The sequence below is a fragment of the Protomyctophum bolini genome (assembly GCF_963924005.1).
Source record: "Protomyctophum bolini genome assembly, chromosome: 23".
Classification (NCBI taxonomy): Eukaryota; Metazoa; Chordata; class Actinopteri; order Myctophiformes; family Myctophidae; genus Protomyctophum; species Protomyctophum bolini.
Window position 1 is genome coordinate 15578680 of NC_137884.1, and position 72089 is coordinate 15650768.

Sequence of the window (72089 nt, forward strand, 5' to 3'; positions counted from 1 at the left end):
CAACGAGGATAGTAATACAAGTGTACACTTACGCTTGCACACACACACACTAGTATGGCAGGCCTTGTATTTATTTATTCTCACACACAATGAACAATGTAATAAATGTGGTTGATTAAGTGAACCTTCAGTCGATGTCGTGTTCTACTGGTTGTGTGTGCGCGCACGTGCCGTGCGTGCGCAGCGTTTGTCTTTTGGGTGATAGATAAACCATTAATCTCTATCTCTGATGGCATTATTTGTTCAACTGGAAATGTATTCATGTGGCAGCTGGTGACAGCTATTTAAGAGCTAGCCAATTATGCGTGTGAGAGTGTGCATATGTTCACATTGTTTGCTGTAGGTTCATAGTAAATTTAAATTGTCACCTGTCACAGGTGAGAGTTGACTGAGATGTGTGTGTGTGTGTGTGTGTGTGTGTGTGTGTGTGTGTGTGTGCCCATGTATTCACCCATGCGGACACACTCACACACACACACCTGGCTATCCATCATTGTCTGCCTGCCTTTCATGCAGCAGATGTTACAACCCTGTCATAACTCTTTGGCAGTTTAAGACGTGAAGGTTGCTCTGCAGGCCTGGGGGCTCCAGCCTTCCTTCCTTCACCCATACGCTCCTCTCCCAGCCTCCCAGGGTCACGTCACCTTCCTGGAACTCACCGGTACACTGCATGGATGGATGGATGGATGGATGTGGTGGGTGGGTATGCCTTGTTCAACCACTCAAACACTACACTACTGTATACGTAGTTGACAGTAGTCCCCCAGGGCTCTATACCACTGACGGACCCCCTCCTGTTTACACTCTACTCTAAATATATTCTACTATGTAGATGATTCTGGCCTTCTTTATACTTCTCCATCAGCTCATATATCAGGTAACTTGTATCAGTGTGTGCTCTTCCTTTGGTATAAACCCATACTTTCACTGCTCTTTCCCATAGCTTAAAAACATGTACTTAAAGTGCAAGACCACGTTGGTAGAGTTTGGGGTTGTGCTTGCATGATGTAAGTACTAACATCACAAAACCCAGTTTTGTGACATGGTGTCGGGAGGTTGGAGTTCCATACACTGGTCATGCCTTCAGGGCCCTCCATCCATGCCTTCCTCACTTTCAGAACAAGTTCTGAAAGTGAGGAAGGCTCTTCTTGCACGGTTGAGTTGACAACATGAGCCCAGGTACTTGAAGTCCTTGACTTCCATCAGTACAGTGCCTCCTGTTGTTGTCCGAGGTGGATGCTCCCGCACCCTCCGGTAAGATGTTATAGGTGATAAACTCAGTTTTCTCTGCATTTAGCCTAAGGCCAACCTTGGCACACTAGAACTCCACTCTGTTCAGGATTCCAGTGCTTGTTCCACGTTGTCGTCAATGAGGAGTATATTTTGAATGATCAATTTCTAATCGATGGAGCAACCGTTTTTGATTAATTGGAGTTACATCATGGCAAAGTTACTATACACAACACAAACCTCTACCAAAATGTTCTTGCACTTTAAGTACGATACTCAGGTAAATGTACTGTCCACCATGGGGCACACATCACCGTTATGAGCTGTCACTTCACTTCAAAGCAACCAGAGCAAAAGGTTTCAATTCTATCTCTTTTTCATTTTTCACAGCGGCAGACATTGTTGGCAGTTTATGGGTCAGTGTCTCCTAATGCGTGTCGTCCATTTAAAATGTCTTGTGAAAAGGTGGAGGAGGCGACGGCCTCGTAAAGGAAGGAGGCGTTGGAGGATGGACTGGAGAACGCAGTCTGTGAAAAGTGAAATGATGTTTTTACCGAGACTGCTGTAAACTGCTGTGAGAACGCACTTACACCTTCCATGCTTGCACGTGAGCACACACACACACACACACACACACACACAGACACACACACACACACACACACACACACACAGACACAAAGAATGTATTTATGTCCACACAAAGGGAAATGCACAAGGACACAAGATCCTTCTTACACAGATTAGAGGACAAATCACATTTGCGAAGGTCTTAAGGGCATACTATACAGACTACACTGTACTATATTAAAGACAACCCTGCAAACATCACATCGGTGAACTCAAAGTTTGACCTTCAGCAGATCTATGAGAAAGATCTGAAAAAGAAAACTGAACCGCTCGGCACACTTGCGTACAGTTTTATAGGTAGGCTCTGTCTTGTTAAACTTTAAAGCCCATTGGAACTCGGAAGACTAATAGGCATTCCAAGCACATGGGTTGCACCTGTTTGACCAATGAAAGTCCAGCACTGATTGGTGGTTAGTTTTGTTTTGTTGAAACGTTAATAATAGAGCAATGATGGGAGTAAAGCTATCGCCTGGTGTATGACTTCTATTCTGTGATTTCATCTGGTACGGAAGCCATGTTCTCTGCAGAGCACAACACTGAATCACTTGTCAGCTTGGCGTACGGGAACAGTGTGATTATATGCATAATGCTGTCAGTGTTTTTATAGTGGTATTTATGCCGTACAGAACCCGGCACTGCATGGGAGCTACGTGTGTCTCTGTACTGGCGAGCTTTTGAAGATCCTGAATTGAAACCTGATGGTCTGCATGTGAGACCTTTGCTCATGAGGTTTGGATTTGTCCTCCTGTACCTGGATAAAAAGCGCTTTGTTAGGTGCATCTCAGTCACTACACAATACCCATAGACCCTTTATGATTATGCATAAGCTAAGCCTTATTTATGTGCTTAATTTATGCATCACTGCATAATGCGTCACAAATGCATTGTGAGCTTGTAGGTCTTGTTTTGTGCTTTTTCTGCTCAATTTAGTCGTTATGCCAATTGATTCCTCCCCACACACATTTCTGTGTTGTCACTGCTTTTGTAACCTACTGACTCACCTGTGATGAGCCCCCATGGGGAGGATGTAGGGCTTTCGTCCTACTCCTCCCGCCCAACACGCAGTGACAAATGCCACCCTACCCGCCCGGCTTCCCCCTCCCAGACACTTTACCACTGTGCCACCCGAGTGCCTTGTAGTGCCTTATTTGTAGGTCTGAGCTTTTCAACGCATTGATACAACAGAGCTTGAATCTGGCTTATCAATCTCTTTGTCCTCTTTTGTCATGCATGTGTTTTTGGCTTCTTAGAAAAGTGCTATACATTTGAGATAGTGTTATTAGTATGTAGTTCATTCCTAAGACCATTGGCTCTTAGCTTGGATGTACAGTAGTACAATTTTGTCACTGTAGGGCAGAAACGTCATATCTCCATATTTTAACTTTTTGTGTCCAATGACAACTTGACTACTTGATCATACTACAGCGTCACACAAATGCATCAGAAGTAGCAGATCCACGTACTGTACAAGCTGGAAACGTGGCGCGAAGTGACACATTTTGAGCTTGAACATCTGCTACTTTTGATGTTTCAAAATTTGAATCATGAAAAGTGACACTTTTCGTCTGTCGGCTTTTCCACCCGACAGACGATTTGCAAATGCTCTGTGTCTAGAGTCTGCTTACAATGTGCAAGGTCTGCTAGTCGCATGTGCTCAATATGTGATGAACTTGCATAACGTTTATTTTTTATTAACTACCACATAGGCAGTTATATATTAATAGACTGAACAGCAGTTAAATATATATATCAACGTGTGTGTGTGTGTGTGTGTGTGTGTGTGTGTGTGTGTGTGTGTACAGTATCGTACTACACACGCACATTTGCACAACCTCTGCATCAACTCTGCTGCATGATGTGGCACCGCCAGTAACCATAGCAACGGCATTCCGCACTGCACCTGTGTGTGTGTGTGTGTGTGTGTGTCCTATGATTCATTACCCATCGGCCATCTAGAAACAAAAACTTTCTCTTTTAATGAATTCATTGCAGTCTCTCCCTCCCTCTCTCTCTCTCTCTCTCTCTAGTGTAATTAAAGACAGTCAGTGTATATAATGGAACAGTAATTGTATGTCATTTGCACTAAACAATGCACAACATATTGAAAACATTTCTCCATAATAATGCATACAGTACATGGTTTATTATTAGCCGTACATAGCCTGTAGCACTTGCCCTAGCCTTGATGACCATGCAAAGGTTAAACTGTCATTTAGATAGCATGTTAGATGCCAGGTTAATTTGTTTACCTGGCATCCATTGTTTCTATCATTTCAATGTACATATTTCTTTCTGATATTATGTTTAGAGACTGATGGTTCTTGGCTTACCTATGATCGTAGTTTACTGATAGGCTACACTGTATCTCTGCGCTTGATGTATGTGTTTACCATGCTTATTGTAAGTCGCTCTGGATAAAGTGTCTGCTAAATGCCTACATTGTAATTGAGGACCCCAGCTAAATAATACAGCACCGCAGTCATTTAAACCACTGTATCCATATTTTATACGTTGGCTATTCAGAAATACTGTATTGTACCTAATATAAGACGACTCTGATTATAAGATGATCCCCATTTTTCAAGACTGATTTATGGAAAAGACATTGAAGATAAAATCTGGTTCTTTATAAAGAAAATGTTTTTTTTATAATGTTTCTATAATCATTTTGTTAATAAAATGATTTTCATATAACTAAATGTCACAATAGGGTACCAAGGTACAGGCAGTGGCGTATCCAGGACTTACGTTTTGGGCAGGCAAGATGTGTTAATTGTCGTCTCCCCTGCGCACAATCGTAGCACTAAAGGTTTTCAAAGAGGTATACCTGCCAGACGAGTAGGATACAAAGGCTGAAAGGCATGAATTTACATTTCAAGGTCGCTCTACCGCAACGGCCAATCAGCTGTCCATTAATAGAGCACCGAAGTCTGACGTCACTTTCAGTAGAGGGCGTCAGTCCCCAGGTTCATGTATTTGTTTAGTTGCATTGAAATCCCCATTGAGGCGATTTTAGATTGCCTCATATAACAACTGTGTTTGAAAAATAAACATGTCACCCCGGCCGCTTCACTCATATGGATATGAAGAATCAACTTACTGAGAGAAAACGCTAATGTTACTGCTGCTGAATTAGTTAGATTTTCGCTAGAAGCAGACTGTATTATATACAGTATGAGTGACTGACTGTTGCAAACGATACAGAGACACCTCCCTAACAATAACGCAGAGACAGCTTGTTTATTTTTGGACCACAACGCTTATACAGTAGTAGACGATATTAAGATCACCCCATGTTATTCTCCATGGAGAAATTACTTCCGCGAACCAGGGGAATCGTCGGGATGAGCGAGTTACGTCAGGACTTCGGTGCTCTATAGTTCTCAGGTCTTGTTTTTGTCCTTTTTTTCTCATTGTATGGATTTTGGCCAGGCCAGAAATGGATTTGGACAGGCGGACGCCTGCCCTCGCCTTATTGTAGATATGCCTCGGAGTACAGGTACAGTAACAAAACGTAAAATAAACTGTAGTCTATTATTGGTATTTATTATAACAATCAGGCTATAGTATATCTCAGGTGCCCTTGCGTGCCGCGCTGCAAACTTGTATATCTGCATTTCTTTGAAACTTGACAAATATCGAATGCTTGGAAAATGTTGAATAATTTGGATAATTGTATTTATTCATTCATAAATTTCTCTTCTGGGGGTCCCTGGCACATAATCTTTTAAGATGGGGTGTCGAGGCCAAATTAATATCAATTTGGGGCTCCTTGGCAGGAAAAGGATGGAGAACCACAGCTCTATAGGGTTTGAGAGCAGAGTTTGCCATCTTGTCGTAACGTTCTGGCACAAGTGCGTTTGTTTCATTAGCGGCCTATATTTAGGTGTCAGAACACTGGGCATCCTGGGTACCCCATGACGGATACCCAATAACTGTTACAGCCTAGGGCCTTTATCACGTTGTCAGAGTTAAATGAGTGCTCCAGGTTTTACTGTGCAGACCATATGCTCACACATGGAGAATGAAGGCACTCGTATAAGTCAGGGTGGGATTTAGCTCTGTGTCCATAAGGACAGTAAACCTTTTACTGTCCTCCTCTTTTCTCCTTTCTCTCCTCTCTTTTCTTCTTTTCTCTTTCCGCTCTCCTTTGATTTGATATATTTTAGCCCACCCCCATCAGCTATTCTTCAAAGAGTTCAGTCCACATAAAAACATAGCATTACAGCATACAAAAGTGCAGCACAGGTCTTCCCCAGGTTATTGTGGCCTCCTGGTGGGGCTATAATAGGCCATTGTTAAACGGGTGCCATTTCTTCTTTTCACATTGGTGAATGCAGGTCAAAGGTTTTTCTTTGGCCTCTAGAGTGTACTGTGCGTGCAAAGTTTCACACATATCTGTGCAGTTATACAGTAGGTGAAAATGCAAATTGGCTGTGTAGTGGGAATATCATTATGTACAGTATGCAAAATTCCATGATTTGAGCCATTGTGACGGTTCTCTGTATATGTGACCCACCTTGACAAACACTAAGACTTAGTACCAGGTCTTATAATAAATAAATATAATACAATAATTTGCCAAAATAATTTGCCAAAATATTTGCCAAAATAATTTGCCAAAATATTTGCCAAAATAATTTGCCAAAATATTTGCCAAAATAATTTGCCAAAATTTTTGCCAAAATAATTTGCCAAAATATTTGCCAAAATAATTTGCGTGGGCAATGCTGTTTGGACACTCACAATGGTGAAATAGCATTGGACACACCTCTAGGTCTTACCTTAAGTCATAAGACCTGGTACTTAATGGACCTTAGTGTCTGGAAACTTTGGGGCAGAGGTTTGGAATTGGTGTGCACAGTTTTGTAGCGACCGGGCCAACGGTGCCTACCGACGGACGGACGGGGGCGAAAACATATTCTCCGACATGCTATCGCCAGCTGGCTGAGACAATAATGATGAAAACATTACAGCATAGACATCAAAACACACACACAAACGCACAGCATGTGCCAGCCTATATGTATACATGTACCAATCTACATGGCTATAGATGAATCCCTGCAGTAGGCCAGGTGTAGCTAATCAGTGCTGTGGTCTAAAGCACCCCTCTGTGGATTTGTCTATAGTACCAGCATCCTCTCCCCTCCTCATCTCCTCTCTTCTCATCTCCTCTCCTCTCCTTTCCTCTCCTCCTGTATCTCCTCTTCTCTGCGTGCGTGCGTGTGTGCGTGTGAGTGGTGTTCTAACTTCTAACTGGCACTCAGCAACAGCTGTCGTTGGGTTTTAAAGACTCCCAAGTTCTTGTCAGTTTACGACACTGTTAACGATGTGACACTGACTCCTCCCCTTCCTGTCACTCTGATCCCCCTGTTCTCTGTGTGTGCGTGCGCGTGTTGTGAGTTCACGTCTCAACAGGCCCCACACTGCCCCCTCTAGGGTGGGCTGACCTCAGCTGGGGAATGATGACCGCCTCAGGAGGCAAGCGGTTATGTGTCGGTGTTCATATGTAACCGCTCCTCTATTTGTAATCTTTTTTTAACCATTTGAACCCTATACTTAACCGGAGTCCCTCAGGGCTCTATACTAACCTCCCCTCCTGTTTTCATTCTGCACCGTCTTTGTCTTTGAACAATAGCAGATCTACAAGCTTATAGATCTACTACTTTTTTCACTGAAACTATTTATGGGGTTCATGTGGTTAAATGTGGTTCCTTTCGCCGTTGACCCTATTTTCACCCTATATATATATACTCATTGACCTTCGACCTCCTGAGTAGCTGACCGCTGGGCGACACCAGGTCATCTCTCGTCCTGGTTTTCTACCTCTCATCATGCGTTCCCCTCTTCTTCTCACATGACTCCTGACACTATATGGCCAACCAAATGATATATGCCAGTGGCAGTGTTGGGGGTAACAACAGCGTTATAAATAACGGCGTTATATAACGGGAATACTTTTTTGGGTAACGTAGTAACCTAATGAGTTCGTTTGCAATTAGAGTAATCCGTTACCTTTTCCCAAAAACAATGGCATTACTAGTTACATTTCAATAAATGAGCTCCCTGTCTACGGAGAAGTGAAAGGCTGCAACCAACACTGTTGTGTCGCAGTGTTACACGAAAGTCAGTGACCCATTATGCTTTACAGTATACTTACACTGTGGTGATTGCGTAATGTAAGGATTCAATAGGTCACCACTTTTGGTGTGATGCACACGTGTGCAAAATGACAGAGATTGAGAGAAGAAGACGGACAGTTTATCCTTTTTATCAGATTGTTTTTTTAAATGATTTGTCTTACTTTGGGGCGGGCCCGTCTAGAGTTTGAATGGACAGGTATCAGTCAAAAGGTAGTCTCGCGTTACCAGACTGTTGCCTCCGCGATTTCCAAACGCTTCATCATACAGTCTGGGCTAACGAAAAAGATACAGCGGAAGTGGAGCCTCCTCACCACTTCGGTTTCGTCTTTACAGTCGCGCATATTTATCCTAATAAATAGAAAACATCTAAGGCTATAGCTTGTTTAGCAGAAAAGGAAATAAAAATATGTATTTTCGTGAACGGAAATGGCAGCTTCCGTTACTCAGCTCAGCAAGACTAGTCAAAAGGGAGACATCGAAGAGAAAGGATGGATGGGTGGGGAAAGATCAACATATGGATTGTCAGAACAGGTCAGAGATCTATGCCAATATTGGTAACATCAGGGATCTCCATACAGTATGGGCATTCCCATATACCGTATGGGCTTATCTCCATCCCTGATGAAAAATACATTCTTTTTCAAAGATGTTCAAAAATAGCAGATGTACAATCTCGCAGCCAGCGCGGCACAAAATGATGCGATGTGAGCTATATAGGCCTGTGCTATCAAAAAGAATAAAAAAAAAAGGTTAGCAGATAACCATTTTTCAATGTATATGTTGGATAATGTGCTAAGATGATTGTGCTATTGATGCTATGTTAACTACTTTAGCTGGGGACCCTCTGGAATAACTATTTATGCTTTTTTTTACACAATCACAACCATATGTTTTGCCATCATATTCATATCCGTAGACAGATACTTGAATATGAATGTGTACATATGCAACACTGAGTTTCGTTCATTCAACTATTTACTGTTGCACTTTAAACATTTTCCATTCCACTGGCTCGTACTGAAGAGGCTTACTGCAGACAGTAGACTTGTCTGTGCTTGTGTGCGTGCGTGCACATGCATAGCCGTTGGCCAGTGTGTGATAATGCATATGCAAGCAGACACACATCTGCTCAGCAGTTTGACTTGGACTCGGGCTGAATGAAGAACAGAAAGAAACCCATAGTAGCCTAAATCCTGTTGCAAATCAATTCAATGTGATAACATTTTATCTTTCAGCCTCTCCCCCTCCCCTCCCCACCCCTCTTCTTTTCGCTGGCAGACACAGTATGAGTCTTTAGTCAGGATAACAATGAATTTCAATGTTAAATATTCATGAAACTTTAAAAAAATAACTCGTGAAGTCTACTCTTCATCTGTACGCTCGCGCACACACACACACACACACACACGCACACACACGCATGCACACCTGTTGGCTGATGTGATATGTTTGCTCAGGGCGTAGTACACACAATGGAGTATAGTTGTCATGTACGCTGTTGTACTTTGAAACGAGGGAAGCTGGATGATGAAGATGGCAGCGGATGCCGTTCTGTGTTTATACCGAGCCTTGCGTTCTGTCTTATTGCTACACCTGGATTTACAAATGAGACGTTTAGCCTCTAAGCTGTTCCTGTCGAACCAGCCAAAATAATGATAGGCTGCCATAATACTGTGGTGTGATCAGCCCTGCTGACAAATAAGCAAAGATTTAGCTATTCATGCATATGTAAACGCACACGCGTGCACTCAGTATGGCTGTAACGATACGTTTCAACAATGATACATGGGCGATATATAATTCATTCAGTTATGGTGATACGATACAATGATTTAAAATCGATACAGGACAGGTGTGTACACGCGCGAGCGTGCTCTCATTTGTGCATCTGTGTGTGTTGTTGGTTGGATAGCATTTCTTCTGGTTAGCAAAAAAGCTGTGGCTGAATATGTGTTTACTTGCATGTTCGCGTGTGAGTGCGTCCGTCCGTCCATGATGTAGTCCAGTAAGACTGATTCATGCTTGTAGATCTGTTATTTCCGGCTAATGTTCCCGACCAGAATAGGGATGCGAGGATTCAAGTGGTTAATATGTTAATAATTATGTTATTTTTTATGTTGTAAAAAAACCAAGTCCCTATAACAGCACATTTGCCTCTCTCTCCCTCGCAGTACAGTATGTCTGAGGATGTGAGCACAGATGAGGTTTCCACCCGACAGCGATGGTATGGTATCATAATTGCATTTTGAATTTTGATTTGCTGTGATCTTGAGGGCTTCATTAAGCTTCATTGAGGGGGGGGTGGAGGGGCTCAATGAAGACCCTCAAGATCACAGCAAATGCATGCAATTATGATACGATATGAGGGTTCAGAGGTCAAGTTGGAGAGTTTCATGCCGACGCACGTTGTCCTCTCATCAACACTAATGATCTGGCTCATCTCGCTGCGGTCATCCACCAGTTAACCCAGCACCAAGCGGCAGGAAATTATGCAGCCCAGAGTTTATTTTTTCTTGAGAAAAAACCCCCCCTATAACTTTACATAATTAAAGTGCTGTTGTGAGGGATCGCACAATTAAGGGAGTGTGCCCTGTAACCGTCAGGCTATAGCAGTAATGTGTGATTCATAACTAATATGTGATAGTAGAGTACAGAATGAAAGGGGGGGGGGGGTGGAATGAAGATTTCACAATTACATTAAAATCTTTATTTCATCAAATTAGAAGTGGTAAGAGTCCTTCAAAAAGGTGCCATTGGCCATGAATGCTGAAGTGTGTGTGTGTGTGTGTGTGTGTGTGTGTGTGTGTGTGTGTGTGTGTGTGTGTGTGTGCGCGCGCGCGCACATCTTGCAACAACATGCTATTGTAGCTGAAGATGTAAGTATTCCCCATCATATCACTGATGTTTTTACTGCACTGTCAGAATGCATTCCTGGTGAATTACACAACCCCCCCCCCCCCCCCACACACACACACACACACACACACACACACACACACTTGAATACCATCGCTGTCAGGCAAAAAGCTCTTATCTCCAAATTATCTCCAAGGTTTTTTCCCCCTATAAATGAACGCCCTACTTGATCATACAGCGTCACACAAAAGCTTCTGTATAGCACATATAAAGTGCTTGTCGATCTGCTATTCTTGCAATGTTTTTTATTTGAATCCTAAAAAGTAACAGTATTGTATGAGGCTTTCGCCTGATGGAGACTATATTCATGGGCAAAAGTATTAAATCACTGTTTTCATTCCAAATATGGCACCTGTGTGATTTATGCAAATCCGTTAAAAATGTCGATGTCTGGGGGTGGAGCCCGCTGCCCGGAGCATTTTCTTTGATGGACTCACGGACAGTCATGGACCGTACATTCCGTAATGATATTATATTAGAACTTGGCCTAAGAAACATTTTTCGGTCGTGAGATTTAATTTTCGTTGTGTGCTCCAGAGGAATCTTAGCCCATCCCTATCAGGTGCAATGGCCTCCGCTTCACTCGATATTCCTGGGTTTGCTTTTCGTAACCTGCCATCTTCAGTCAAGGAAGATTAGAGAAGGAAAGGTCATGGTCACGTTACTGTGCTGCGCCATGACACTTTCATGGGAGCCAAATCTCGCACCGGAAGTTACATGAATACAAAGCAGTGAATGGAGCCAGCTTCACCAGCTCATAAACATATGAAACATTGAGACCGGTCATATAAACGGTTCAGGAATATAAAATAAAACATATCAAAGTTTGTTTTCTAATCACTTGCATGCTTTTGATGTGCACAGAGTGCACAGTACAGTACATCATTTTATTTGAGGATCTAACCAGCAGCAGGTATCGTTTCTGTTTCGGAGGTTGGATTTGGCTGCCAGACAGTTCAGAAACGTACTTTTTGCTCTTTACATACCTCTATAAAATTGTGTACACATCGAAAAGCAACACAGCAGACAATGTATTACATGTTATTTTCCAGAATTGGACGATTAATTAATTGGCGATTACTTTACAAAAGATCTCAGTCATGCAGAAATAGCGTTTGTTCATGAGCTGGTCACTGGGCTCTCACTGACTCCAGTGCATTCCACTGAACTTCCGGGTGTAGTTTGGCTTATGGTGCGACGAATCTGCCGCCTGGAATTGCATGTTAGTGAAAATGACGTTGGTGACCTTACCTCCAATCCATCTACAGTACCTTGGTTCAAGTCAGGAAACTGTGACAGCCAATCCAGAATGATTCCTGGAAGTCCTAAGTACTAAAGATGTGTCAGAGCCAGGGGTAAACCGCATGCGCGAGCGCACGCACACTCACGCAGACCCACACACCCCTGCGGCTTGCTGACTAAAGGGAGACTGGGCCAGATTTATGACCCCTAATGTTCCTTGGTAACTCTTGACCTTTCTTCCTCGTTAATGTCTAGAGGTCAGGAGGTCAGCGGCAGGTCAAGGGTCATTGGCAGGGTGCTACTTTGTCCATCTGTATGGCTGCCAAAACGGTTACATATTAGTACCACATTAGACCAGTGGTTCTCAAAGTTATTTTTTGAGGACCTCCGGAAATGCTTTGGCCATGTCTCGCGAACCCCGCCCCACCCCACCACCAATACAAACTACAGCTACAATAACCTTAATAATAGAGAAAATGTATCATAAATAAATACTGAAACCAGTTATAATCATTAAGGAAAGTTTATGCATGCACCACATACTATGTAAACTCTTAATTTCCATTTTCCAGCCATTCAGTTGCAAAAACCCTGAGGGGTCACGACCCACTGGTCTAATGATTAGACCAGTGGTCTTCAGTGTTCTTCAGTCCAAGGACTCCTTAGCTGCAGAGAGATCTGAAGCAGGGACCCCCACTACATATTGTATATTTGTATAACATTGTGCTGCATTTTAAACTTTTTCTTAGATTTCCAGTGCATGTTGCATTCATGTTCATGTGTGAAATGAACTGGAAGTGAAAACTCCGCCTCCATCCGCCTCCATGTTAATCCCATTTGGGGAAATACATTTATCTCTGATTCTTTTCTCAGATTGCGTTTTCGGCCAAAACAAGCTACCGGTATATTATTTTATATAAGTGTATACAGTACGTCTCTAAATGTTCTGATGAATTGAAAATTGTGGACCCCGTTGAAAATAAGTGTAATGCTTCATCATGGATCATGCACAAAGTAACAGTTTTTGTATTGACTTGTGCTTTCGTTTGAAATGTAGATACTGTGAAATAAAAACTTCAATCAAACAATCAATTAAATGGCCCATAATAACTAGTAACCGATTATCACGTTTACAAAATGTATAACACTGGCAGTTTTGGAAGAATTAATTAATACTTGGCAATCAATGTGTTTTTAAAATGATCCTACTACACCTCTCAAGAATGTTTCTGAAAACATTTGAAGCAAGAAATGGACAATGCAGTAACCGGGAATTGACTCTATTTGATCAACACTTTCTTTTTTCCGAGGCTACCAATGTTGCGCTGGGCGGACGCCGGACGGCCAGGGCAACGCTCATGGAATACTTTAATTATGGTAAGCAAGGAAATGCAAAATAAGCAGGATAATTGACGAGTTGGCAATATCAAGAAAATATATCCCTTCAGGATGATTAAGCACCTCCGCCCTGCGTCAGTGCCTCATCATCCTGTCGGGATTTATCTCAATTATTTCTCAATAATGAACACCGACCCGTCAATTATTCCTTCCCGAATGTGTGCGTGTGTGTGTGTGTGTGCGTGCTTGCCTGCGCGTCAGACATGCAACAGGTGTCAGTATGTATTGCTTATAAGGGTCATTTAAGGCCTTCCGATTCAGGAATAATAGATGGCATGTTTTTGTGCAATTACTGCTTCCTGGTTTGGCAGAGGTCCAGCTTGCTGCGTGTGTGCGCTTGTTTTGCACACTCATGCACGCACACACCACACAGTACAGTACAGTACAGTAGTCATGCATTCCTGTCGGGGTCAAACCCATACATCATAACCCCACCTCTCTCTCTCTCACTCACTCTTACTGTGTCTGTCTATCTGTTTGACTCTCCCCAATTTTCATGTCATTGGCAAAAGCAAGAGTATGGATGTATTACAGATTCTTTAAGGCAGTATCCTATTGATGAATTCATAATAAAATGATGTTATTATAACAATGCAATTTGTTCTGTTAGGTAGGTGGATACATTTTCAACAACATTTTAAATAATCTATTGGGTTCATTGTAAACAATGTATGATTGTTTAATAGTTTAAAAAATAAAGATTAAATCTCTCTATCTCTCTCTCTGTCAGCAGATAGCATCAGGTTCATGCACCCCTTGAATTCCTTCGTCTAACTTTCTTGTTTCCAGTGTTACAACACAGCCCATTCTGCTTGTCATTCACCTTTTCTCAATCCCATCTGCACACATCTCCTGTCTCTTCCTCACTCTCACTCTCTCTCTGTCTGTCTGTCTGTGTCTCTCTCTCTCCTCCATATGCTTGCACACACACATGCGCTCACAGTCCGCAAATGCACTGAATATATTCACTTTAACCACCTCTGGAGGAATACAACATACATTTTGGACTATTACAGTTTCTTCTTTTTTTTCTCTCTCTCTTTTTTTTTCTTGGCAAACTTAGATTGGAACTTTCTTTTTGCTTTTGTGGTGGACACTACCTGGCTGGATCTCAACTTGGCAATCGTGACAACCATCTGACTCACTGGGAAGATATAACGGTGTTTGAGTTCATCAGAGAGAGGTAAGAGAGAAAGTTATCATTCCATTACATTTGACCTAATTCATTCATTCATTCATTACGTCCCACGTGTGTAATACGCACTGGTTGTTGAACTTGTTCAGTTCAGTTTATTTCTTTCCAGCTGTTTTGCATGTATACAATGTGCATTATTAATGCAGTTTGAAGTCCATGGCACAAGTTGTCAAGTCCATTTATATAGTAAAGTCCAAGATGCTGGAAAAGGGGCCATGGAGAAGCATGCTTATGCGAGACCTACAGTGAGTGGACCCACCATTGAACAATGTTAAGACTTTGTGTGATCCATAGACTTTTAACCACCACATATTGGGGGGAATACATTAGCCAAAAAATGGCAGAATAGCAGATTATTTATCTATAGATCTGCTATTTTTGCCAAATATATCTAGATTTGGTGTAGACAGAAACAAAATCCAGATCCAAGTATATATTAACCAACTTGGATCTCGAGGTTTATGTGGTTAGCCCTTAGAGTATATATTAATAGAAAAAAAGATATATATAGAGACGGCACCCGATATCTCCTCCCATCCACTTCAAAATCAACTTAATGAGGCGATTTCAGTCCTCCTTCCGGGTAGGAACAGAGTGCATTCTGGGATTGATTGGGCCAAGCGCTGCAATACCAAATTCGACCACTATGTCCATTTCGCCTCAGTGTTTCCTCCGGGTGCCGTCTCTATTAATATATACTCTAAGCTGGGTTAGCCACGTGTGCGACAATTTAGTAGGGGTAAATATTTTAAGGAAGCCGTCAGTCTGTGGTTTGGCCATCTTTCGCAGTTTGTAGAGTCACTTTGTATTTGTTTTATTTATAAGGCCTTGTGTGGTAAGCTTCCTTAGTATCTATGTCCTCGCTTTTAGAACCAACAGTCGACACATTAGCTACATCATTCCAGGTATGAACAAGGAAAGGCTGCTTTCATTGTGCTCCAAACGAATGGAACAAACTTCAGGACTCTCTGAAGCTGGTTTGAATGGTCTCCATAGAGACATTTAGGGTGCTTCTTAGTGACTGCACCTGTTTCATGTAACCCTATATTTATTTGGAGCAGACTGTGATTTGTTTTTATGTGGTTCAACTGTGTGTTACTGATTCCCATTGAAGAGGAGCGCTTGGGACTTTGCGCCACATGGCGCATGCCGCATGGTCTTAACTCTTAACTTACGTCTTGGGGGAGGTATCTCCACACCAGCGTTTACTCTATCTGAGGGTTTCTCAAAGTGGGTAGGCTGCTGTGACACAAGTCCAGGAGTGCAGAAGCCATATGACGTCATTATAATCACTTAAACACTACTTGGTAAGACGGTCCAAACCAAACCTCCTTACCAAAAATGCATGATCCAATAGCCGGGATGTTGGTGTTCAAGTTATTTTCAATCTGTCATAATGTAAATTAATATCATTATTTTCAAGTTTTCACAGATTTACTTAGTTACCATATACGACATAAATGTGAGCTGCTATAAAGTAGCAAATTCATTCAGGGCATGACCAAGTTATTTACAGGGGTGACCTGACCTGAGCCAAACATGTCTGAGAACCTCTGATCTACAGGATGGTGCGTTATCTGAAGAGTCTGTGAACATTGAATGAGACCGTTTGTGACCGTTTATGTTTCAAACTCACTTTGGGTGTATGTAATCTGACCTCATGCTTCCTTCTATGCATGAGGAGTCCAAGCTGCGAGTTTCCCCGGCCGGACGTAGCACGTGGAAGGAACACGTTATTCTGACCAGTTCCTTTCCCCTCCATCAGGTGCCCCGGCTGGCCAGGGGGAGATAGTTTAGAGACCAGGATTACTGCATGTGTTTTGTGTGGATACCTCCACGGGGAGAGTGTATGTAAACTCCACACAGAAAGGCCCTTTCTGATGACGCGGAGGAGAGAACACGCCCACAGCGTTCTCAGGGGGAATTGAACCCTGGACCTTCTAGCTGTGGGGCGACAGCACTACCGTCACCGTGCCCCAGGAAAAGAAAATATATATATGTCTCTAATGTATTGGTATGTGGACAGATGCTTACATAGTGTATTCTGTTTAGATTTGGGTCATTCACACGCTCACTGCTCAGGTGTTCTACAATTGGCAGCCTTCATTGTGGTGCATAATGTTATTTTTAAATGATCACTCTTCTGCTGTCCAAAGATGCACCGAACATTAATCCATGGCATTGATCATGTTTTTTACAGAAATCCCATGCCTTTTTATCTGAATGCATGCTTTTCTACAGCTATATGACATTATTATCACTAGGAGACAGTGCCTGTGGGCCCGTGTCGAATGTGGGCCCGTGTCGAATTTATTTTTATGCCCATAAATGGAGTTCTGGACCTTCTAGCTGGAGTGTTGTGAGGTCAGAACAGCCAAGCTCCATATATGGACCATGGGCAGGGGCCCTGTCCAGAGCCCGTTCAGAGGCCTTTTTGAGGCGGTTCTGGACAACCGTGGGTCCGACTGACTCGACACCGGGCACTGCACCTTGGGTGGTGTGGCACACGTGTGTCAAATTTCGATCAGTCGGTGGAGCGAATAGTTCTCGAGTTACATGGATTACACACAGACAGACAGAGACATGGTGCATGTATAGATGGATAGATAGATATGACACATACACTGTATTGATGAATGTTAAGAGTGTTTGGTTAGGAGTTCTGGAGTTATGCACAGTGGATGTTTCTAGCTCCGTGCGTGGACATGTCTTTGCCGCTTGGCTGGGTATCGAGAATTGATACAAAAGACAGCTGTGTGTGTGTGTGTGTGTGTGTGTGTGTGTGTGTGTGTGTGTGTGTGTGTGTGTGTGTGTGTGTGTGTGTGTGTGTGTGTGTGTGTGTGTGTGTGTGTGTGTGTGTGTGTGTGTGTGTGTGTGCGCGTGTGCTCGCTCGCTCGCTCGCTCGCTTGTGTGCACAAACTGTGCATGCATATCAGATATGTATTATACTGGGAGTTACATCTCAACTCTGCATAATCGTCTCTGTCGGGTGGAAATCTCATATGTCCAAAACTGTTAGTCTTTTCAGAATTCAAATTCAAAAAGCTCAAAACACGTCACTTTGTGCCGTGTTTTAAGCTTGCAGATCAGCTATTCTTGATGTAGGGCTTTAATAAAAAATATACAAAAATAACTGTAAAAGTTCGAATATGTAGATAAGAGGTTTCTGCCCGACAACGATGATGAGGTACAGTATGTGAGGTGTCATAGTGCTGTGCCTTTTTCGCTGCTACCAATTTCCCACCTATGGGGATTATCCCCTGATGTGGTGAGGTGGAAAATGCCATTATGCAGAAATAGCTGACATGCAGTTGGACTTGTAGGGCATGAGGTGTGTGTGTGTGTGTGCGTCCGTGCTTGCGTGTGCACGCATGTGCGTGCGTTTGAGGAAGAGAGACGGAGATTATTTGAATTGAAGTAGTTGGGAGAGGATGACTCTTGTGTTTGCGTTCTCTCTGCTTTAATCCTCTCTGAGTCAGGACGGTAATGAACTCATGCAGACCTCCGTCTTCCTCACAGAATGAGGTACACTGAATGTCCTCCTCATCCAGGACTCCACTGTTTTATTTTGTTTCATCATCGATGTGGATATTGACATGACAATGACATTATACTGTTATCTGATGTATCTCGACGACACTGCAAATGAGGGCAACCTCAATGTCTTTTTGAGATGAGATGAGATGAGCGGGTACTCAGTCTGGCCCTATAGATGCTGATGTCTGGAGGGACCCTGAGAGGTGCACTATTGAATAAGGCATTCCTGTTCCTCACAGAGGTGAACATGTACCATAGAGCAGTAGCAGCCTCATGGGTTCCAGCCTGATTCGCAGCGGATCAAGCTGGAACCCAGGCTAATAGAGCAGTGGTTCTCAACCTTTTCAAAACAATCATATTTGAACTGGGTAGTGGGTACCCCCCATCCCTGATAAGCACTTGGAATGGTAGGACATTGTTTTGAACAGGTAGCGCACCTACAGTCAGAGCGCAGTGGTCACATGAAATGGAGTTGAGACATTACATTTAGTTTGACTCGGTTCCACACGTAATTATAGTAGATCTACAGGCTTGTGGAGCGGCTATTTTCACAATTTCTGCCTCCTTTATTTTCATGAATTGACAATTTGGCCATTTCTTTTGATGATGTCTATTTATTTTCTTTTAGGTATTAAAAAGTCCTTAAATTGTCACTTCACTCCCCAAATCATGTGGTTTGGGAACCTCTACGATAGAGAACTATTGACTCCTGGTCAGGACGATAGTACAGGTTGCACCCTTGTAGTCTGACTGAGGGAAATTTGGAATAAAGTTGTCTGCAGATCTGACAGACATGTTTATGTTGTTCAGAATGATGTTGTAGCAGAGAAACCTCCCCTTTCTGTTGGGATGATACTGACTGTGGTCTTGGTCAAAGAGCAGGACTCAGGTGGACACTTACTTGACAATGGATATAGCCTCACCTCATGGCTTATTAAATACCCTTTTCTCGTGGTAAGTTTCCCCTTTACATGAACGCACGCTCACGCCCAAAATTTGACACCTGGGAGCTGCCCAGTGTGGTTACAACGAGACATGTATGTATCCTACAAGCAGAAAAGCCACACATCATGTTATCAGCTTTACTCTACTGACATCACCATGGAGCATCAATCAGCGTGTTCAGCTTTCGGGAAAATTAACTATAGTGCTGGTGTTCTCTTCTGTAACAGAAAATGCTTCACATTTACAGTCAAAAAGAAACTGGTTCTCCAACTTATACTACCCATCATGGACTATGCTGATGTTGTTTTCCAGACTGCACCTAAAAATAACCTTCCACTCCATTCTTCTACAACCGCTTATGCAGATTTATTCTTGGCTGTCCATACATGACTCATCATTGCATCATGTATGAAACCCTTAACTTGCCTTCTCCCTCAGTGAGACGACAGCAGCACTGCGTACAGTTCATTTTAAAATGCATTTACTTTAACTATCCACAATACCTCAAACCATTTATGGAGCCTTACACTTAGCATCAACTTCGACATTGCTCACAGGTTTTACTCTACTGCTCCAACAGTATCTACATCTGTTGCCAGTGGGCCTAATGAGCCTAAGTCCCCATACCTGTGCAATTTCCATCCTCTGCCTCAGCCAATTGATTTCCATGGCAACCTGCAATAAGTGCAATTAGATGTTTTTCTGATTTGTCCTGTTTGTCTATTCTGTGTTCTTGTGTTTTGCTTTGTTTTTTATCTATGCTTTGGTATTGTATCTCTGGATCCCCTTGACATTTCCACAACTTTCTGTCTCTCTCTCTCTCTCTCTCTCTCTCTCTCTCTCTCAGTACACACTGCAGGTAGTCAGGAGTTGAACGCCGGCCAGTGTGTCTAACAGTTGGCTCTCGTTTGAAATGTGTCGTGCCCAGTAACGAGCAGCATGCGCATACTGTGCAGTACAGTGAGCATGCACAGACATATCTCAGGTGCTACTGGTATGTGAATGGGAGAGAGAGAGAGAGAGAGAGAGAGAGTGTGGTTGGGTTTTGGCTGCTCTGTTCTGCATCGTAAAATCCTGGCCAGCGCCCATCACTTCCATGTGCGGGGAGTTACGGGATGGGATGGGGGCCTTAAGCCAGTCCAGTTGAGTGTTGCCATGTCTGCTAATTTTAAGCAACATTGGGCTTGTTTTTCTGTAAAGTCACTTGTAAATATTGGTAGTTTTTTGGGGGCTTGTTTCTAAAGTGTAGTTGCTTATGTGGGCTAGTTTCTGAAGTGTACTGTAGTTGCTTATTTGGGCTTGTTTGCTTATTTGGGCTTGCTGGTGGTTCTCAAACTGTTTCATGTCAAGGACCCCCAAATTGATGTGTGTTTATCTGAAATTATAATTTGTGCCATGGGACCCCCTGTACAGATTTGTGTTGTAAAAATGTTCCAAAAATATCCCACATTTTGCACTACAAGCTGGTCAATCGGCTATTTTCAAATATCCAACGGTATAGGTTCAGTCAACGGCTCAGTCTCTTCTTTTGGGCTTGTTTTCATAGACCTGGTTGCTTTTTTATCTCGTAAAATCTGACAACACTGGTCCAGCCCGGTCCGGTTCCCGTTTCCAAACAACCAGCTGGTGGTGATCAGAACCACCTGCAGACGTTTCTGTTTGATTTGATGCCATTGGGATGTTTTTAATAGCCTATCTACTGTATTGTGGAAATCGTTGCTGTGCAGTGGAATCTACAAGCTCCAAACTCGTCACAATGCGTATAGCGGGTTTCTGCACGACAGCAACAAATGAATAATTGCTATGGGACAATGCTAGAATCATTTTATGGCGACACAAGCAGGCACAGGTAACACACGCATGCGCGCGCGCACACACACACACACTCGCACACACACACACACACACACACACACACACACACACACACACACACACACACACACACACACACACACACACACACACACTGTAAGATGGCCTTCATGCAGGTTGCATCTATACATTACTTACATGTCCTTAGGTATTGTACTCTCACTCCATACAATGAGTACATTACACACAGTCAAAAGACCTGTAGCCTTGAGGCTTATATCTTTGGAATTCTCTCTCTCTCTCTCTCTCTCTCTCTCTCTCTCTCTCTCTCTCTCTCTCTCTCTCTCTCTCTCTCTCGGTTTCGAATGTGGTGAAGGGCTGAACTAGTCTCCCTCTCTTTAACTTATATCTCTCCCCACTCCCTCCTTGAATTGCTAAGGAACCCCAGCCGCCCGGGGGGTACGGTGCAGGAATTTTTATGGGCTTCCATTCCTTACACCTGAACTTTGATAATAATGCTGCCTCTTCCCACGGTCATTTCAAGCATAAAGGATAGAGTCACGGCTTAATCCAAAGCCCTGGGAATTTATGTCACTATGCATCATGAATCAGCACTTGTTGTCCAGGCTTCCGGACAGTTTAACTGGCCGTGCATATTGTTTTTAGACTCGTTCGGCTGTCACGGACGAGGTAGCAAAATGTGGTCCTATACCTTTTACAGAAGCCTCATCATAGCCCGCATTTATTTTGTACACTGCAAGTAGGCCACATATGTTTAAATGGAGGGCAAGTCATATTTTTTGGTTAAAGCTTTTTTTATAATGAATTTAATGTAATTTTGTCTGTATGTAAATACAATGTAACTTATATAATTGGGTTGGTTGTATTGTATTTCCATGCTCTTCTGTTGAGACATTTAGATGGTGTCATGGGCCTTACAATGACTCACCTATAGACACAGGATCTGACTCGCGTTTTGACCTGATTATGATGGTCAAGATTGAAATTATCCCCTAAAGCAAGCAGACATGCCCTATTATAGCTCAATGGTAAAAATGTCAGCACTTACGTGCAACTCATTGACTGTCATTATCGCATGTATTCGTGATTTCAATCCAACAAACAGACAGTGTGTACGTCATCTGGTTTTCAGTGTTTACGATAGAGGGTGCTGTTCTGCAACCTGTGAGTGATCCTAGGCCTTACAAAGAAGAGTAGCCTACCGGAAATAACGTGATTTAAACTAATCTTGGAATCTTGGTGGAAACAAGCTATTATTTAACTGCCAGTAACTAAAGAATGGGACATCAGGGTGACAGTGGATTGTAGATAATATGCTATTTTCATTTTTTTGTACAGTATATATACATGACAAACTCCCGAAATGGGACGTTCTGCATTATTAGTACTTTTGGTACTTTTAAGTGAATTTTGAACACCGAACTTGTACTTGTAACAGAGTATTTATACAATAGAGTATTGGTATTGAAATGTCAGTACTTCATCCGTCACTGTTGCTTTCTGATCGCTGCTTGATATCAGAATGTCTGAGCATCACTGATCTGAGAACTGTCACAATCTCACATCACAACCGTCTGCATATAGACATGCAAGGAACGTAATCCACATAAGGGTTGCCCCTCATAAGCATTATTCAGTATTACCCGTATTGCGGTCCAAGATTGTCAGACTTCCCACACCAACACTCTGATATGAAGCATAAGGCCATCTGGACAAGGATACAGAACCTTGAAGTGGTTCTTGTCCCCTCAGCCATTGTGGCATTAAACACTGATGTATTTTGTGTTGTTGTGTTCTGTTCTCCATGGTTGGGTTATTCTGTTGGAACAAACTGTTCCAACAGAATATTGTGAATATCCCTGTGGGGACAATAAAGACTACTATATTAAAGGTTTCCAACATGAGGAAAAACATTCCGACAAAGAGAAGTAGATCAGTCACCCTTCAGCATCATCACTGATCTAATATCAGTCGCCCTGCTGTGCAATGTTTGCTTTCAGGAAAATTACAAACCGTGTGTGTGTGTGTGTGTGTGTGTGTGTGTGTGTGTGTGTGTGTGTGTGTGTGAGACTACTAGCAGCAGGGGAAGGAGGAACGCACAGACACACACATACATGTATGTGTACCTGAAAAACACTTCCACATAAGAAATGGACACACATGGAATGGACACACTGCCTGCTGCTGGTGATGCAAATTTGCTATGATGCCAAGTGTCTTAGGCACACACGTGTACACACACACACACACACACACACACACACACACACTGGAGCAGGTGGAAGCTAAGCTTGAACACACATGGTGTGTTATTGCAGATTCGACATGGTGCTATGCTTTTTGAATACTTGATCACATGCACACTCACGTGTGTGTGTGTGTGTGTGTGTGTGTGTGTGTGTGTGTGTGTGTGCACACGTGTACATCAGGGACGAGAGAATGTTTGTGGCTGAAATTTCCCAAAATAGCCGACCTACGAGCTCACGACGTGTTGCTCACACAGAGGGCAATTTTAAACATAAAGCGCTGCTTTGAAAGTTCACGAGAGTTTAGAGGAGGCGGTTCTCCTGAATGCTGCCCTCGGGTACGGCATGGAGAGGGGTGCATTTGTGCTTCTTTCTCCATGGTGAATGCTGCATCCATGCGCTCAGGACTGGAGAGAGGACACACAGGCTTGTTGTAAGAGGACGGCCAAATGCAGTACATCAATTCGAGGGTCCTTGACATGATGAAGTTCCATCTACAGCAGAACCACACTAGCCGTAGATACCGGTAATCACCTTCTTCCCCCATGCAGTGGGTGTTCTCAGGCTGTCAGGGGCTCTCCGGGGGGGGGGGGGGGGGGAGCCAGGGAAGCCAGGATGTGCCTCTGAGGATTTAGCCCATATAGCATTCATCCTGATTCCTGGCCCTGCAGGGTACAAGGCTGAATCTGGAGGACAAACTGTCATTGCTTTTGGGGGACATTTGACTGAATGTGTGTGTTTTGGGTTCTTCAGCGTTTCAAGCAGGGAACCCCACCACTATTGAATACATATCATAGATGGCTTCATAGGCTTGTTTGAAAGCACTATCAGTTGTTGTGTAAATTAATGTTGTTTTTTAGGTTTGTTTATACATGACCTTTTTTTTTTACCTGATTTATTCTTGGACTTCTAAGACATACAAGAAGAATGGGCACTACAAGGAAGAGAGGGTCCCTCAAATGTAAAACTGTCTATTTTCTCAAAATGTAAAAAAAAAATCAATGTGACCAAACTTGACACACTAAGTCATTGGATTTTTACATTTTTATGTAAGCACGGAATCATCGCTTCAAATTGACATAATTGGTTGTTCAGGTTGACCCACCAGTTTACAGAAAAGTTGATAAAACAGGCTTGAAATGTTCACTTCTGTGGTCGCTAACATATAAGAGCTTGTGATGCAAGTGGAGTCTGGATCCATTGGGAACACAGGTTGTATTTTTCTCCAACTGACACCGACGGTGGCTTCTCTTGTGCTTTCTTCTAGATACAGAAAATGAAGACTTGGAATTGATGACGGTGAAGTGGAACTAAGGAAGGAGATTGGAGCAGGTTGGAGAGGAGAGGAGAAAAAGGGGATGAGGAGTATGGATCATTCTTGCGTTTGGATTTTTTTGCTTTCCTTTTCTCTCTCCCATGGCAGCGTAACTGCACAGGCTGAAGGTATTGATGACACCAACATGTCACTCACTCACTGGCTCACTTACTCACTGACTGGCTGGCTGGCTGGCTGGCCAGCCGCCCACCCTCTCACCCACTCACTGACTGACCGGCTGGCTGGCTGGCTGGCTCGCCTGCTGCCCACCCACTCACTCACTCACTCACCCACCCACCCACTGATACAGAATTAGCCCTTCCTAAACCCCACCTCAAAAGTGATTGTCCAATGCCCATCCAAATACTGAATGGGCAAGCTTTAGTCACCTCCTAGCTGTCAATGTTATTTTGCATGGCTGTGTTGTTGAACACATACACAGCTTGTCGGGAAAGTTACACGGCTGACCCACAAAGGCAATAATACTAACCACTGCAGTCTTACCGTGCATTGCATGAAAACTCCTGTCAGCCAGCTTGCCACGTCTCCTCTCTTAGAAACCGTTGCTACGCACCTATTGGACAAGAACGGGTTGGGGAGGTACTTAGCGAAGGTCTAATTTTGGATTTCACCAAAGTTCTAGGAAGTCCCACCAATAGACCTGTCCTTCCTGTGTCTGACTAGCTTCCTGGCAGGTCTAATTTGACTAAGGTTAATCTCTCAAGACAGAGTTTGTTGCTTAGGAATGAGAACGATGCACCACCGGAAGAGGTGGGCAGAAGGAGAGTGAACAGGCCGTGGATGCGGGCAGTGCCCCCAGAGGCAAATGCTTTTTTTTTTGCTGATGGGGCCGAGTTCAGGCAGGTAGTTCATGCATAGTTTTACTGACGTTAGTGTTAGGCATAGTTTTACTAAGGTTGAAGTTGGATTAAACTCACCGAATTCGTCTTTTGACGCCTTTTATAATATAACTCTTCTGTACGTGCTCAACACTCCGGTTGCGGTGTGATGGAAAATAAACCAGAAAAAAATATTCAGAAATGAAAATTTAGAATGATAATATAATTGGCTGAAAACAAGCTTGATTTGCACCTCATTTCTCTAATCGATATGATTCCCAGTTACAAAATGTATGTTTTGGGTGAATTAACAATCACAGCACCGTTACATAGCAATTATTCACTTCATGTGTCTCAGTTTCATGGCTTTCAAACCAAGAGTTTTGCCGTATTAAATGGCTGAAGATGTCTGCGGTAATTGAGTTAAGGTTCAGGCATAGTTTTACTATACGGTTAAGGTTAGAATTAAGGTTAGCGTTAGGCATAGTTTTATACTACGGTTAAGGTTAGAATTAAGGTTACGTTAGGCATAGTTGTAAAAACTCTGTCAATCACAGAGCGTCTACCAAGAATTGTGGTGTGATCTATAAGCATGACTGACTTTCTCTGTCTTACAAGTTGTTGCATGGATTGTTTTTGTTTCTCTATCTCAGACATCGATACCATTATTCTGAATTAAACCCACATGTCAAACGGTGTGCTTGTACATCTGCTAAATAGGCCTTCTCAGCAAGGCAGACAGCCTGGGTCTAGGGATTTGAACCATCTGCTGCCCTCTTGTACACTGTCTGTCTGTCTGTCTGTCTGTCTGTCTGCCTGTCTGCCTGCCTGCCTGCCTGCCTGCCTGCCTGCCTGCCTGCCTGCCTGCCTGCCTGTCTGCCTGTCTGCCTGCCTGTCTGTCTTGTCTGCCACAATGTAAAGTTTGGTATTCAAATGCACTTTATTTTACGTTTTTGTGTGTTTATTCTTTAGTAAATTAACGTCCTACTTGATCATAGTACAGCATTAGCACTTAGTTACTTTCCACCACAGTCTGTTTGTCAAACAGACAGACAGACAGACAGACAGACAGACAGACAGACGTGACCTCTAAGGTACTGAGCCTCGGGATGTTGCTGGTTGTTACCAGGAGGCCAATCACACATGAGTTGCGTCGTGATTGGCAGAGAGAGTGTTGGATGAGGTTATCGTTGCAGAGTTATGAAAGGACAGCGGTAGCCGGAGGCATTGTATAGCCGCTCGCCATAGCGGTGGTGGCGAAGATCTTTTTAAAAAACACTGTCGTTGATATTCATATCATATTTCCATGGCTCTCCTGCTCGGGGCCATGATAATTTCAAACTACGGTGTACGTGTGTGAGTTGGCGAAACTTCATTCAGCTTTGTGCTAAATTTGCAAATGCATGCAAAAAAGTTGAGGTCTTCTTTCTGAGCTTTGAAGACTAATCGGGCTTTTATATACAATGTAATTTGTAATGTCCTCTCTCACTGATGTTCATATTTTACTATTTACCAGTAAGACGCCCTGAGTGCGAGAAGCCACCTCGCCCTAAAGGGCGAAGTTGCGCTGAAACAACAGAGCTTCCTAATATGGCACAATTAAGAAGCAGGAGTTAAACTATAAATCCTGAAAAGGTACGCGCCCTGCTGTCCAGTGTCCTCAGATGTGAAGAGTGGAGATCTAAGGGTTTGATGAGGTCAGATCAACATAATGGAATTAATTATGTACTGGCCATATATGGAGCGTGGCCGACGGTCACAAGGTGTGACGTACGCAGGTTTTCATAGTAATTGCTGTCATATAGGCTCTATGTTATCAAAGAGCTGGGAGAACACTCTATTCTATAGCAATGATTAAGGAAATATAGAGCTTTACTGTGTGCGGCAAGACAAGACTGCATGTGGATAACCTTGAAGGAGACCTTCTCTAATCCCCCAGCATGTGTTCTGTCTCCATATCCTCCTCTCCAGCATGGTGCTCACAATCACATACCAGCCTAGATAAACTCTGGACCAACTGATCATATTCTATCTGTCGGGCAGAAACCGTCTCATCTCCATATTTTAACGTTTTTGTAAATTAACGCCTTACTTGATCATACTATACAGCATCACACAAAAAAAGCATCAAAAGTAGATCAGCAAAGTGCCATTTCGAGCTTGCTGATCTGCTACTTTTACTATGTTTGAATTTGAATCATGTATTTTTTTTTCAGTTTCCACCCGACAGAGATGCTATTTTCACTGCTGTCTCTGTGTGTGTCTTCCCTGCTCGTGTCTCTCTTATGCTGCATTCACACTACAGTGACAAAAGCTACCAAAGGACCCAAGCGTGGTCAGCTGTACATTGTCACAGTCACTGTCGTTGACCGAGTTAAGGGCTTAGAGGAACATTTTATATATCTATATATCTTTTATATATATCTTCATATATAATTTGTCCTTGCGTAACAACTAACAGAGGCATCATAATCGGTCATGCTTGATCATTTTCTTTTCACCAATAACATAGACATGGGGCACTACAGCAGTCTTCCTTCATACTCTCACCTATGGTCATGTGGATCATGACCGAAAGAATAAGGTTGCGAAGACAAGCGGCTGAATTAAAAATTATTAAGACAGGTGGCTGGCATGAGTGGCATCTCCCTTAGAGATAGGGTGAGAAGTTCAGGACTTCACACGAGAGAGATTCGGAGTAGAGTCGCTGCTTCTTCGCCTGGAAAGGAGCCAGCTTAGGTGGTTCGGGCATCTGCTTAGAGGTCCTCGATGCACGTCCCACTGGGAAGAGACCCCGGGGCAGATCCCGAGGCCTTGGAACGCCTCGGAATCCCCCAGGAGGCAGTTACTAACGTTGCTCCGGAGAGGTCTAGATCTCTCTGGTGGAGATGTTGCCCCCGCGACCCGACTACGGATAAGTGGTTGAAGATGGATGGATGAATAGATGGACATTGTCATGCCTTCACGTCAGTTGTCATTCATGCTTGTAGATCGGCTTTTTTGGGCGATTTGCTGCAGTGTTGGGTCAGACTTGCTCCTGTTGCGTTCGTTTAGCCTAGTGTCAAACTGTCAATTGGATGTTTTGGTACTCGGGTCAGAGTATCGGGCCCGGTTCCGATACCGAGTAGGAGTTCTTGAGGGTGTTATCGGCCCGGGTGGATCAACTCTATAACACTTCAAATGGCCATAACTCAGTGACCATTGCTCTGACCAGCGCAATATTGGGCTGGATTTGAAGTCATTCTAGTAAAAGTGATCATGTGGCCTGTATAGTCGGCATGGCTTCATTTGGGTCTTGTTTACCTGCCGGTTGTTTATTTCTCTCAAAGACTCAGGCAACACTGGACACAGGACGCCAGGGTCGCTATGACACCATGGGGAACCACGGTGGACATATGTCACCCCCTGCTGCATTCTGGGAACGCGGCCAATAAGGCGAGGAGGGGGGGGGGGGATAATGGAGGAGAGAAAGTATAAAGGAATGCGATAGGAGGAGAGACGGGAGATAGGAGCTGAGTTATCGTCTTAACGGAACAATCAGCGCTGTCTGTCCTATCTTTTATTCACTGATCTAATCAATGGCGACGTCAACGCGGCGAGGTTATTGATTACAGAGAGACACCTCACCTCGGCGCAGGGTGTTGATGATGTGGACGGGTTTGTGCAGACCTTGCAGTTTGTGTGTGTGTGTGTGTGTGTGTGTGTGTGTGCGTGCGCGAGAGAGAGTGCATGTGCGCGTGCATCCACAAGATTGTCTGTAGTATGTGAATTATGAATGAAGGAATGTGTTGGACAGAGAGACAGACACAGACAAACAGAGGGTCTGACATACGCACACACACACACACACACACACACACACACACACACACACACACAGCGAAAGTGTGTTGCTGCTTGCCTGAGCCAGTCTGAGTGCTTATAATTGTGTGCGTGTGCGTGTACGTGCATGTGCGTGTGTGTGTGTGCTTGCGCGCCTGCCAGTGTGTTTCCGACTCCACATTTAATAATATGTAATATTCATGAGCGAGCATCAGATTGCATCCTTCCTGTGGTTTTTGAGAGAGGTGGAGAGAGACACAGAGAGCGAGCAGTGCTTTTGGGTGTGTTTATCTTATTATTCTAAGCATTCCTCATTGCTGTAGTAAAGTTTTATTGCCGGAGTGCCCAGAATGTTGATCTGTCTCCTCGCCTCACTTGTGTCTCATTAAACATTCATAGAAGGGAGCCTGATGCTGCAGTGGAACAATACTGCCATCTCGTGGCCAGTGCAGGAAACAGGTTTCTTTTTCCTCTATAGCTGTGGGTGAGTGAGGCCCCCCCTGCTGGAACCCCCCCCCCCCCTTGCGGTGAGCCAGTGGTCATGGGCTTTAGGCCAAGTAGTCTGTTTGTTTTGGGAGGTCTGAAGCTTAGTTTTTAGAGACATTGAGGTGTTGGAGATCAAAGATAGCATTGAATGAGAACTCCAGCTAGAGTATGTTGTGCACTATATGGACCAAGGGTCCATTTAGTTCCATTTGTACACTCAAAGAACAAGATTTTTAGGCAGGATTTACTCTACTCTTATAGTTACAGACCTGTAAGGTTCCATTTACCCCACCCTGGACACCAGCCCACCACATAAGAAACAATGACTTGGAGTCTAAACAAGTGGTTCCAAACTGTGCGTCCCTTTTTCACACTAGATTAGCCAAATTGTTAAATATCACCGGCACAAGAGGCAAACATTGTGAAATTAGGCGTTGTGAGCTTGTGATTTGGCTATCTGTGGAACCGAGTCAAACTAAATGTATGCCTGCTGTTTGTCAGAGTGGGGGGTCAGAGTGGGGGGTCTCCCAGGTCAAATATGAAGGTGTCTATGTGTGTATCTGTGTATGCTGTGTTTGCAGCATGCAGGACGGTGGTGCAGGCTGACGTGGTGTTCCTGGTGGACGAGTCGTGGAGCGTGGAGCAGAGCGGCTTCTCCAGCGTCAAGGACTTTGTCTCGGCCGTGGTCTCGTCCTTCCGGGACAACGTGGTGGGAGAGCACGGCGTCCGCTTCGGCGTCACCGTCTACGGAGACATCCCCAGGTGAGGTGACCCCCCTTCCCCGATGGTGGCTGCAGGCCGCGTGTCTACTCGTCTGTCACGATCATTACGTAATTGCCTGACCTTTAACCCATTAAAACTGGGAAAGCATGTGTGTGACTTTTTTTATGTTAGCGTTGGCTATTAAAACATTTGCCGATACAAGACATCATTTGTGTTTGAATCTTGAAAGCGTGAGAGCTACTGAACAACTCTTGAACAAAACAATTGCAGATCTACAGTTGGTTAGAAAATGTGACTCGTCCTGACTCGTGACCTTGTACGTCTGCGGACCGTGTTGTGTTTACAGGATGAGGATCGCTCTGACAGACTACAGCTCATTGGACGAGGTGCTCGCCGCCATCAGGGACCTCCCCTATGAGGGCGGAGCCAGCAGGATAGGCGACGCCCTGCAGTTCCTGGTTGATTACGTTTTCAGTCCTGCCATCATCAGAGACCACACACCTAAGGTGCGCACTCACACACGCACACACACATTTAACATCTCAACTCAACGAGTATTTCAGGATACAGGAAGCATACGTCTCCTCCAAATTAGAGCACCAATGATCACAGCCACTGAACAGAATTTAGCCAATGCCTTACCAGCTGTTGGCTTATTGGGCACTCCTGCAATCTGCAGAGCTAATGGACATTCCTGAGGCTTCCAAATATAAACACAAGCTGTTTACATTTGTAACCATGCTGTATAATAGCGTCCTTAAGAAGTTGGCACTTAAGCACCGTGATAAGGAATGCCTCTTCCAGACTGTGGTCAAGTACATGCCACTTTCAAAATGGTCACTTATACTCTATACTGTCTTCATCAACATCATTATTGCTCATGAACATGGCAGTTGAAACAGAAGAGTGCTTATACATTTTGGTAGATGATGAAACATACCAATATATGAACTCATATTTGTGCCTAGCACACACACACACACACACACACACACACACACACACACACAAACTGCAAGGTCTGCACAAACCCGTCCACATCATCAACACCCCGCGCAGAGGTGAGGTGTCTCTCCGTAATCAATAACCTCGCCGCGGTGACGCCGCCATTGATTAGATCGCAGACGTGACGTACGCTTTATAGCTAACCTCTTTTCGGAGAGTGACGCATGCTTCCATAGAAGACATGCTGGCTTCTATGGAATCCAAAGGACTGAAATTGGTGACTGGAAACCTCCATGTCTGCATGACTGGAAACCTCCATGTCTGCATGACAATGGAACCTCCATGTCTGCATGACAATGGAAACCTCCATGTCTGCATGACTGGAAACCTCCATGTCTGCATGACAATGGAACCTCCATGTCTGCATGACAATGGAAACCTCCATGTCTGCATGACAATGGAAACCTCCATGTCTGCATGACAATGGAAACCTCCATGTCTGCATGACAATGAAACCTCCATGTCTGCATGACAATGAAACCTCCATGTCTGCATGACAATGAAACCTCCATGTCTGCATGACAATGGAAACCTCCATGTCTGCATGACAATGGAAACCTCCATGTCTGCATGACAATGAAACCTCCATGTCTGCATGACAATGAAACCTCCATGTCTGCATGACAATGGAAACCTCCATGTCTGCATGACAATGAAACCTCCATGTCTGCATGACAATGAAACCTCCATGTCTGCATGACAATGAAACCTCCATGTCTGCATGACAATGAAACCTCCATGTCTGCATGACAATGAAACCTCCATGTCTGCATGACTGGAAACCTCCATGTCTGCATGACAATGGAAACCTCCATGTCTGCATGACAATGAAACCTCCATGTCTGCATGACAATGGAAACCTCCATGTCTGCATGACAATGAAAACCTCCATGTCTGCATGACAATGAAACCTCCATGTCTGCATGACAATGGAAACCTCCATGTCTGCATGACAATGGAAACCTCCATGTCTGCATGACAATGAAACCTCCATGTCTGCATGACAATGAAAACCTCCATGTCTGCATGACAATGAAACCTCCATGTCTGCATGACAATGAAACCTCCATGTCTGCATGACAATGGAAACCTCCATGTCTGCATGACAATGGAAACCTCCATGTCTGCATGACAATGGAAACCTCCATGTCTGCATGACAATGACTGGAAACCTCCATGTCTGCATGACAATGAAACCTCCATGTCTGCATGACAATGGAAACCTCCATGTCTGCATGACAATGAAACCTCCATGTCTGCATGACAATGGAAACCTCCATGTCTGCATGACAATGGAAACCTCCATGTCTGCATGACAATGGAAACCTCCATGTCTGCATGACAATGGAAACCTCCATGTCTGCATGACAATGACTGGAAACCTCCATGTCTGCATGACAATGAAACCTCCATGTCTGCATGACAATGGAAACCTCCATGTCTGCATGACAATGAAACCTCCATGTCTGCATGACAATGGAAACCTCCATGTCTGCATGACAATGAAACCTCCATGTCTGCATGACAATGGAAACCTCCATGTCTGCATGACAATGAAACCTCCATGTCTGCATGACAATGAAACCTCCATGTCTGCATGACAATGACTGGAAACCTCCATGTCTGCATGACAATGGAAACCTCCATGTCTGCATGACAATGAAACCTCCATGTCTGCATGACAATGGAAACCTCCATGTCTGCATGACAATGGAAACCTCCATGTCTGCATGACAATGGAAACCTCCATGTCTGCATGACAATGAAACCTCCATGTCTGCATGACAATGAAACCTCCATGTCTGCATGACAATGGAAACCTCCATGTCTGCATGACAATGAAACCTCCATGTCTGCATGACAATGAAACCTCCATGTCTGCATGACAATGAAACCTCCATGTCTGCATGACAATGAAACCTCCATGTCTGCATGACAATGAAACCTCCATGTCTGCATGACAATGGAAACCTCCATGTCTGCATGACAATGAAACCTCCATGTCTGCATGACAATGGAAACCTCCATGTCTGCATGACAATGGAAACCTCCATGTCTGCATGACAATGAAACCTCCATGTCTGCATGACAATGAAACCTCCATGTCTGCATGACAATGAAACCTCCATGTCTGCATGACAATGGAAACCTCCATGTCTGCATGACAATGACAAGGTTTCTGCCCCGACAGCGATAATATATTATTTAAGGTTGTATACTCCCAGGTGTGAATGTGTGTGTGTGTGTGTGTGTGTGTGTGTGTGTGTGTGTGTGTGTGTGTGTGTGTGTGTGTGGTGTGTGTGGTGTGTGCGTGCGCGCGAGACCTGTGTAGGCAGTGGAACGAAGATTATCAAGGATACATATTGAATTGCGCATCCATTAAGAGTCCCAGCGACAGCGCTGTGAATGTTGAGTGAATATTGATGCTTCCGCTGCGTCCCACTCCATTGATCGCAGGGTGAACTCCCATCGAACCGGTAACGTCCCATAATGTGCATAATCCCCCGCATTAACTATGTGTGAAACGATCCATGAGACAAAACATGTCAAAAGCCCACTGGGTTGGTTTTTGACGTATTCACGGCAAAATATTTTGAAATCCAAGTGTTAATATTTCTCTGCTCTACAAGAGATAATTATGTATATCGTTGCTTCACATTTTAAGCTTGTAGATCTGCTACTTTTGATGCTTTTGTGTGATGCTGTAGTATTAGCAAGTATAGGGTGTTAATTTACCAAAGAAATACTAAAAGTTAGAATGTTAAGATGTTGCTGGGGCGCCCCACTTTTGAGAAGCACCGATTTGGGGCATTTTCTAAGGCAAAAAGAAGAAGAGAAAGACATGCCATCTCTGGTTTACTTCCCGTATCTGCGAGGACTATAGGCGGACGCCTTTTCAGGAGACCAGAAGCAGGTTGGAGTCTATTCATGCCAATGGAAGAGTGAACGTGAACACAGTTTCTGAATCATTCTTTTACCCCATGGTCACCAAACTAAATATTGGACCCGATCATCACAAGCCACACAATATTCCAATTCATGGAATATAGGACTTTCATCCTACAATGGCTATAAGCCTAAGTGGGCGCCACCCTCTGAAAAGTCCAATGTTTACTGAGGCTAGATCCTGCGAGAATGTGTTGCTTGGACATCGAAAGGTAGCTAATAAAGTCGATTTTATCCTGATTTGTCACTCTTAAAAAAGACCATTTGTATGATTTACCGGGTTTTTTTGCCTCTAGTCAGTGGCTCCATTAGGGATCGTGTATCTTCCAAAACAATGGTTTTCAACCCTTTTCATATCAAGGTCCATTCATTATTCAGCATTTGAGCCACGGACCACCATTTGATGACATTTAGACCAAAACTAAAGAATATTTTGTTGTATAAGATTTTGTCCACAATTCCATGCTGTATTGATGTTGGTACCATTAGGAGACATAACAGACAAACATTGATCAAAATAACAATTCTTCTTCTATATTATCTAATTGTGTAGACATGTGTAACAATAATTTAACTCTTGAGAACGAAAAATGAAACCAAATGGACCCATACCCATTTGGTTTCATTTTACACTCTCAAGAGTTAAAGATTTATAGGCGTCCATTTGGTCACCAACTCTGAAATGATATGATGATATAGTACTTCATTGTCAGTTCACACTGAAATGTGTCTTGCGACCCACCAGCCAAGTATGCAGAACACATATACACACAAAGAACAAGACAATATTACATACATAAAGTCAAGACATGAAGACAAGAGTAATGTCCACCGCCTAGATTATACAACGCCTCAATGTCGAATGGTGGACAAAGGACCTCTTTAGTCTGACCGTATTGTATGCTGGTATACACCATATCTCCTTCCTGAGATATGGTGTACCACCAGCATACACCATATCCATATGTACCAGCAGGACCACCTGGAATCCCTTCAAGGACCACTGATGGTCCTCGGACCACTGGTTGAAAACCCCTGTTCCAAAACGAACCATCTTTAGCGTTATTAACACTCGTCCTTCCCCCCGGCAGATCGCTGTATTGATCACCCCGGGCCGCTCAGACGATCAGGTGGACGCCAGGGCTGTGGCAGACGCCGGTATCACTCTGTTCGCCGTGGGTGAGTCTGAACAAACAGCATCACTCTGTTCGCTGTGGGTGAGTCTGAACAAACAGCATCACTCTGTTCGCTGTGGGTGAGTCTGAACAAACAGCATCACTCTGTTCGCCGTTGGTGAGTCTGAACAAACAGCATCACTCTTTTCACCGTGGGTGAGTCTGAACACACGGCATCACTCTGTTCACCGTGAGTGAGTGAGTGCAGCGTGAGTGCAGCGTTCAGACTATGGGTTTTATCTCCCATTGGCTTAGAGGCGCTAGAGGCAGCCAGTCATGGAAAAGTGTCGACTAGGTCCTCACTAGTCTCAACATCGACAGTACAGCCAGATTGCACCTGGCTAATAAAAATCAGTGTCATACATATTCTGAAGAACACCTGGAGACTTGATATTCAGTAATTGGGTATTATGATAAACATTGTAATTGTGTGTAAAAGTCTAAAAGTCTAAAATTTGCCACGGAGACATTTGTCCGTGTGGAGTACGGACATTGATGACCCTGCCGTCTGAATGAACGGCAGTGTTACTGGAAAAACTTTAGTAACTAAAGCTTTCAAATAAATAATCATATTGGAACAATATATGTCTTTGAGATGTAGTGGAGTAGAAGTAAAAGTACTAGAAATTGGATACACTCCAGTAAAGTAAAGTCCCTCAAAATTATACTTAAGTACAGTATAGCGTAATTGAGTAAATGTACTTTGTTACTTTCCTCCACCGGTCTGAATGGATGGAACTCAACTCATTTACCATTCATTCCAACAAGACTTTTTTTGCTTGCAATTCTTTTTTTATCCAAGCTGCTGAATGTCTTATCTGCAAGTTTTGGCAACGTCTGGAAATTCATGAGATATTCATTGGATTTATGCATATGAGAGAGAGACACTGTGTGTGTGTGTGTGTGTGTGTGTGTGTGTGTGTGTGTGTGTGTGTGTGTGTGTGTGTGTGTGTGTGTGTGTGTGTGTGTGTGTGTGTGTGTGTGTGTGTGTGTGTGTGTGTGTGTGTGTGTGTGTGTGTGTGTGTGTGTGTGTGTGTGTGTGTGTGTGTGTGTGTGTGTGTGTGTGTGTGTGTGTGTGCGTGCGTGCGTGCGTGCGTGCGTGTGTGTGCGCACGCACGCACGCACGCATGCACGTGTGAGGAGAATGAGTGCGTTTGTGTGCTATATATCAACATGAACTTCCAGATTGCGTTCACGTTTTTTGTATATTTCCGTTATAGAGTGTACACTCTGTACTGTATATCTTACTAGCTGCTCAGGAATGTAGCTACAGTATTTAATGAGTTTGCAACTTTGCACGCACGCACACGCACATCAGATGCTCACACAGGGTAGTATGATTTACTATCCGTGTGAGGACATCACCATTTTGGGTGGCAATTTTATGAATGACTTTTGGCATTTTCACCATAAGCTTCAAGCCCAGAAATAGCACACACTGTGAGCTTGTAGATCGGCCTATTTTTCGGTGTGTGACATCGCCACACAACTAAGTATAAATTAGGGAAAGGGCTATAGTCTGACCACTGATGTAAACACTTTAGTATTTTACTCAAGTACATTTTATATCTAGTATATCTACATTGCAGCATTGATACTTTTACTTAACTAAAACATTATTTCTATCAGGGCAACTCATGAATGGATAAAAATATTTTTTTATTGTTTTCACCAGGCCGAAGCGTGCAATTTACATGAAATCTTTCATGCACTTTCCTACTAGGTTGAGGAATATATCCAACCCTTTTCACATTGGCCTGTTATAGCGCCACCAACAGGTGGATTTTTGCAACACATTTTTGGAACAAAATGCCTCACTTCATCCAATTGCCATCAAAGGCATAAGAACACCCTTTTCACATTGGCCTATTATAGCGCCGTGAACCAGGAGGCCACAACCTGACCTGCCCTGGTGGAGACCTGTGCCCTGAGGGGCACTTTTTCTAGTTAAATATAAAATGAACAATATATTTATTATGGTTTGGCGACGAATTGTATCTGCTTTTTATGTACTGTACTCTGATAAAGCTTCCTGACAGAACTTGCTCTGCGCCTCTCTGTCTCATGAGTGCTTTTCCCCCACCACTGCATGCATGTTCCGCTGTGCTCAGGTGTCCGGGGGGCTGATGAATCTGAGCTGAGGACCATGGTGACGGAGCCCTACGAGGAGCACCTGATGCTGGGCGCAGACTTCTCCCTGCTGGGGTCTCTGGTGCCCAAGCTGTCCAGGAGGCTATGTGTGACCGCCTCAGAGCCCCCGCGGCCCGTCAGGACCCAGGAACCAGGTCAGTGTCCATTCTGTCCACTAAGAACGATGGCGGGAAAATGTACGTCGGGTACTTTTTTTCCACTGACGAAAGCTAAATTAAAACTAAAGCTACGATGACTATAAGACTAAAGACTCCAGCATAACACGTTAGAACTAAGAGACAAGTTATTTACGCTCGGGTGTTGCGCTCTGAAAATAGCAGATATACAAGCTTGTGGGCTTGCTGTTACGCGTTGTGGGCTTGTAGATCGGCTATTTTCAGGAACGAACCTAGTCTAGTAAAATCATATATTTAGTCGACTAAAAAATTAACCAAGATTTGCTGTCAAAATCCACCCCCCCCCTCCCAGTAGAGGTGCGTGTGGTAGGACCCAGAGACCTACAGGTCAGTGAGTTGGGACACAGCTCCCTCAGACTGACCTGGAGTCCGGCCACCGGTGACATCACCGGATACCGCCTGCTGGTCACCCCTCTCAGCCCCAAGGGACTGCCGCTGCCCACACAGCAGAGACAGGTGAGGGGCCGTGTGTGTGTGTGTGTGTGTGTGTGTGTGTGTGTGTGTGTGTGTGTGTGTGTGTGTGTGTGTGTGTGTGTGTGTGTGTGTGTGTGTGTGTGTGTGTGTGTGTGTGTGTGTGTGTGTGTGTGCGTGTGCGTGTGCGTGTGCGTGTGCGTGTGCGTGTGCGTGTGTGTGTGTGCGCGTGCGCGTGCGCGTGCGCGTGCGCGCGTGCGCGTGCGCGTGTGCGCGTGCGCGTGTGCGCGTGCGCATGTGCGCGCGCGCGCGTGCGTGTGCGCGTGCGCGTGTGCGCGCGCGTGCGCGTGTGCGCGTGCGTGCGTGCGTGTGAAAAAAACAAAATTACAATATCCATTGCTATAGTGTGTTGAGAGTTTGTTCAGTAACAGGAGTCTGCATGTCTCTGCAGCTTTTTATTAAACAGAATTTTCAGGTCGGGATACCAGTTTTATCCAATCAGGATAGAGAACTCAGTCAGGATATGTTAAATAAGTGGAATTGTAAGTGATGACACAAAGAAAGACAAAATTGAACCTATAACTTTATTTTGTCACCTACCTGAAAAGTGTATTTTCTGTTGATTAAAGAGCTGGATAGAGAGGGAGACCCCTGGTATTGAACAAACTATACCAATGATTATCATCAGAATATAGCGATTTAACCTTTTAACAAAAAACCTTTAGAGTTTTAAGCAACAAATATCACTTACTCTACCTTTAACTTGACATTCGGAACCTGTGTGCACTGTATTAGTCTGTATTGTTCAAACAGATCAATGTAAATTACATTAACTACTCCATAACCGTCCGGCTCCCAAAGTATCAGCATCCAAAGTATGCGCAGAGTTTGGTGTGTGTGGACACGGGCCATAAACAAAATCCTTTATATACAGCATTTGCCGCGTTCTCTCTGTCTAACAATAGCCATGCGCAGTGTATTTGTCTGGCAGTGGCCTAGGCTCCTAGGCTGTGCGCAATTTGATTAATTAATTCCATAGCTTGGGGGGCTGCAACCAAGGCTGTAACCAAGGCTGTAACCATGTCACCGATGGAATCTCCGGTGTTTGCATGAAGACCCTAATAAGCAGCGTGCAATTTGGAAAAGTGAAGAACGGGCTGCAGTTGGGTGCATACGCTAGGCCACTGAGGAGAGGAGACAAGACAGATTTGGTGGTTTGTAGAATTATAGGATTGTGTGTGTGTGTGTGTGTGTGTGTGTGTGTGTGTGTGTGTGTGTGTGTGTGTGTGTGTGTGTGTGTGTGTGTGTGTGTGTGTGTGTGTGTGTGTGTGTGTGTGTGTGTGTGTGTGTGTGTGTGTGTGCGTGTGCGTGTCAGATTGACCTGAAGGGGGACGTCTCCACTAACCTGGTCACAGACCTGGGTCCTAAAACCCACTATACTCTCACGCTCTACGCCATCTACCCTAATCTGGTAGGAGACTCTGCTGCTGTCAACGTCCACACGCGTGAGTCACACACACACACACACACACACACACACACACACACACACACACCTTTGTACTTTTTGCAAACTGTTAATAAACTATTCAATCACATAATTCATTCTATTTATATATCCATTACCAGTCATTTGTGGACCAAATGGACCCGATTTTGGTGACAAAGTATGACTCAGGCTTATTAGAGTCCGCCATTGTGTCGAGCCCGCTGGACATTTCTCCTGGAATTTGTCCTGCAGGAATGTCTCCCGCCACCTCGGGTGTATTTGACATTCCACTGATGTTGAACGTCTCTGCGTCCTTTAGTTCCTGTTCCTGTGGTCTCCAACTTCCGGGTCATTGACGAGGGTCTGTTCTCTCTGCGGATGGCCTGGACCGCTCCTCTGGGGAAGATCAACGCTTTCAAAATCTTCATTCCTAGATGTATGTTTGTACCCCTTTAAACCTAGGGCTCGTTTTTCAGACCAAGGGCTGTGTACCTCTTAGCAGAGAGAGAGAGAGAGCGAGAAAGATGAAGCAGGGACACCCCCCCCCCCCCTGCCCCACTACATACTGCACATACAGTTATGTTGCAGATTAAACTTTTTCATATATTTCATAGCTTCATACGTTTTGTGTAAATTAATGTATTTTTTGTTTTGTTTTGTCGACTTACTGTTGGATTCATGTTATTGTATATTTTCACTTCAGACATACTGTATAACCAACTTAACCCTCAATACTTAAACTTTTCACTCTGTACTTGGGCTGCTCTTTTTCCTCCTCTGCACCATACCCCTTTGCCAGATATAGCTGATCCGGCCTTGTAGATCTGCTATTTTTTGGCTAATGTTCCCCTCAGAATAAGTACATTAGGGTTCAAGTAGTTAATGCAAAAACACAAATAAAAAACAAATAAAAACCAGACGTGATGTGGTCTCTAGAGCGGGCTGTGTCACACACAGTGTGATCCGAATGCCAACCAAAATATAACACACGGTGTGTTGTTGAAATGTCACAGTAGCGTTTACTCATGACTCGTGTCTGCGTGCTTTTCTCAGCCAACAGGCCTGGATTCGCGTACGAACAGCTGCTTCCCGGGGACGTCTCCTCCCACGTGATCGACAGTCTGGAAGAAGACAGAAAATACACGGTCACCATCTACGCCGTCTACCCCCAGGGGCCGAGCGATCCCGTTTCTGTCGTGGGCAAAACATGTGAGTTCTGTTGTCATTGTTCAAGGCAGGGTTCGCAAACCTTTCAGGGCGCGACCCACCCCCCCAAAATATTTCATATTTGAACTGGGGACCCCTCAGCCTGACAAGCACTTGGAATTGTAGCCAGTTAAAGCGCATCAGAGATAAATATTGTGAAAATCGATGGTTTACAAACTCACAACGCCTCGCACGAGGCGTGAGCTTTGTCGGCTATTTTCACAATGTTTTCCTCTCTCTCAGATAATATTTGACAATTTGGTCAATTTGGGATCAAAAAGTAGCCTAATTAAATTGTCACTATACACTTACACTGTATGTTGGTTTGTTTACTGTGAGAAAACAATGTTGCACTTCAAGCTAATCATCTGGGGATCCCTTAAAATAATTTATGGACCCAACCCCCAATTTGAAAAACACTGCATCATGTCTGTCTGCTGAGAGGTCAAATAAAATAAAATTTACGTGGATCAATACAAACGATCAGCTATAGGGTAGTGATCTAGGCATGTGTCCCACGGGTTTGATTAACGGTCCTGGCGACCTTTGCTGCGTGTCACTCCCCATCTCTCTCTTCCCATTTCCTGTCAGACAACTGAATACTATCTAAAAGAATCACACCTGTGTGACATCGTGCATCATCATCATACATCATCTCATTCCGGCAATTTGCGTTTTGCGTCCAAACATTCAAAATTGTCCATGCATTGTCAATGGCATTTAATGTTTGTGTCAGGACAAAGTTTGTGTTTGTACAGTACACACTAAAAGCTGGACATAGGAAGGGCTATCGCTCTCAATAAAAATAAAAGAAAAATCTTTTAAAAAATTAATAAAAAATGGTCTACTACTTAACACTAGCATGTCTGAGAGGTCATTTTGACCGTTTTCTAAAGATTTTGAAGTTTATTATCTTTGCCCATGAAGCTTTCAGAATGTTCTAATGATATATTTTGGTTAAAACAATGATAGAGTGTTTGTTCATTAACAGGGCAGAAAATACATGTTCAGGTAGTCAACATTCATGAGAGAGTACCCATTTATCAACTTCATTGTTCCAGTTCCAATTTTGTCTGCTCATTTCTGATAACTTGCTCTAACATAGCCTACTCAAACATATGAAATGTGTTGGTCATTTATCTAAAACGAAGCCTTGTTAGGATATATTTCTCATTATTTAGCTACCGTATATTTAGATATTGAGGCTGCAGTATTATGCCACACATTGTCCACAAGGTGTCAGTGTAGTCTCTGTAAATGGACTGACTGTGGTGGTACTCTTTCAGAGATGCATCAAGGCCTTCCAAAGCTTGCAGGATTGGTCAGTTTTGAACAAAAATCACGAACACAGCGTGACATTTCCGTGAAATTATGCATGCACAGGCCGAGGACGAAATTCCACTTAATTTTTTTCAAATCAGCCTCATAACAGGCCAATTCCTGTTTTTACCTATAGCTGCACCGATCTGTGTACAACTTTGCATGCGCACTCCCTAGAGGCCAAGGAAAAACCTTTGCCCTGCATTTTTCGCATTTGCCTGAGCCACCATGAGGCCTGAGCCACCATGAGGCCTGAGCCACCATTTTTTGCAAAACACATTTCTTTACATCACTCGTACACGTAGACATTGTATCCATCCATCACACAAATCGATATAGCCTGCCCTACAATATCTATCACAAACACTCCTATCCTTTTGTTTCTCTTTAATATTATCGTAAAGTAATTGATCAGACACGCAGTCAGTGTTACTGTAGCTAACTAAGAGTACATTTACTTGTACTTTTAGTATCTGTGCTTTATTTCTGAGATTTGTTTCAGATCGAGTATCACTCGCGGGATATTTCAAAGACAATTGCTGGCCCACAAAACACCCCAAAGAGCGGAGACCCAAACTTACAGAACTACATTATGAACGACCACTCAACGCTCTACTGCATTTCAACAACGACCACAGCCAGTGTCCTCAAACTGCATCCACAGCCACTGTTCAAAGACCTGATGAATGCTGTGTGTTATGTGTGTGTGTGTGTGTGTGTGTGTGTGTGTGTGTGTGTGTGTGTGTGTGTGTGTGTGTGTGTGTGTGTGTGTGTGTGTGTGTGTGTGTGTGTGTGTGTGTGTGTGTGTGTGTGTGTGTGTGTGTGTGTGTGTGTGTGTGTGTGTGTGTGTGTGCGTGCGTATGCGTGCTCCACAGTGAAGCTGATACCCGTGAAGCAGCTCCTGGTCCAGAATGCCACCACAGACACCCTCCAGGCCCGCTGGGCACCAGTGAAAGGTGCCACGGGGTACCGGCTCACCTGGACCGCCCCAGGTAACACTCTACCGGGGTTTAAACCACGTAAACACAGTCCGTAGTACCAGTGGTGGAAGAAGTACTCACATGTTGTTCTTAGAAATAGAAATAATTTGTTTGTAAAAGTACAGAATTCAAGCATCAAAATGTACTTAACTTAGCATACACAGCCAAGTAGAAAAATACACAAAAGCAGCTTGATTAAACAATGTTTTACTTTAAGGCAGCATAGGCTATACAATGATGCAATCGCAACTCTCAGCGCTGCTAGTGCAGTGAGTGCACACACTGTGAAGTGGGAACAATTACAACCAAACAACACAGGTCAACGTGACATGACATGTTGAGTACCTGCAGTGATTATTACAGTAGCTGCTGCCAACTAGGTAAGTGGACGTACAGGATGAGGCTGAATAATTGACAAGGCTGATTGGAAGGCTGCGACGCAATGCAATATTACTTCTACTACTACTACTACCTTACTACTACCACTACTACTACTATTGGTTTTTTTTTGGGGGGGGGGGGGGGGGGGGGTTGTTAAGTATTCGGAGGCACCCCTGGACTTGTGGCACCCACTTTGAGAACCACCCCTTCTCAAACAACCCAATATGTATTGTACAGTATATATTTGGCCGCGGACCCCCATCCTTACAAATAATTGTGCTCCCGTCTTGCATCCAATCCACAGATGGCCACGTAGAGAACATCAACCTGGGGGACAACCACAACTTCTACATGGTCCAGGGTCTCCAACAGGCGTCTCAATACACCGTCACCATCAACCCCATCTTCGTGGACGTGGAGGGGCCGGTCACCACCGTCACCGCCAACACATGTGAGGAGGGTTGAGTGAATGAGTGAGTGAGTGAGTGAGTGAGTGAGTGAGTGAGTGAGTGCGTGGGAAGGAATGATGCTGAAGGTGTCTCACTTCTCTCTCTCTTTCTTTCCTCTCTCTTGCTCTCTCCCTGTCTCTCTCCTTCCTCTGTATTTAATCGCTCGTGCTTACTCTCTCTCCCTCCCTCTCTGTTTTTCTCTGTCCTCTCTGTATTTCTCTCCCCCTCTCTTCTCTCTCTCTCTCTCTCCCTCCCCCCCACCCACCCTCTCTCTCTCTCTTCCCCTCCATCCCCCCCTCAGTGGAGAGCAGTTCGGTCCAGAGCCTCAAGGCGTCCTCGGTGAACACCAACAGTGCGGTCATCTCGTGGAACAGTGTGCCAGGAGCCACCGGGTACAGACTGGCATGGGGACCCACTCCAGGTGACGCCACCACGTCCGTCATGCCATCTGTCTCTGTCTCCCTCTCTCTCACCTATGATCACTCAATCTCTCTCTGTCTCTCTCTCTCTCCCACACACGCACACACACAGTATTATAGTGGAATGGAAAGCACAAAAAAACTATGATGATTTTTTTTCCCTTAGACTACCTTTTTTCCCTGACAAAAACTAAGCTATGGTGATTAAAACGACGACTAAATATACTGACAATGACGCAGTGTGCATATCGAAAACAGCAGAAAACAATGTGTGATATGTCTTTTCCCGAGGCGAGTATTTTATAGGTCTCAATCGTTGAGAAATAGTGTTTGTTCAAGATGAGCAGCAGGCTCTCATAGATTCCAATGTTATTTCACCGAACTTCCGTTGCGAGTCTGCCACAAGTGCAACGAATCTGCCGGCTGGAATTGCTGGATAAAGAAAATTACGTCTGTGTCTTTTCCTTATGAATAAGGTTCCTTGTACACTACCAGGAAGTTAATTGTGTTCTTCTGGTGTCCATAGACATGAAAAGGTAGACGCCTCCTTCGGCTCTGGGTTGTGCGTTTCTCGAGAGGACGCAAGCTTTCCCAAGATTCCTTGCAAAGCATAGTGGAAGCCTTTGCAAAGCTTACCAAGCTTCCACATGCGTCACAGAAGGGGACGTTCGGTAGGCCAATCAGAGGCAATGTAAACGTTTTCTCATGTCAATAAAGCTCCTGGATTGAATTGATTGAAGTGCCGGAAAAGATCAAAATCTAAAATATATTTTTTTAACTTTTATTCTAGAGCACATTTACAAAGACCAGAAGGTCAACCAAAGTGCTGTACATGATCATGAGGCAAACATACAATAACACAAGTAGCATAGTAAAACAAAGTCCAAGCAACACAAATAGTACACAGGTTAATTAGGTCAAACATTGAAAGCCAGGGAGAAGAGATGGGTTTGCCTCTAATGCCTCTAAGGAGCGGGCAGACTTGATATGTAGGGGCAGACATTTCCAGAGTTTGGGGCCGGCCACTGAAAAGGCACGGTTGCACCTCTGGACCTGGAATTGGAATTGGGCACAGTCAGGAGCCGCTGGTCAGCTGACCTCAGGGCCCTGGCTGGGGTGTAAGGGTCCATGAGTACCGATAGATACAGGGGGGGCCAAACCGTTTAGGGTTTTAAAAACAAATAATTCAAATCTTAAAATCAATTCTAAAGATGGGCTGTGATTGGCCAGTAGTCACTTGAGTGGCAGCGACACTGCATGCTTTCCGCATGACTTCCTCCTTATGCTGGACACACATGGCTCTAATGAACTGCAGCGGCCAATGAGGCATCTATTCTTTTTAAATATCTATGCTGGTGTCTCTCTCTCCTAGTGATTGGCTTTATTCACAGCAGCCATATTGGGCAATAATTGGGCCTCTTCCTTACGTCCTTCACCTTTAGGTGTTACCAATACTAATTAAGACGATCTTCAATTTAGTGTAGCACAGTGTTTCTCTAACGTTTTCATTTCAAGGACTCCCATAACTCTGAGAGTTCCATTTGGAACCCTCTCAAGGAACCATGAGGCCCACTGGTGGAGTGGTGGTGTAGCCGAGTGTTTCCAGTGAGCTTTTGACCAGAGCCTTCATTAGCATCACTGGTAACATGTGTAGGAAGCACGGTGTGGCTGCTGTCTGTGCATAGAGCCTATTTATTCTAGCTGTGTCCTCAGGGAACACCCCTTCTCAGTTGCGTTTCTTTGAGAACCATGGCGTTTATATACAATGGAAACGTTTCCCTGCGTCATTCCCAGAGTTTGTTGGCCGAGACCGTCCCAGACAGCTGGCTCTGAACGGCAGCACCACGTCGTACCAGATGAAGAGCCTGGCCCACGACACCGAGTACGTTCTGTCTCTCTACGTTCTGTTTGGACCGGCGGTCGGACCTGGATCCCAGCTACCTTCCGCACATGTGAGTATATAGACCCCTTATCAGACAACGTCACCATGAGAACCAGTATGCATGCGCACACAGGCCGCTCAATGGAAAATGTGGTAAAGTTCGTGCCCATCTGCACAGATTTGTGGGTTTGAACATCCCACTTTGCCTATAGGGCCCATTCGGATCTTAACACGGCTCAATTGTTGTGTGGGGGGAGTAGGACGAAGGCTCTCCTGGTGTGGGCTCCTCAATAGCAGGTGATTCAGTAGCTAACACAGCAATATGTGTTGGGAGGAATCAATTTAGGGGTAAAATAAATACCTAATTGGCTACTAAAAAAGTAATAAAAGAAAGGAAAGGTGATCATTCCATCAAACTTTCAGATGCTGTCACTAGACAGGAGGGAGTACTCTATGATCACGCCACCAGAGCCTGCTCTTGCTCTCGCAGCTGCAGACAAAAGAAAAGAAAATAAAACAATTATTTTTTGCATTACCCTAGAATCCTTATTCTGAGGAGAACTTTATCCAAAAGTAGCAGATCTACAAGCTCACAACGACTCACACTGCGAGGCGTTGTGATCGTGTACTATTCTTTCTCCAAGGTTTGGTGTAGAGGGGTAAAAAGGAGCAGACCAAGTAGGGCAGGTTTACTAAATATTGAGGGATTAAGTGGTTAAATGTTGAAATGTCTCCCTCCCTCTCCCTGTCTCTCTCTCCCTGTCTCCCTCTCCCTGTCTCTCTCTCCCTGTCTCTCTCTCCCTGTCTCTCTCTCCTGTCTCCCTCTCCCTGTCTCTCTCTCCCTGTCTCCCTCTCCCTGTCTCTCTCTCCCTGTCTCTCTCTCCCTGTCTCCCTGTCTCCCTCTCCCTGTCTCTCTCTCCCTGTCTCTCTCTCCCTGTCTCTCTCTCCCTGTCTCTCTCTCCCTGTCTCCCTCTCCCTGTCTCTCTCTCCCTGTCTCCCTCTCCCTGTCTCTCTCTCCCTGTCTCTCTCTCCCTGTCTCCCTGTCTCCCTCTCCCTGTCTCTCTCTCCCTGTCTCCCTCTCCCTGTCTCTCTCTCCCTGTCTCCCTCTCCCTGTCTCTCTCTCCCTGTCTCTCTCTCCCTGTCTCCCTGTCTCCCTCTCCCTGTCTCCCTCTCCCTGTCTTTCTCTCCCTGTCTCCCTCTCCCTGTCTCTCTCTCCCTGTCTCTCTCTCTCCCTGTCTCCCTGTCTCCCTCTCCCTGTCTCCCTCTCCCTGTCTCCCTCTCCCTGTCTCTCTCTCCCTGTCTCTCTCTCTCCCTGTCTCCCTGTCTCCCTGTCTCCCTCTCCCTGTCTTTCTCTCCCTGTCTCTCTCTCCCTGTCTCTCTCTCCCTGTCTCCCTGTCTCCCTCTCCCTGTCTTTCTCTCCCTGTCTCTCTCTCCCTGTCTCTCTCCCTGTCTCTCTCTCCCTGTCTCTCTCCCTGTCTCCCTCTCCCTGTCTCTCTCTCCCTGTCTCCCTCTCCCTGTCTCTCTCTCCCTGTCTCCCTCTCCCTGTCTCCCTCTCCCTGTCTCCCTCTCCCTGTCTCTCTCTCCCTGTCTCTCTCTCCCTGTCTCCCTGTCTCTCTCTCCTGTCTCCCTCTCCCTGTCTCCCTCTCCCTGTCTCTCTCTCCCTGTCTCTCTCTCCCTGTCTCTCTCTCCCTGTCTCCTGTCTCTCTCTCCCTGTCTCTCTCTCCCTGTCCCTGTCTCTCTCTCCCTGTCTCCCTCTCCCTGTCTCCCTCTCCCTGTCTCTCTCTCCCTGTCTCCCTCTCCCTGTCTCTCTCTCCCTGTCTCCCTCTCCCTGTCTCCCTCTCCCTGTCTCCCTCTCCTGTCTCTCTCTCCCTGTCTCTCTCTCCCTGTCTCTCTCTCCCTGTCTCCCTCTCCCTGTCTCTCTCTCCCTGTCTCCCTCTCCCTGTCTCTCTCTCCCTGTCTCCCTGTCTCTCTCTCCCTGTCTCCCTCTCCCTGTCTCCCTCTCCCTGTCTCTCTCTCCCTGTCTCCCTCTCCCTGTCTCTCTCTCCCTGTCTCCCTCTCCCTGTCTCTCTCTCCCTGTCTCCCTCTCCCTGTCTCTCTCTCCCTGTCTCTCTCTCCCTGTCTCTCTCTCCCTGTCTCTCTCTCCCTGTCTCCCTCTCCCTGTCTCCCTCTCCCTGTCTCTCTCTCCCTGTCTCTCTCTCCCTGTCTCCCTCTCCCTGTCTCTCTCTCCCTGTCTCCCTCTCCCTGTCTCTCTCTCCTGTCTCCCTGTCTCTCTCTCCCTGTCTCCCTCTCCCTGTCTCCCTCTCCCTGTCTCTCTCTCCCTGTCTCCCTCTCCCTGTCTCTCTCTCCCTGTCTCCCTCTCCTGTCTCTCTCTCCCTGTCTCCCTCTCCCTGTCTCTCTCTCCCTGTCTCTCTCTCCCTGTCTCTCTCTCCCTGTCTCTCTCTCCCTGTCTCCCTCTCCCTGTCTCCCTCTCCCTGTCTCTCTCTCCCTGTCTCCCTCTCCCTGTCTCCCCTCTCCCTGTCTCCCTGTCTCCCTCTCCCTGTCTCCCTCTCCCTGTCTCCCTCTCCCTGTCTCTCTCTCCTGTCTCTCTCTCCCTGTCTCCCTCTCCCTGTCTCCCTCTCCCTGTCTCCCTGTCTCCCTCTCCCTGTCTCTCTCTCCCTGTCTCCTCTCCCTGTCTCTCTCTCCCTGTCTCCCTCTCCCTGTCCTCCCTCTCCCTGTCTCCCTCTCCCTGTCTCCCTCTCCTGTCTCCCTCTCCCTGTCTCCCTCTCCCTGTCTCCCTCTCCCTGTCTCTCTCTCCCTGTCTCCCTCTCCCTGTCTCCCTCTCCCTGTCTCCCTCTCCCTGTCTCCCTCTCCCTGTCTCTCTCTCCCTGTCTCCCTCTCCCTGTCTCCCTCTCCCTGTCTCTCTCTCCCTGTCTCTCTCTCCCTGTCTCTCTCTCCCTGTCTCTCTCTCCCTGTCTCTCTCTCCCTGTCTCCCTCTCCCTGTCTCTCTCTCCCTGTCTCTCTCTCCCTGTCTCTCTCTCCCTGTCTCTCTCTCCCTGTCTCCCTCTCCCTGTCTCTCTCTCCCTGTCTCCTCTCCCTGTCTCCCTCTCCTTGTCTCTCTCTCCCTGTCTCTCTCTCCCTGTCTCCCTCTCCCTGTCTCTCTCTCCCTGTCTCCCTCTCCCTGTCTCCCTCTCCCTGTCTCTCTCTCCCTGTCTCTCTCTCCCTGTCTCTCTCTCCCTGTCTCCCTCTCCCTGTCTCTCTCCCTGTCTCCCTCTCCCTGTCTCCCTCTCCTTGTCTCTCTCTCCTGTCTCTCTCTCCCTGTCTCCCTCTCCCTGTCTCTCTCTCCCTGTCTCTCTCTCCCTGTCTCCCTCTCCCTGTCTCCTCTCCCTGTCTCTCTCTCCCTGTCTCTCTCTCCCTGTCTCCCTCTCCCTGTCTCTCTCTCCCTGTCTCCCTCTCCCTGTCTCCCTCTCCCTGTCTCCTCTCCCTGTCTCCCTGTCTCCCTCTCCCTGTCTCCCTCTCCCTGTCTCCCTGTCTCCCTCTCCCTGTCTCTCTCTCCCTGTCTCATCATGTGGACAGCTCCTCTGGGCTACGTGTCCAACTTCAAGGTGTCCTCCTACACCAGCAGCTCCATCCATGTGGACTGGAGTCCCATCGTTGGAGCCACCGAGTACTTACTGTCTTGGAGCCTGAAGGGTAAAGTATTTAACCCTGTATTATGTGAGCGTTGCTTCTCCCATGGCTGGTCAAGAGTTTTTTTTGTATTTTCTTTTTGTATTCATTTTGTGTGGGCGTGCGTGCAGGCGGCAGCCCCCAGGCCCTCTACCTGGACCGTAGCACTCTGTTCCATCGCATCGAGGGTCTGAGCCCAGAGTCCAGCTACACGGTCAGCATCCACGCTGTGTATGGCAACGCGGAGGGGCCAGAGATCTCCCTGTCTCAGCTCACAGGTATACTACTGAGTGTAGGGCATAGACTACACTACAGTACCCATGATGCATTGGCTGTATGTCACTTCCTTGTTACTACAGCAGTAAACTAGGGGCGCGTTCGGAAATACCGCACCGAAGTGTTTGCTCAGTGTGCTATTTCCGATTGCGCCCTTGTCGACATTCTGCACAATGAGTACTTAAACTTTGGTACTTTAAGTACAGTACAAAAGAATTGGCTTCAAGCCAATTCTTTTGTACTTTCACTCAAGTAAATATTGAATTCTTGACTTGACTTGAGTGTTTCTATATTGCAGTATTGGTACTTTACATCGTCATACATCATCACATTCCGGCCAATCACTTTTGGCATCCTCAGTTTTCTCTCCTCACTTTTTATCCTCACATTCCGTGCTCAGCCAATCAAATCATCGCTATGGGGTACACACACAAACACACAAAGCTGGGCATCGCCCCTCAAAAATGTGAGTACTTTTCCCGACACTGAGTGTGTCTGTGTTTTGTCTCTAGCCGCGGTGTTGGACTCGGAGCTGATCCCGACGGTGAGGGAGGTCAAGGTGGTGGACATAGGGGTCAACTTCTTCACCCTGGCCTGGAAGCAGACCGCCAGGGTGTCTGCCTACAAGCTGTCCTGGAGCCACTTTCTCGGCAAGCGCACGCACACATGCATGCACACACACACACACACACACACACACACACGTATGCACACACGTTTGTATGACTACTGTATATTGGGAGGATATAGAACATACATTTTTAGGGCGTGATTTTATGAATCTCTTTATTGTCTCTTCTTTTGGGGGCATTTTGAACATATCCGTAACCCCATAAACGGAACCTCTAAACTGAACTTTTCCAAATGTACGTCTATGAAAAGTGTATTTTAACCACTAGAGTTCGGGCCTCTTATGTGTCCCTCGTACTGCCAATCTGACTGATATGCCCAAAGCCCTATATGCAGATCTCTGTATCTCCATATATATCTCCTGTGTAAGACGAAAAATATTCGTCGACTACCTTTTTTCACTGACAAAAACGACATAAAAACTAAACAAAAACTTGTCAACAGATGAAGAACTAGACTAAAATGGACTAGTGGAGAAGAGATCCAGTATAGAACTAAAAGTCAAGTAATGTTATGTTTGGTTGTGTGCAGGTGTCATGCTCCAAAAATAGCAGATCTGCAAGCTCACAGCGCGTTGCAGAGCGACACGTTGTGAGCTGTAGATCGTCTATTTTTGTATAAATCGGTATACATTTATAAAGGTCTGTATAAGTCAGGCATTATGACGGCCCGCCAAGATTGAATTAAAGACTATCGCAATGTGCTGTCAAAATCAACATTTTATAACACAAGTATAGTAAAATACACACACACACACACACACACACACACCCCACCTTATGTTGTGTCCTCCTTTGCTCTAGGGGGCGATGAGAAGTCTGAGCTGCTGCCTGCCGCCACCACCACCTTCACCATCCGCGGCCTGCAGGAGAGCTCCGCCTATAAGATCCAGGTGTCGTCCATGGTGGGCAGCAGGGAGGGGAGTCCGGCCCTGGTCACCGCACGGACATGTGAGCCTTTTAATACCTGCCGTTACTGCGCATGTACTTCTTCTACATCAAAATGCTGTGACGCCCCAACGTAATCATAATTGAACTGGGGACCCCTCAAAGTTATCATAATTGAACTGGGGACCCTCCAAAGTTATAATAATTTAACTGGGGACCCCCCCAAAGTTATCCTAATTGAACTGGGGACCCTTCAAAGTTATCATATTTGAACTGGGGACCCTCCAAAGTTATCATAATTTAACTGGGGACCCCCCCAAAGTTATCCTAATTGAACTGGGGACCCTTCAAAGTTATCATATTTGAACTGGGGACCCCTCAAAGTTATCATAATTGAACTGGGTACCCCTCAAAGTTATCATAATTGAACTGGGGACCCTCCAAAGTTATCATAATTGAACTGGGGACCCCCCCAAAGTTATCATAATTGAACTGGGGACCCTTCAAAGTTATCATTATTTGAACTGGGGACCCCTCAAAGTTATCATAATTGAACTGGGGCCCCCCCAAAATAATCACTTATTGCGGTATTACATTTAGTTTGACTCTGTTCCACTCTCTTGCTCTCTCTCTCTCTTGCTCTCTCTCTCTCTTGCTCTCTCTCTCTCTCTCTTGCTCTCTCTCTCTCTCTCTCTCTCTCTCTCTCTCTCTCTCTCTCTTGCTCTCTCTCTCTTGCTCTCTCTCTCTCTCTCTCTCTCTCTCTCTCTCTTGCTCTCTCTCTCTCTTGCTCTCTCTCTCTCTCTCTCTTGCTCTCTCTCTCTCTCTCTCTCTGGTGGTTTCAGTGGATCTTCCTAAGGTGAACGGCTTCACGGCCCTCAACGTGACGGACAGCAGCGCCATTCTGAACTGGACCAGTGTGGGCGGAGCTTCTGGCTACATCCTGTCATGGAGACACATCTCAGGTGACCCTCCACCTGTCTGTCTGTCTGTCTGTCTGTATGTCCTCCATATATGGGCATAAAAGGGACACAGACATAATATCTGTTTGGGCCATGCATTTCCAACTTGCATCGTTCCAAGTAGGCCAGTGCCCAACGTGCACGGCTGCAGAGGCCCCACAGGCACTGCTCTAGTGACCTAAATTCTCCATTGAGTCCCTCTATCACTCTGTCCAGTCTGACTGTGTATGATAAAACATGATTGATGTTGACATTTTTTTGTATGAATGCACACAACGTGACAGTCCTCCCCTACTGCTGGCCTATGAATAGCACCGTCTGAATGACCTTTTTCTCTTACAATCCTGCTGTCTATCTCAGCAGGGGAGATTAGATTAGATCTACAAAAGCCCTGGGCCTTTGTAAAAGCCCCATGCATGCCACATATGTACGTCAGGAAGACTTGAGAGTGGCTTGACTGTCAGACGACGGCAGAGCCACGGAAGTACAGTTTTGGGGGTGACTTGACAAAATGCCGCGTACTGTGAGCAATCGACATGGACAGGCGTTTTGCCACATGACAGCTTAACACCAGTCCACACATAAGACTTTATTAAATTTGGCACCAATGGAACCCTGTGTCCTGACTGTCGCAGTGTTAATTATTACATTTAGTTATAGTCATATTTTTGTCATCTGAAAAGTTGTAATTTGTCTAGTTTTAGTATACAGTTGATTTTGTCGATGAAAATGTATTTTGGCGGGCCTTGATGGCGTCGTAATGGCTGATTTTATACTTGGTTGCATGCCAATGTACAAGCTCACAACGCGACGCAGCACGACGCATTGTGATCTTGTAGATCGGCTATTTTCAGAGCGCATCACCCGAGGGAAACCAAAGTCCAAATAATATGAATTGTCTTTTAGTTCTACTGAATCTGTTACGTCCCTATATGGCGGTCTAGGGCTCTAAAGGGACAATAACATATCTAGTGACAGAATGGAGGAAACTGATGGATGAAATGAACTCAAGAGTTTATTTAAACATGTTTCTGAACAAAGGCAGGGAAGCAAACTGGTGAGTGCCAAATCAAAATACCATAAAACCAAAACTCTACTTTCAGCTGAAAAGAATCTCTATAGACTAAAACAAAACCTGCTGCTACACTAACAAACAACCAAAAATACAGAGGGTGGCACTCACACCTAACCTAATGTGTTGATAATGTACAGAGTACCCCAGCTCTTACCTAGTTTCCCTGATAGAAATAACACTTAACAGAAAGCTGAGACAGGCCTGAATTTGACACAAAATGTGTGTGTGAATAGGTGAATGTAATCTCTCAAGACATCATATGTTACCATGAGGTCTTAGTAAAAATTATAATCAAGAGGCTGCCAACGAGCTGAAAATGCAACAATCAGTACCTCAACACAAAATAATACTTACTCCCTGTTTTACATAATTATTAATGATTTTGTTTTTCAGAGTTGGAAACTAAAACGGAGACTCTGGGGCCCGGGTTCAGCTCCTTTAAGATGGTTGGTCTTCTGTACGGCAGAACCTACATCTTCACCATCAGACCATTGTACGGAGAGGTGGAGGGACCCATCACCACCCTCTATCAGCAGATACGTAAGACAACTGTCAAGCCTAAAATGAAACCAAACCGTACAGGTCCATTTACCATTTGTCTCATCAGGTGGTGGTCCGTGGCTCAAATGCCAAATTAATAATGGGCCTTGAAATGAACCGGGTTGAAAACCACTGCTTTAGGATATCCCTTCGGAGACGATATATAGCATTATTAAAACAAAGATATTTAAATAGCTGTATGGTGGGGTTTTTTTTATGTCCCTTTAAGTGTCAAAGAACCGTCCACTGGTATCGGTCCCGGCCACAGCAGCACCCGACCCGCCTACCATCGCCCCCACACCACAGACCACCACCAAGACCACCAGGAGGCCACCCAGCAAACCCAAAGTCACTGTCAGCAAAACGCCTGTCATGGTCACCACCACCGTGAACACAGCCACCTCGTCACCTCCAGGCCCAGGTCAGTGGGGGGTTTTGTTTTTAGAGAGAGAGAGAGCGTCGGGTATATGAAAACAAGCCCAAAAGAAACGACCAGTCTAGCTGACAACGCTTTTAGATCGGCTATTTAAAAAAAGTATCATTGTTAACGTTCTGAATGTTTTTGCCCCTCTAGTCTACACCAAATGTCTTTGTTTAAAATAGATGATCTCCAAGTTTGTAGATGGGCTATTTCCAGGGGTCATCTCCATGCTGGCTTATGGTGGACATTTTTGTCACAATTTCATTTTTGCCACGGATATACAAAATTATTGGACAATAATATTACCAGAAACACACACAGAGATTGCCCTATACCAGATCTGTTACTCTAAGAGTGTACAAATGGAACCAAATGGACGATAGTTATGGGTCCTTGCCCAAATGGTCAACGGTTTTATGATCAAAATAACAACATTATAATGGTGTGAAAAAAAGTGAAATCTATAATGTATTATTATTTCTGTTGACTGATCACCCCAGAATAGCGATGCTAGTGTGGCCACCCCCAAAAATAACCTTAATAATAGAGAAAATATATCATAAATTAATACTGGAGGAAGGAAAGTTTATGCATGTACAGTACTGTCTCTCAATTGTTCCATTTCCCAGCCATTCAGTTGCAAAAAAAATCACTGAAAATAATTTGGGGACCCCCCAAAATAATTTAGCGACCCCCGAGGGGTCACGACCCACGGGTTGAGAAGTTGAACCCCTGCTTTATGGTATAAATTAAGAACGCTCACCCCAAAACACACTTGCCCCGGGTCAAATCTGGCAACCTAAACGTAACCTCAGTAAAACTATGACTAAACCTAACCTTATTCCTAAACCTAACCTCAGTGAAACTATGCACGAACCTAACCTTATAACGTGTGCGTGTGCGTGTGCGCGTGCGCGCGCGCGCGTGTGTGTGTGTGTGTGCGTGTGCGTGTGCGTGCGTGTGTGCTGTGTGTGCGTGTGCGTGTGCTCGTGTGCGTGTGCGTGTGCGTGCCTGTGCGTGTGCGCGTGTGCGTGTGTGCGTGTGCTCGTGTGTGTGGGTGTGTGTGTTGACAGTGTGCGGTAAAGCCAAGGCAGACGTTGTCTTCCTGGTGGATGAGTCTTCCAGCATCGGTGTCAATAACTTTGATAAGATAAAAGACTTCATCTTCCGGGTTTCCACTTATTTCCCATTCATCGGTCCTCATGGTACACAGGTACAGTATACCACTGCATAACTCAGGGCTTGACACTAACTTTTTGAGGCACTTATCCTTTGGACAAGTACATTTCCCATTCACTTGTCCGGGCACAATATAGTCACTTGTCCGGAGCACGAGCACGTCGAGCACACAAATAGGCCTATATTTTAAATCAACTGTAAGTTGGTCCTACTTGGTGAATACATGTTTGAATATTAGATGAATATTCTAAGTTTGCAAGTTAATAGCCCTAGATTAGAATGTCTATGATCTTACATACTGTATATATCATGTATTCCAAATACACAACCATAGATCGGTCCTATCCACGCATGCCCGCATGGTTAGCAGGCTGACCTTGTCTGCATTAAAACTTTAGTTTTAATGTTTTGGGGACTAGTTTTATATTAATTTGAAAGTTCTGGCAGAAAATGTGTACTGTATTTAGCCAAATACTGTATCTCCACTTTTCTACGAGCTGCACACGGATGACATTCTCTGCGGCGAGGGGCCCGGAATGAGTGCAGGACTGAACATATCAAAAAGTCCCTTTAGGAAACACAAAATGTATGGGACACACAAAATAGGTGGTGTGATCAATTACCCAACACCAATCGCAACACACCTGTCAATTGTGTGCATATGTCCATATGTTTGTGCTTCCCAAACATCGACTGTTTATATTATTTTACATACAGTAACATGTGTTTTCTGCCAGAACTTTCAAATGGATATGAAACTAGAGGATAATATCTGACTCAAAGTCTTAGGAATTAATTACTGGGTGAGTACACACGCAGTTTTGATCACACTACAGTGGCACACAAAAGCAACAGATCCACAAACATGCCTCGTTTTGAGCTTGTAGATCTGCTACTTTTGAATAGTTTTGGACATGGGTTTCCACGCAACAGAGACAATATTTCTAAAACCTAACATTACACAGATGTTTGACCGCTTTTAATGGGATTCCATTGTCATTGTTATCTCTGTCAGGCCAAAGGAAAAAAAAGGACATTTTTGTTCGGGTCCTAGTCTTTCAACCCGCTGGACACATAGACCACTGTGTATACATAATGCGATTTTCATTTCATTTTTGTGAAAGTTAGTGTGTGTAGTGAAATAATCGACTGAATGTGTTTGTGGCGTTCCGATGACGTCTACTACCATGTCCTCCGCTCTCAGATAGCCGTGGTTCACTACAGCGATGACCCTCGGATAGAGTTCAACCTGGGGGACAACAAGGACAGGAACTCTGTCCTCCGGGCCCTCAGGGGCCTGCGCTACGGAGGAGGCAACACCAGGACAGGTAACTGACAAGCAGTGGTGGTACAAATGCTATTTTTGTTTTTACATAAGGGGGAGGCGTCCAAAGGCGTCCTGTGGCACTGAGTGAGTTAAGGTAAAGTATCAATACTGCAATGTAGAAATATTATGTTGAATATAATTCTGGAATTCAAAATTGACTTGAGTAAAAGTGCAAAAGTACTCATTATGTAGATTGTCCCGTTTCAGGTTTTCAAATGTATTAAAAAAAACGTTTGAAAATAGCAGATTTACAAGCTTAAAACATGCAACACATTCTGAGCTTGTAGATCGGCTTTCAAATGGCCAGAATGTATATGGGCTGAAGTGGTTAATGTACGTTTTGTAATAATAATCAAAATATACAAAGTAACTAGTAACTAAAGTTTTCAAGTAATTGTAATGGAGTAAAAGTACAAGATTTGCTTCTGAGATACAGTAGACTAGTGACATCCCTACTTAACCAGTCCATAATAGAAACCTATGGTAAAGTCAGCTGGTTTAACGATGATACTGTTCATCCATGCAGGGAAGGGCATCAGTTATGTGCTGAAGGAGCTGTTCCAGGAGTCCCGGGGGATGCGACAGGACGCGGCCCACGTTCTGGTTCTGATCACAGATGGTAGAGCCATCGACGACGTGGTACCGCCCTCCAGGATTGCACATGCTCTGGGTCAGTTCCCCCGCTAAGTTGAACATGAAGCTGCAAAAAACGTTTTGTCTGGTTCGCACAGGGTGAAAGCTCGCTCACACAGATCAGCTAACACAGGGAATCTGTCTGAACCTTCCCTAAAACACCCTGGACATCGAAAATGCTTAACTAATGCTAAAGAGTAGTTGAATTTGTTTTAACTGTTTACTAATGCTTAGTAATGTATGAATAATGCAATTATTACAAATGATGCATTCATGATGAATTCAATATTTGCTCATGCTTAACTAATGCTTAATGCTAAATGGTGTGTGTATAAAGTGCTTCTGAACATTGGAATAATAATTTTTGACATAACATTGTTTTTACTTAGCAATTAGGCTTCTGAACAATGTAAGTCTGATGCACAGACTGAACTGATTCATGTTTTTGTACGTATACACGTACATGAATTCATTCTTTACCTATTTATTTATTATGCATCCACAATTGTCATATTATGCAGTTTATGCTCTTCTCTTCTCTCTATCCTAAAAAGGATGCAATGATGAGCCTGCACAACCACGTTTTCCACCCACCTTATAATGTGATAATAAAGATTGATTCTGATTCTGTTTGTTTAGGTGTCAGTGTCCTGGCAGTTGGAGTTCTTCACGCTGACCTTGAGGAGCTGACAAAGATAGCATCGCCAACCGCCAGCTACAAGAACATCTTCTACGCCCAGACATTTGATGACTTCCCTGCTGTGGAGAGAGAATTCATCAGTATCATCTGCAGTGAGACGCTTCTCTCCGAGTTCAAACTAGAGGCAGAGGTATTACTGTAGCAAAAGAAACATAACACAAACAAAGGCAAACTAGGCACACACATTGTATAGATTGACATACAGCAATAGGTGGTTAAAGTTTTAACCTTTTGCTCAAAATGCTAGAATATTGAGTAAAGTATAGGGTCATATTCAAAGCCATTTCAACCTTTGTATACTCTGATCATGTGTGTTTTAGCATAAAGACATTGTATTTTCTTAGTCTGCTCAGCTGTACACTCCTACTGGTGACCCAGAAGAGCCCCAGGGACCCTGCACGTCCAACTGTGCTAAGGTTGGTGCACCCCTCTACCTTATGCCTGGTCCTCTGTGTAAAGAGTTAAGTATGTTTTTGGGTGAACTACACTCTACACACACACACACACACACACACACACACACACACACACACACACACACACACACACACACACACACACACACACACACACACACAGTAACTCCGAGGACCCCTGTAGGGTCCCGGTCCCCATATTGAAGACCCCTGGCCTACGTAATCGCACGCACGCACTCACTCACTCACTCACTCACTCACTCACTCACTCACTCACTCACTCACTTAGGCACGCAACGCACGCAACGCACACACGCACGCACACACACACACACACACATACGCACACACATACGCACGCAGTGCCACGCACGCACCATGTAGTTTACTGTAATTCCTATTACAGCATCACTCATTTAGTTGACGTTATCTGAACTTTTCAAACCCAGATTAATGTTTAATTTAATTAACAGGCTCTCCTCTTTAATTAATGTGCTGTCCTTTTGTTTTTGTCACCTCCAGGGACAGAAAGGAGAACAGGTGAGTCATATTTAACCTTACTAAAAATTAAATTAATTTACAGTACCACGACAAGTATTTTGCTTTTTTTTTTACAATCTCTCTCTCTCTCTCTCTCTCTCTCTCTCTCTCTCTCTCCCTCTCCCTCTCTCTCTAGGGGGATGGCTTTGGTGTCGGAGGGCTGGTATGGTCAAAATATTGTCTCTGTCGTGTATCAAAAGTAGCAGAACTACAAACTCAAAGAGCATTGCCCGAGAGCAACGCATTATTCTTTGTATCCTCAGTCCTCACACTGATTGAATAGATTTACTAGAAGATTAGATGTCCTTTATTATCCACAAATTAATTGACTTAAATGAATTAACAACTTTCAACCTGGTATGCTTATTCTGTGCATGTCATAGCCAAACATGTAAAAAAATAAATGCTTGGCTATATTTTTGAAAACATGTTTTAGTGCTTTTTTTTTGCATCCTCCCCTTGGATCCTCTTCAAGGACCCCTGCGGGGCCCCGGATCCCACTTTTGTGAACCACTGCCCTTACTGGGCTGTGATGTAACTCAGATGATCTATCACAGACAAATAATACCTATCTTAGTATAATTGGCCTTCAAAAATGTTCATTAAGATTCAGTGTTTTTATTAATGCTAAATTTACCTAATGCTAAAGTTCCCTCCGAAACAAAAGAGTCAAGCATTGTTTTTTTCTCTTTCTTGTCTGTGCAGAAATTTAAGCAAAGTCCTGGACAGTTTAATCCCTTCAGCTCATCAAAAGGCGAGACGGGAGCGAGGGTAAGGAGCCATGCACATCAATATACAGTACACAGTATACAGATTAGACAAACAAAATAATAAAGCATACAAAATTCACATGACTTACACAAAAGAAAAAGACAAGAAAAAACAAAGAAAAAACAAAACACCCCTCCACACTCTGTTGTTGACACTCGTGGTTATATCATATATAATGTATAAATACAAAATGTTACTGCAACAATCCTTTGATATATATTCCTTCATTATCTTTGTGTTGCTTCAACATGACAAAGTTTAAAATGTTATGCACAAGTATTGCAACCCCACATTTATTGCTAGAATAAGAACTATGAAATAACTGTCCAACCCGTCCTGTTTAAAATGTTTCTATCTCCGTGTCTACTAGATGTGTCTCCTGTAACAGGGCCACATCTGCTTGTTGAGATCTAAGATAAGATAAAAAAAATTTCCTCTTAGCGGGGTTATGTGATCCATTTATGTTCCAACTGATAAACCTTACCAAATTTAAATTAGCCATATCTTAACCCCATTTTCACTCCCGGATATTGAATTGTTGATCAAAGTAGATTAGACAAAGTTTAACTTTATTCATTAAAAAGTTACATAGTGCTGCTTCACACAATCAGTGCCAGGATTTCTTTCAAAATAACAGCTCGGGGGCCACGCAGATATGGCCGCTTTTACTCTGTAAAGCCCCCCCCCCCCACCCTTCAGAATATTCTTCTCTCGTTTGATATCATTGAAGATGCGCTAGGACGACGTCGGTTGGATTGCTTATGACGTGTTGGATGGACGGAACCTGTTAAAGGTTTTAAGCTTAAACTGATTAAACTGTGTGTTGTTGTTTTTTTTACTTAAATGCATCTCTTGTTGTCTTAATTGCTTCTTCAGGCATCTGCAGAGATGCCTGAAGAAGGACTCCTCATACAGTCGCGGCACACCCATCTGACCGCTAAATGCGGCAGCCGTTCCACTGCCACGTTTAGTGGTCCGATTTCTAAGTGAGCCGCTGGTCCAGAAAAGGTTGGTTAAAAACCACTGCCCTATAAGTTCTATTATCTTCCATCACAGATCATTGCTTGTATGTTTTGACAGGGAAAATCTGGAACAGACGGCATTCCTGGGTTACCAGGGCGACCGGGGCGCGCAGGGCCTCCCGGGTCTGCAGGCTTACGGGTAATCTAAATGCAATGTTTCACATTGTTATGGGTCCCCATAGTTTTTGTTTCCTACTTTTGGTTTTTGATTATTATTATTTCAAAACATTCACAAAATACATTCCCAGAAAAGCAAAACTTTTCATGAATTAATAACAAACTCTAATGATATTTCTTTACCAGCTGCGCAGCAGGCTGGTCTACTTTATATCAGGTTGGTATAGCATAGATATTAAACAAATAGATGCCTCATTGGCCGCTGCAGTTCGTTGGAGCGATGTGTGTCGACGGGAGGGCGGAAGACTTTAGATCTGCTATTTTCACTAGTTTTGGTCCCGGGCGAATCTTCTATCTTGTTTGTATTGCTGCTTTCAACGTTTAGATCTCAGTCGATTTAATCAGGAATTTGAATTCATTACTTTTATTTTATTTATTTAATTTGAATTAATTATATTTACAGTATTGTTCTTTTTCCCCCCTCCTCAGGGCCCGCAGGGTATTTCAGGGGACTTGGTGAGTTCAAAGCAAACATAAAACAGATTATTCCTGTAACAATTTCAGTTGATTCCAGCTTGGTGAATTAAATATGTCATAACTTAAGGGGGAACATAGCTTGAGAGGAACCACAGGATTCGAGTAATTCAATATCAGCAATTTGCGAGAATGAGGTGAAAATCTCTATACTTATTATATATATTTAATCTTAGCTTTAGTCGTCATAGCATAGTTTTTATTGAGTTTTCATCTGTGGAAAGAAAAATAACTAACATTTTCGGTCATAGTTTTAGTTGGTGAAATGAACACTGGATACTTCCAGTTTCCACTTGAAGACACTTGTTCTTAATTGAACATGTTTTGTGTTGACAGGGCCGCCCTGGAAGCCCTGGTCTAAAGGGTCAGAGAGGAGAGAGGGTATGTTTCCTTACATTTACAACTTGGGGTAGGTGGGGAGTGGGCGTCTGAAGAGGTGAGTCTCTGAGATGTACTAAGCGTAGCCATGTGCTGGGCAACGCAGGCAGCTGCCCACCCAGTTGAGCATACAGTACCTTGCCCCACTGTTGACAGACGGACACTCGGGCAGCAAGTCACCTTCCCCCTGACGAGTCGACGACACATCCAAATAAAACATGTCCACTGTTGGAGCACCATAAACTGCATTAAAATGTATTTTGTTATTGCTTAACAAAAGCTGACAACTCAAATGTATTTTGATGACTCATTTTGTCTGTGTAGCCACTATGTAATCGACGGAGGAGGACGTGGACTTTTGGTTGCATGTGTGTGTGTTTTTTTTTTAACATTATTTGAGTCATTTGTTTGCTATTTTGCCATTTTGACGTATGACTCAATCCCTTGCAGGACGTCATGTTCTGCCTGTAATGCTGTCTAACCTACTGTGCTTCTTTGTGTCTGCAATAGGTCTGCCTGTTGTGATCATCTTTGTAATGAATTTATTTCCCACCACTGGTGACCACCATTTGTGTGTCCTCCTCACCACTAGGGGGAACCTGGTTATGTCATAGCAGGAGCAGAAGCTGGCTACATCCCAGGACGAAAAGGAGAACCAGGATCTTCAGTGAGTCACCAAATTCTCTCAAAACAGTCAGAGATGCTTTTATAGCAATAAACTGTATTTGTGTTGAACCTCTCCTACATAGAATGTAGCTCCAAGCGCTGTAAAACATAATGTACAATATGTTTTAAACCTTTAACATTTACTACATAGACATTTCACTTTTACCCAGAGCGACTTACAATAAAACAGGCAATTAGTCATACATAGAATGCAGAGAGACAATGTAGTGACTCAATAAACTACGATACCAGGTACAATGAATCAGTAGCAATAGCATCTGTCTAAAACTGACCTGCTACTGTATAAATTACATTCAGAAGATGCTATGAATCACATTCTTTTTTTTTTCAACTTACATTTTATTCATTTTTCATGAACAGAAATAGACTAGGACATACAGAAAGCAAAAAGACAAACAATTGAACATTACAGTATGTGTGCCAACTCAGTAAATAAAAAGTAAAAACAGTAGATAAATGCTATAATTGTAAGAGATCACACACAGACAGGATAATAATAAAATGCAAACAATATGTGAGCGTACGCGTGTACACACACACACACACACACACACACACACACACACACACACACACACACACACACACACACACTCTCTCACACTCCCACGCATACACCCCCACACACTCTCACAGTCATACACACACCCACACACACAATAATATTGGACAGTAAAGTACCGTATATAAAGAAAATAAATAACAACAGTTACCATCCCATCTATGGGGTCACCCTCTAGAAATATAAGCATCTATGTATCATAAACATGTGTATTTGTGTCAAGGATTCAAGGATCATATATTTTGTTTACATTCTGAGAAAAAGAACAAAAAGCAAAGCAAATAAAAAAGCCAAACATTCTGGTTCCTAGCTCACCTGTTGTTCAGTAGTATAATCAAACCATTTTTCCCATTTGTTTTCAAAAGACTCTCTCTTCAATCTCAAATTAGATGAATCACATTCTGGTCTTTAATAAGCAATACATGAAAATTAAGTTGATGAATAGGTTGCCTTTTTCACTTATAGTTGTGAAATTAACTATTAATGTAGTTGAATGTAGTTTAAACACAAGTTGTTGTACTCCTGTTACAGGGACCCCATGGACCTCCAGGTATCCCAGGGCGCGCGGGACCTCCAGGCCTGCTCGGTCAGCCAGGCCCTTCAGGATCACCAGGGGCTTCTGTTAAGGTGCAGTGTCCTCTGTCTTCTCTTAATACGCTCATTACGCTGTTGGGCAGCAACCGTGTATCTCCTTTTTCATTATTGTTGTTTTTTAATGAATGGCCTTGGTTACTATAAGTATTCTGCATATGTGATGCCCCTTTTTTACCCATCTCTGATATGCTGTTCTGAAAAGTCTGAGCTCTAGTTGCTATTATATGACTTTTAACTTTCTCAAAACACAGACATGCCTGGTCAAATCAAGGTTAAAGCAGCACTATGGGGTATCAGGGGCCACTTTCAACGCAAATAACATGGCAGCAAATGTCTTGGACTTCATTACACATTAGTGTCTCTGCAATCATGTCCGATGAGGACGTGCTGTGATTGGCCAGTCTTCGCTTTGACTGATACTGACAGTTCTGCCTTGGTGCCTTGGCATTGGCAAATGCCAGGATTACATCATCCCCCTGAGTCTATACATTTATGGAAGCATGATTGGTATTGCGTACACATTTTGTGGGACATAATATGCTATATAGTTGTTAAAAAGTTACATTGTGCTGCTTTAAATAAAACACAGAATAATCTAAAGCATGACATAATTTGCCAGCATTTTATACATTGTGTTACACATTCTGTTTTGTCATTGTTTTCTAGGGGGAAGATGGTGAGGTGGGGCTTAAAGTAAGTATCAGGTTGCTTTACATCTGAGATATTCTGGCGTAGCTTAACGATCAGAGATGTCCCCCTACTGTACTGATATGCCTGTGGAAATGTATAATTCAAACAAATTCGCTTGGACAGTGTGGGAAACCAGTGCTCACAGAACCTACTTATACCTATTGCTTTTCAAACACCTGTGTTAATTTTTACATAGTCTTTTGAATAAATATTCCTTTTAGTTTTAGTCATATAGTATCGTCATCTGAAATGTTGATTTAGTCTACTTTTTTTTTGTCATAATGCCTGATTTATACTTAGCTGTATGCCGGAAATAGAAGATCTACAAGCTCGTCAGTATAATTGTCAGTATAATTAGTCATAGTTTTAGTCAACATAGTGTAGTTCTTAATTAGTTATTATTTCGTTTTCGTCACTGAACATTTCTCGTCATAGTTTTAGTCAATAAAATTAGTAATACAAGATCTCAGATCGTCTGGCTATACATGAGACTACTCTCTGGTCTCGGACAAATATAACGTCTATAATGTGTTGCAGAGAGATTTGGAGCGCAGAAGAGAGGAAAACAACCTTTTAAAGTATTAATTAAATTATGTTTAATGGCAACACCCATCAGCGCCAATCAACAGACGTTTCTGCGGACCCTAATGCAGCTCAGAGTATCTTTGATCCGATCAACAGACGTTTCTGCGGGACCCTAATGCAGCTCAGAGTATCTCTGAAATCTCTCTGCAGAACTTTAGGTATGCAGGGTTCCGAAAGGAACTGACTGCTTAGTTCAACCAACTGGGAGTAAAAAAAACTTGCAAGCTGGATCACAGTCGAGGACGGATATTCACAAAAGAATACGAACTAGCCAATGAAAACATGCATGTTATTATCCACATTTGTTGTTTCTTTCTTACTTGTGACCGTTCAAATTAACTTTTGCTCTTACATCATGGGTGTAAGAGCAAAATGACTGCCTTTCAATTTGGTCACCCTGACGTGTATGCTATTTATTTGTTTCTCAAAGGGTTTGCGTGGAAAACAGGGCTCAAAAGGTGACAAGGGTGAACAAGGAAAATATGTAAGTGTCTCAATCCAGTTTCAGTTCTCAAAGTGTCACTTTTTATACGCTCACAACGACTCGCCATATGAGGTGTTGTGAGCTTGTACAATATATCGACTTTTTTAATGTGGCTGATGCATACAGGTTTAAAGTGTCTTAATTAAACTGATTTTGATGCAATTTAACTGATTTTGCCACCTCCAGGATCCCTGGGGGTTGCACTAATTTAAATCTCAACCTTCTCAACTCTGTCTCTGTCTCTCTCACACGCGCACACACACACACACACACACACACACACACACACACACACACACACACACACACACACGCACACACGCACACACGCACACACGCACACACACACACACACACACACACACTCACACACTCACACACTCACACACACACACACACACACCATAGGGCATTGCAGGGTTACCAGGTCCCATCGGCATAGATGGAGTACCGGGATTGCCAGGTCAAAAGGGAGGAAAGGTAAGACAGAGTTGTAGTAATCAGAGTTGATTGAATTCAGGATGGAAAATGCAAAATCTGACTTGATCACATGACATGTAGAGATAATGTGTAGCGATTCGTGTGATGTTTGAACAAAATCGGCCTCCTGGCGGCGCTATAAAAGTCTGTTGTGAATAATGCAGGGCAGAGGCTTTTCCTTGGCCTCTAGGGAGGCTAGAATGTAATATCACTAGAATATTGCCTGGGATACGATTGTAAACTGTAATCTTTTCAATTAAGCAAAGGGTATTTTTGATATCATCTTTCACACTGGTATATTTTTCACAATAGCCATTCCACTTAACTGTGTGTTTTTTTGTGCAACTGCTCTAATCGCTAGTCGTGAGTAGTGACACCGGCATCACATGTACCGGAAATGTATTTTCACCCCAAACGTCTCCTGAAAAGAATATTACTCTTTATGACCTTAATATACATGTTAATGCATAATAATCAATACATAACTGGTCTCTATGATGTTCAGGGGGAGGAAGGAATCGGTGTTCAGGGTGTCCAAGGACTTCGTGGAGAGAGAGGAGAACAGGTACTGCACATCTGTGATGAACAATGTGAATAATTATTAATTACATATTGTCTCTGCCGGGGTGGAAAATTCAAAAACATCAAAAGTAGCAGATCTACAAGCTCGAAAGCCAGAGCTTGATGTTTTTGTGTTGACGCTGTCGTATGATCAAGTAGGGCGTTAATCTCTGACAATGTATAGCCCTCAATGTGTACGAAATAACCAGCAATTTTTGTTTTTGCAGGGAAATATCGGCTTTACTGGACCAGTGGGACCAAAGGTGTCATTTTATTCAGATCCCTTGATGTCCCCAATTATGTTATATCTAAACATATAATCTTCAACTTAATTTACATCATTATTGCTGTTCTTATTTTGTATTAAACATTATTTATCCTTTTTCTTTTCCGAGGGGGAGGCTGGAGATCAGGGAGTCCAAGGAGTCATCGGACCTCGGGTATGAATTTGATTCGTAAACACCAGTGTTAATTTTAACTTTTGATTTAGTCTAGTCATAGTCTTTTGAATAAAATTCTATTTAGCTTTAGTATTATTTTAGTCATTTGAAATGCTTTAGTTTTAGTATTGTTTTAGTCTACTAAATATCATAAGATTTGAGTCGACAAAACAATATTCTGGCGGGCATTGATGGCGTTGTAATGCCTGATTTTACACTTGGTTGCATGCTGAAAATAGCTACAATCTACAAGCTTACTGCGACACGTGAGTTTGTACATCTGCTATTTTCAGAGCGCAATCAAACATAACATGACTTGTCTTTTAGTTCTACCGGATCTATTATCCTTCCCTAACATTTTAGTCTAAAGTTATTTTGTATTTGCTGACTGAAATTGACAAAATATGTAGTCTTAGTTTTAGTCATCATAGCTTACTGGTAGTTTTTATTTAGTTCATATTTTGTTTTCGTCAGTGACAAAAGGTAGATTTTCCATCATCGTTTTAGTCGACAAAATGAACACTGTTAAACCCAAGCAACTACAGGTAGAGGGTAACTAAAGTACTTTTACTCAAGTACTACAGGTATATACTACAATATATAAAAATGTGCTAATGGACGGCTGGGCTGGTGTCACTATGACTCAGCCATAATCAAAGCCAAAACGCCCATTATAGGCAGTACCACAGCCACGTCAGACGTCACTACGACTCTGGAAGAGCCCTGTGCTTTTCTGGGCATAGAGGGGCGGGTCCAGAGCCTAAATGGGTTAAGGAAAGTTTATGCATGTACTACGTAAACTCTTTATTTGCGTTTTTGGCTCTGGGCGGGTCTAACTAGCGCTGGAAACCGATGGCGTCTTCCCAGCTGCACAGGGTTTCCTCATGCTAAATGCACAGGCCCGTCTGCAGTCCCAGCTCTGACCAGTAGGGCAGAGTGCTTCAACGTTGGCCAGCCATTTTGGGGGCATGGGTAGAACACAGCGGAGCACATTTGGAGCGACGCCCATCTGCGAAATGAAAGTTCACTCCCAGGCTTTTTTTTCCCCCTTTGAAAACAAAACGCCTGCGGTCCCCGAGCCAACTATGACTCTGACATAACACCTGGGAAACAGAAGGGTTTATCATGTCTCCAACCCCGGGCTACACATGTGTCGAAGTGTTCTTGAGCAAAGCACTTTTAACCCCTATACCCCTTGCCACTCCAGATTTGAGTCGACAAAACAATATTCTGGCGGGCATTGATGGCGTTGTAATGCCTGATTTTACACTTGGTTGCATGCTGAAAATAGCTACAATCTACAAGCTTACTGCGACACGTGAGTTTGTACATCTGCTATTTTCAGAGCGCAATCAAACATAACATGACTTGTCTTTTAGTTCTACCGGATCTATTATCCTTCCCTAACATTTTAGTCTAAAGTTATTTTGTATTTGCTGACTGAAATTGACAAAATATGACTATGACTATGACTATGACTATGACTCTGACATAACACCTGGGAAACAGAAGGGTTTATCATGTCTCCAACCCCGGGCTACACATGTGTCGAAGTGTTCTTGAGCAAAGCACTTTTAACCCCTATACCCCTTGCCACTCCTCATACATAAGATGCGTTAAATGCCGAGGACACAAGTTCAGCGTGACAAAATACTCCCCAAAGTAGTGGGAACCAAATGATATAACTTATTCTATTGTCTGTGTCGGACGGAAACATCATTATGTCCAAAACTGTTACTTTGGGAGTACTTCTCACGCCAGTGAACACACGTCAACACATCCTCAGGCAACATGCAAATGAGCTGAACTCAACTGGGCTTTAGACTTACAGCCCCACCATCAGCTGCATATAAATTTCTATCAAATGATGGATTCATATTCAGTGCTTGTTTCTTTTCACAGGGGAAGAAGGGATTGAAAGGCGATCAGGGCGACACGGTGAGTTCAGTCCTTTATTGTTCCCTCTTGCTTTCATTAAGCCGAAAAGATTCACTCTATAATTAATAGGACTGGTTAATTGGTAGATGAGGAAGTAGGGCCAATCGCACCATTTGAGTTGTTTCATGAAACATGAGTTGACCTGTGTTTTGATTTAATGTTGGATGCATTTAGGACTTGTTTCTAATATGTAATAAAAACTATTTATTTCTTTTAGGGTAATATAGGAGAAGCTGGACCAACTGGACCACATGGCCTTATAGTGAGTTTTCCACACGTCCCAAAATGTCCCTAAGAAGAGAGAGACTACGGTTTTCAACCTGTGGGCCCCCAAATAAATGGCAAAACACTGATATTGTATTGATAATAAAACATTAATATCGGTAGGGTATTAATGGAAAAGCATGCATTTGGCCCAGGCCCACCCATGCTGACCGCTCAATAGGTCAGATGAGTGGGGCACAACCTCTGTGGTGGTGGTGGGCAGGCAATTTACCACTGCACCCCGAGCGCCCACCGAATGATTATTTATATCAAAACGAAAGTATTATACCAAACTAAACAAATTACACCTGGCAAAGGGGAATCATTTTGTGGGTGAAATAAGACAATAAGAAAAAAAATACATATTGTGAAGTAGAAAGTAGAAAGAGGTCGGTCTTTTGACAAAACAACAAATCACTGAACAATGAAAACACCAGTAAACAGAAAACAAATGCATGTTTTTAAACTTTAAACAGTACAACTCTCCTGACCACAGTGATGAGTAAGCCCCCCCCTCCCCTCCCCTAGTCACCTCCACCCACGCCGGGGGTGTGTCCTTGAGTTTTCACTGACTCATCTCATCATATTAAATATGTAGCCGTCTGTTTTTGATCCAAACAAAGATGTGACAGTGGTGGAAAAAGCACTCACATTTGTTACTTAAAAAAAAAGTATCAATTCTGCAATGCAATGTAGAACTACTCCGTTACAAGTAAAAGTCCAATAATCTAGATTTACTTGAGTATTGGTACCAAAATGTACTTTAAGTACCAAACGTAAAAGTACTCGTTGTGCAGAATGTCCCGTTTCAAGTTTTCTAAGGTATGAAAATATTTGGAAAATAGCGGATCTACAAGCTCGAGGCGTATTGGGACCTTGTAGATCGGCTATTTTCAAGTAGTCAAAATATATATAGGGCTGAAGTATGTTTTATAGCCTAATAATAATAATCAAAATCTACAAAGTAACTCGTAACTAAAGTTACAATATTTGGATCTGAACAAGACACAAGACATAAAAGATGTGACCTGTTTATCTGAAGCGTTCATACAGTAGTAGAGTAGACCTCCAAGAAACATACTGATAAAACTTTTTATTTTGATTCATTCAGCCCTTAAGATTTCCCATTGTTACTGCAGGGCACACAGAGGGCGTTAGAATTGGATCCATTGGCGTGCCACGGCGGTGTCAGACCTCAGTGGGTGGACAGACTGGCTGTTAATGTCTTGCATCGTTGCTTTTTAATTTTAAGGCAGCATAATGAAACACGAGGAGATTATCAGAGTGATTGTCCACCGTTGAGCACCACCGGCCTTGAGATTCTTTCAGTACCAGAACCTCGCCCCTCCTGTTTATTGTCACCACCGGCCTTGAGATTCTTTCAGTACCAGAACCTCGCCCCTCCTGTTTATTGTCTCCACCAGCCTTGAGATTCTTTCAGTACCAGAACCTCGCCCCTCCTGTTTATTGTCTCCACCAGCCTTGAGATTCTTTCAGTACCAGAACCTCGCCCCTCCTGTTATTCTTGTTTGGTTCTTTCCATTAGAGTGATGATCAAAGTTGAACCCTATTCTGGGGGGCGAACGTTTTGGCGAACATAAACTGAATATATATCAGACTTTCAGTGTAGGTTTCAGTGGTTAAGTTGAATATATATTTGACCATGTTCGCATGCAAATTATATTTGATACCGGATTCAATGCTTAATTATTTCAGGGACTGACGGGAGAAAACGGACAGAAAGGCGACGAGGGACAGAGAGGCGTTCCTGGAGACCCCGCCAAGGGGGTAGGACAAATCACCATGCATTCTTACATCCTGTAAAGGTTGATCACCACTCTGGTGATGTTTGACCTAGAGGTCAAACAGAGTATTTATAAAGAGTTCTATGATATTGGAGGATACATTTTATAGGACAAGCCGTCACATGCTTTCTTCTTTCAGCATGATGACACTTCTTTACACAAGGCTGTTCAACGATCACATTCCCAGCTTCCAACCATCTATCCAGATTAATGTGACGGCAGAACATAGAAAAACTGTTTATTTTATTTATTTAGCACAGGGGTTCTCAACCCAGGGTTTTGGGGGGTCCCCAATTTTTTTTTTATTAATTAAAAAAAAAAAAGATTGCAACTGATTGGCTGGAAAATGGGGTGGGGGGCAGGGGGGGGGTCGCTAGACATGGCCAAAGCATTTACGGGCGTCCCCAGCCAAAAACATTGAGAACCTCTGATTTAGCACATCGTAAAAACGAT

At 44.0% G+C, this 72089-nt stretch overlaps 1 protein-coding gene across 1 annotated transcript; it reads left to right on the forward strand.

Annotated features, from left to right (window-relative positions):
- Window positions 1–14492: 14492 nt before the first annotated feature.
- On the forward strand, window positions 14493–54867 carry col7a1l (collagen type VII alpha 1-like). The gene is given in 21 exon segments (XM_080757846.1): window positions 14493–14745; window positions 24595–24764; window positions 30365–30545; window positions 30853–31012; window positions 35549–35636; window positions 37744–37917; window positions 38255–38415; window positions 39746–39875; window positions 40179–40295; window positions 40913–41068; window positions 43261–43377; window positions 44051–44197; window positions 44497–44616; window positions 46409–46543; window positions 46546–46566; window positions 50049–50165; window positions 50273–50419; window positions 50930–51067; window positions 51851–51997; window positions 52777–52896; window positions 54362–54867. Coding segments are annotated over 20 exon segments (2706 nt in total). The 5' UTR covers window positions 14493–14745; window positions 24595–24679; the 3' UTR covers window positions 54607–54867.
- The last annotated feature ends 17222 nt before the right edge of the window (window positions 54868–72089 follow it).